The sequence below is a fragment of the Gymnoscopelus microlampas genome, assembly GCF_963454915.1.
Source record: "Gymnoscopelus microlampas genome assembly, chromosome: 5".
NCBI classification, from domain to species: Eukaryota; Metazoa; Chordata; class Actinopteri; order Myctophiformes; family Myctophidae; genus Gymnoscopelus; species Gymnoscopelus microlampas.
In genome coordinates, this window is record NC_139942.1 from 6,785,202 (window position 1) to 6,857,290 (window position 72,089).

Consider the following 72,089-nt stretch of genomic DNA (forward strand, 5'->3'; position numbering starts at 1 on the left):
CAAACACATCAAAGTTATCTCGCAAGCCTGCGACATAACCCCTCAATGATCTGACTAAATCAACTGCATTACACAGGTCCAGACGCACAGCCTGTAGAGCCTCACTTGTAGTCCGAAAACACTGGAGTATACAATTCCACAGATGAGCAACCTCGAGTTTGTTAATTTCTTTTTAAAGTGATATTGCTTCATTTCGAGTTGCAGGGTTTTGGTTGTTGTTATCAGCAATGCTCTTAAGTGAGTCTTGAATATTTGCATAATTTCTGCACAGTGCCTGTGTCGCTTGTGCGTGTGCAGCCCATCTGGTGTCAGAGAGAGATTTCAGTGTTTCAATGCGTTTGTTTTCATTGGCCTGCAATCCTGCAGTTACAACTGTCCATCTAGCTGTTGACTTTGAACAGAAGTTGAACAAAGTTTGCACAAAGTTGAAACAAATCTGCTGTCTCCAAGCAGCAGTTGATGCTGTTGACACCAACCAGATGCAGTGTGTGTGCTGCGCACAGGACCCATTCAATTAGCGGATTTATCTCTTTGATGCAAGCTTGTAAACCGTTACATTCCGGACAATACATACATTCCGGACATATTTGCAGCATCATCGTAGCATTGTCCCCTGCAATTGCCTATGTCAATATCCATCTCCTGTAAAACAGTGATCACGGACTCACACAGAGCCTCCCCTGTGTGGCTTTGTATAGGAAGACATTTTAAGAAGCGTTCATAAACGTGAGAATCAACGCTAACTGAGAAGTATTTGGCCATTTTAACTTCACTGACAATATCTGACAGCACAGCCATCACCCAGCTGACATCACCCATCAGCTGAATACATTATTCTCATATGGTCGAGGAAAGATAAGAGGGGGTACCTGATCCAGCATTACCATATTTTTCTATGTGTGACTTAAATAATGGGTCAAACTCACCTACTGTATTACCTCCAGGATGCCCAAGTCATTTCCATTGTCAGGCCTGCCAATTATTTCATTTGCACCCCGGAAAGCCATTCCCCGCTCTGACAAAAATCTGACTACTACCACTACTCTCCTCAGTACATCTGTCCAGTATGTATACTGCGACTCCAGCTGTTTTCTCAGTTCAGTGTCAATTACTCCAACTACATCTAGGCCATATCCGAGGTTGGTCCAGGCCTCTCCTCTCGGCTCCTCTCCTCTCCTCCCTCCCCGCTTTGCTTTGCGGCCCTAACCTCTAGTCCCAACCTCCCAACCTCCCAACCTCCCAACCTCGGTCATGTGATAAAGAGGTCAGACTTCGTGTATCTGGTTGTTATGGCAACCTGCCAGATCAGGCTGAGGGTCTGATAGGCGAATCAGAGAATCAATCAAACCGAGAGTCCGATCACTGATCGAGGTGGGGTAAGATGCCTAAAACATAGCCATAGCGCTGATCAACAGTCTGTGACGGGTCTTGGAGGCATGTGGAGTAATCCTGTGCTTGTGAATCGCTTTCGAACTGCAGAGCTTTTGTCAATTATATAGTAGTAAGATAGTAAGATAAGATAGTAAGATAAGATAAGATAAGATAGTAAGATATCTGATTCACGTCTAATGTATGTTAACATCGCCTTCTGGCTACAGTAGGCAGGCTTTAGACCGGATCAGGCTTTGACAGCCACCACAGGCACTGTCTGCAGTGTGTATAGCAGAGCAGAAGCTCTCAATGTTTTAACCATAAAACAACTAAATATGCATTAACTAAACACAAATCTCACTTTAATTGGATTGCAATACTTTACAATTTGATCATTAAAGAAATCATTTCAACAAAAATTTGGAGGACCCCCAGTTGGGGGTGTGTGTGTGTGTGTGTGTGTGTGTGTGTGTGTGTGTGTGTGTGTGTGTGTGTGTGTGTGTGTGTGTGTGTGTGTGTGTGTGTTTGTGTGTGTGTGTGCCGGTCCTCTCGCTGTTTCACAAATTACACAACTAGGACTTGGCCTAACAAAATATTAACAATATTTTGATGACGTTTTGACTCGCAGGTAAAGTTATATTTAAGTATACCGTTTTATTGTCTTTCTGCCGCGAAGAAAGAAATGTATTACTGTATATTTCCGTTCCAATAACAGGGTTTTGAAAACATATGCACCTGGATACAGCTGCTATTGACAATAAATATATACCACCAACTTAGCAATACAGTTTCTCACTACTCCGTTTAGAACCTTTTATTCTAATCTAAACCATTTTTTTAAATCTATAAAGAAAACATCACATGGATGCACCTGGGACGTATCATCAGTGTTGTAGCCTGGGGTCATAGGGTGTTTCGGGTCTCGCAACAACATACACCCTCGCCTAGCCGGGGTTGATCAAGCCCCAATTTACGTCCCAGTATAGCTACCCATGGTCAGTCCTATAGGGAAAGACAGGGCCACTCACTCCGCTTCTCGGGAACTACTCTGCCAGTATTCGGGGAGCCTCTGGCACGTATTTATATATTCATATCATATTCATATTCATATCATAGTTTTTAATATTGTTTTTCTCAATATGCCGAAAAACATCAAAGTAGCATGGGTACATCCATAGTAGGGGAGAGCCGCCACAATTGTAACGCTTCAGGATTGTAACATGCAGGTTTTCTCTTGATTGGTCAATGCCATCATAACGTCATCACATCATTATGTGACCAGTGCTGTAATGAACGTGCCCAGGAAGTAAATAGTATTTTCCTCCAGGCTAGAGAAAGTTATCGCAGAAAAACTGATTTATCGCAAAGTTAGTAAAAAAAATCAACTTGAGTATCTTTGATCTAAAAATCTTTCCTTTAATGTTGCTGAGCTAAAATGCACATGGTTGTCTGCATGTATCTGTTCTTCAACAGTTTACATCGTTTTATTACTCTATGCAAGTTAGTTCTGTTCTGTAAACAAAGCCAAAGCAGTGGAGCACAGAGTGGCCCCATTGTAACACGCATCTGTTTAGGTGTAATGACTGTAATCAATGGATTTTCCCATGGAATTCACTCAAACTGCCATCCGGTAAGATGTAATAAATTCCTTATGTTTGATACATTATCTTTTCACATCCCTGGTATGAAAACAATTTAAAACAGTTGCTTGAAATAAATATAATTGATTTAAGCTGAAAACGATTTGTTTAATGTAGTTTTTTAGCAGTGTTACTGTACATTAGTAACTCATGCTGGTACAATTAGTCTCATATGCGCTTAAAATGTAACAACGGAACAGCGTTCACTTTAGGTTTAATAACTCACAACCTGTTTTATCAATTGAAAAACTTTAAGTGGTATATGATAGCAGACATTGTAGGTCCTTTGCTTGAAAATATTACATATGTAGGTAAAAAGATCGCTGAGTAAAAGCAAAAACATGAAAAACGTTACAATTGTGCAGGCTCTCCCCTACATACACCTATACATAATACAGAGTTATACAAAAAAACAAGATATAAAAGAAGAACATCTTCCTTTTAAGATAAGTAACATTTCATTTGGGTGTTTTAGTCCAGTAATCACACAACATAAGTCCAGGTTTCATTGCCTCTAAACCTACAGATTTGTGGACACTAACATAATTACATTTGGTTAATTGACAGTGATTCACATGCTGTTACTGCAACATTGTCCAAGTGCCCGAAAAAGGCTTGTCGGGCCGTACAACTGTTCAATGAATTGACCTGGCATCGTACTGTAACATATACACACCATAATCTAGCTGGTACAGTATGTAGGCTACATGAGGTTAGACATAAGGTGCATGAACATAGCAGCAGGGGCCCTTGGGTGGTCATGGCCCCTCTTGTGACTATTGTCATGGCAGATTGGATTACCGACCCACCCTCTTGGCAATTATACTAAGGTTCTGATTGTGGCATGCATTTCCAACTTGCATCGTTCCCAAGTAAGTAATAATATTATTACTTACTTCTGCAGCTAGTTTCACAAACCACTATAATGATGCGTGTCAGATTTCTTGTGCATGCTGCCAGCAGGCCAAAGAACTCAAATCTGTCAACGGCGACTATGATGTTGTTGTTGTTTTGGCAAAAAATAAAGTCAGACACGCCTTCCATCCAGCATATTACATCATCGTCTGACCCCAGTCTTGCCCAAATATGTATTTCCACACTGATGTCATCAATATGATATTAGTTTTGCCCAAATTTGGAGTTGTGTTTGTGTGGCTGTACCAATATAAGTGTTGAACATCACTACATTGTTTTACAGAGACTTGAAGACTTACTTCACTTTCAACAATTTTGTTGTTGTTGTCCAAAATGTTGCACTGGACCTTGCATCTGAACAGAGGAACAAAGCGATACTACGATGCCGCTGTAGCAGTGGAACACAATCTGTACTCCTTTGGAGGGTACTGTGACTTGAATGACAGGGACCAGATTGCAGTGCATGTCTTCAATACAGTGTCTTTGAGATGGATTCAGTTGTCTCCTGTGACAACTGGAAGAGGAGAACATCTACCTGAGGTTCCCTCCAACTGTGTGCTCCACACAGCTGTGCTCATAGTAGATATCGTCTACATCTGGGGGGGTGTAGTGAATTTTCAGATAGAGAAGCGTGCCGACTTCATATATGTCCAGGGGCACGACTCCAATATGCTTTATGCATTTGATGTCGACACCCACAGATGGTTAAAGCCCAGTGTTTCTGGAACAGTTCCAAAGGGGAGGAGGAACCATTCAGCCTGTGTCTTGGGAAAGGTCATGTATATCTATGGAGGATACAACCAGCTGACTGTACTCACTAATGACATCTACAAGTTGGACACCACCACAATGGTCTGGTCTTTAATTAACACCAAAGGCACTCCACCACCTGTTTCATCACGTCACTCTGCCACCATCATTGGGACAAAGATGTTTGTATTTGGGGGCTATCCGGACCACGACAACAACATCAGAGTGTTTGACACAGAGACCAACTGCTGGCTGAGCATGCCTTCTGCACAGCTTCTTCCAGAAGGACGCTGGGCTCATTCAGCCTTTACCTACAATGGAGAGCTGTACATATTTGGTGGATACAACAGTCATTTGAAGCAACACTTCACTGATCTGTGGAAATATAATCCAGAGACCTTCTCCTGGAAGAAGGTTGAGCCCAAGGGGAAACGCCCATTTCTGATGAGTTGTATGTCCTGTTGCATGGTGGGAGATCGTATCATCCTCTTTAGAGGATACAGAGACATACCCAGTGTCCTGTACATGCTAGACCTGAATCCTGGTTTGAAGATGTTATGTAAGCTAGCAGTTATTCAGTATGGTCTGGAGCAGTCAGAACTCCCACACGACATCAGGTGGGAACTGGCATCCATGACAGCAACAGAGTAAATAATAAATCCACCAATGACAACTATGTTGTCTATTCTAAATTATAAACTCAGAATGTCACCTCGTCCATCCAGACTATAGGATCAGATCACATCCTATGGACCTAACCATCAGATTAGTTGTAACGGGTTCCATTTACTGTAACCATGTATTGTTATTTTACTTTTCTAGCACGTTGTCCAGTACACTGACATTGAATGTATGTGTTTATTGTTGATTTCTGCTACCAAAAACAAACAAACACATGGCACGTTTATTTATACATTACTAAATAAATTTAGTGTATTTTAAGCAAAGCCTACATTAAAATCTTTACAATAACATGCAGGTATATTTCTTTTTCATCTTTTCTTTTTTCTTTACAAAATACCATTTATTTTTAAACATGCAGAAACATCAAAGTAGAAGTAAAAGTATCAAAGTATGTTACATACATATACATATAGATACGATACATACACACAAGTAGACATACATAGAAAAAGAGGAAAATCTTCATTTTAAAATAAGTATTATTTCTTTTTTTGGAGTTTTAGTCCAGTAACCACAAAATATCTTGTTTGTCCACAACCCAACAATCCAATCCTTATACTCATTTATGGGCATGCCCATATATGGCACCGACTGACTCTAAACTCAGATCTGTATCGGCATTGACCCAACAGATCAGCGGATCTAAAATGAATATTGATAAACCCGCCCATATATGGAGTACACTGATGTCATCACTATGACGTCTTAGACGCGCCCGCCGTTTTCCCACCCGGTCTCAGTAACTTCGGGGAAAACGCCCTCCCCACACCATGATTTACGATTCTGTGCTTATCAGTACGTAACTCAGACAGGGCTGAGTAGGCTCAAGTGAACTTCGCAACGTTCGGCACAGCAACTTGCGCGCTTTAGTGCACTCGGTGGTGCCTCTTGCGGGTGAAGTTCGCTTGAGACGGCGTCCCTCCGCCGTGGTCCAAAACTGTACTTTATCGGCGAAAAAATTAATCCGCGGTTGTTGAAAAAAGTTGTGTTGAATCCCGATCCCGACGACGTTTGTTGCGTTGCACTCCCCATCACTCTCCCCTTTTCCTGTCAGTCTACTGTCCTATAGATAAGGGCATAACCCCCCCCCCCCCCCCCCCCCAAAAAAAAGAAGAAAGAACGCGACAGAAAGACAAACGGGTACAATGGTTACTCTGAGAACCTGAGTCAATTCAGTGTTTATAGAATAGTGGATTTCTCATTATTTGTGTTTAATTAGTGTAATTGGTTGCATCTTTGTGTGGCAATCAGCCGCAGCTGCCCACGTGTGGGCTCTGCTGTACAAGATAGAGGCAACAGTTCATGTCCGGGAGAGGAAGACGGTCACAGATGTGTCTGCGTTTTGGCCTGTCCCATCAAACATCAAAACGGTCAATGCAGCGGAGGGACGTGACAGAAAAAAGAAAGCACTGGACTGTGATACCAGTGCAGGGTCTGGTATACGGACACCTACTAACACACCCACTCTCTCTGTGAAGAACTCAAAACAGTCTGTGATTACAGCAAAAAAAAAATCCCAAATGTCTCCTCAAACTGATGTGGCTTAGTCTCACACAAAGCTTCTCTACTTGGCCAGTACTTAAAAGCTTTTAGTTGTGTATGCAAAATATTTAGGGTGGAAAGAAACACAGTGGACACACAGTTGTTCGGCTTACATGAAAGATGTGAGCCATGTGTTTGATTGGCATAATCAGTCTCATACACATCAGAGTTATGAAGAGCATCTGAAAAGGTGTCAATGCTGTGGCTCTCTTAGATAAGAAGGGCTGAACTCTGACAAGCAAACACATTACAAGTGCAAGGCTTGGAAGTCCGATGTGGTACTTTGCTTTGTCATCGTAGAGGAAATGTTCATCCCACTTCCTCTTGGCAAGCGCATCCTTCAGTTCCCTGTTCTCTTCATACAGCCAGGTCCGGATTTATAGGAGTTGAGGCCCCTGGTCTAGAGTCATTTTTGAGCCCCCCCTGTAGCGCATACACGCACACGCAGCGTTTTTCCCCCCCTTTTATTTCGGGTTTTTGTTGCTTTCATTTGGTTAATTCGGTCCACAAAAATGTACTCCATGAAGTGGAGTAGTATTGTCGTGCTGCTGGGTGTTGAGGAGTGGATAGGAACGGGCACGACAACGTTTATCCAGGTTAGTAGACTTTACTGGACGAATACAGTTCTTTACAATTATGCAGGTCAGGTCAGGATGATGATAAACGTATCACAAACTTAACAAACACTGCTCACTGTTAACAGGTGAGTATTTGATCACTTGGGTCCTCTAGTTCTGGCACAGAACGGGAGACGTTCCGTCCGTGCTGTTGAACCTTGAGAAACCCTATTAACACTGAACAAGGAAACGCTGACGTCTCTTATCAAACTAGCACAGCACACAGGTACAGCCAATAACAGCGTGACAATAAAATGCATGTCCAATCAGTATCAGTATCCCAAATGTATAGGTAACTGTTTCCCATGTTACACACCTTCACATATACTGGTGCCAGGGCTGTTCTGCTCATGTGCCCATCACAACAGTATGTATATGGATTGCATATTTATAGCAGAAAGAGCTTCACATTTAACTATAGACGTACTCATTCAATTCTGAACCGATTTTTTAAATAAAACATTCTCTATTAGCTGTGAAGAGTCTACTCTTCTTTCATGTGTATCTGTCATGATTGTTTCCCCATCAAACAATATCAAGCAAAAAGAAAACATCGATCGGTCTCTCTTCCCTCCATCAAGCACCTCTCTCCATTCATAAATGGAATAGAAGAAGAACCGTCGTCCTAAAACACCCTCGCCCCGGGTCTAATCCGGCGGCCGCGGTCCACGGAAAAAACGGGGCAGTGTGTTTTAGGACGAGCGTTCCGTTTTTCACCCGGAATGATGGAATGGCTCGTAGGAGGTTTTTCTTTTTCCTTTTTCTTAGTCCCAAAAGTGGGGGGGGTGTCAAAGGAACTGAATACGTCTAAAAAGGGTAATTGATAGGTTTTCCCACTTGAGTTCATTTAACCTAGCAGTTAAATGAACTCAAGTGGGAAAACCTCTGAGAGAGAGAGAGAGAGAGAGAGAGTCGCTGTCCATGGTGCTGAATGCAGCCACTTATGATAAAAATACCTTTTTATCACAATGTCCTCTGATAAAAAAAATCACTGTAACAGAGATGAGCAATAAAGAAAGAGTATGCACTATGCAATGTGAAAGCTTGATTTTATGCTTCTTAATAGCAAGAACACAACTAGAAAAAGTGCTCCTCGGAGCACAGGTCTCCGCCAGGTCAGGTAAGCTATTGTGGCCTCCTGGTGGCGCTATAATAGGCCAACGTGAAAAGGGTGCCATTTCTTCTTAGGCCTTGCATGACAATCGGACACTGACTGCCTTCATGATTTGAGGCATTTTGTTAAAAAACATGTGTTTCGCTAAATTAGACCTATTGGTGGCACTATAACAGGCCAATGTTGAAAGGGTGGCATTTGTTCCTCAACATAGTTGTGAATGTGCGTGCAAATTTTGAGCGCAATTGGACGGTGCGTTCATGATTTGCGGATTTTTGTTCAAAACAAGCCAATAATGCAAACTTGTCAATCTTAGCCAATCAGTATAGAATATGAAAAATCAAACACATCCGTCATGATCCCATGACTATAGAGATCATGTGTACCGATTTGCGTGAAATTTGGATACAATTGGAAGGAGAATAAATTATTAAATAAATAAAATAATGTGTTTTACATAAGTCGGCCTCCTGGTGGCGCTATAGAAGGCAGATGTGAAAAATGCAGGGCAAAGGTTTTTCCTTAACCTCTAGGGAGTGTGCATACAAAGTTGTACACAGATCGGTGCAGTTATAGGTAAAAACACAAATCGGCCTGTTATAGCGCCACCATGAGGCTGATTTGAACATTTTCAAATGGTAGTTCTTCCTCGGCCTAATGGGAATGAGTGTGCAAAATGTCATGGAAATTGCATGCTGTGTTCATGATTTGAGGCATTTTGTTCAAAACGGAGCACTCCTGCAAACTTTGGAAGACATTTTTAGCCAATCAGGATGGAATATGAGAAATCTGAAAGACCCGTTTCGTTTAATGACTATAGAGATACTGTGTACCGATTTGCCTGATTTTTTGACAAAATCTGTAGGAGTACTGTCAAAAAATATGTTTTGCACAAATCGGACTCCTGGTGGCGCTATAAAAGGCCCATGAGAAAAATGTGGGGCAAAGGTTCTGAATTGGCATCCAGGGAGTGTGTGTGCACAGTTTCGCTGCGATCAAAACAACGGTGCCGGAGATTAGCTGGTCACAGACGGACGGACACACACGGACACACGGACACACGGACGGACGGACGGGGTGGAAAACTACTCTCTCACCATCCCTTTCGGCCTGGCGGAGAGAATAACAGTTAGTGATCCAGACCAGTGTGAGCACAAGCAAGCTGTGTGTTCAACACTAACAATAAGTGATCCAATACATTCTCTTTTATTTCTGTTTGCATACAGGACACAAACCATCACTGACCAAGGATTGTTAACTGTAAGCTATAATATCCCATACAAAGGCAATACAGAAACAGTCTCCATGAACATGACACCTGTGAAATATGAACTGTACATGCTTACATTTTAGATGTTGTGTCTTCTGCATTTCTTGGCAGAAAAGTCCTTAATCAGGTCAATAAAATTCAACTTGCGGAGGACGTCACTCTCGAATGACATTAGAGTCAGACTATTTAGCCTGTACTGTCCCATTGTGGATCTCTGTCTATTCTTTATTAGTGCCTGTTACAATCCTTAGGTCTAGGGAGTAAAGGACCATGACATAAGGTTGGTGAGTGAAATGCAGCTTTATTGCTTTGACCCTTTTTTTGGTTATGGTACAGAAAGTGACACAGAATACAGATATACGGGTGAGTGACAGTGAATTTAAATGATATAAACTTTATAAAGTGACCCCCAGTGCAAAAAACAATACAAAATATAGCTGCAAGCAGCGATAATACGGGGCCAGTGAATAGAGAGAGAGAGACATGGAAACGGAATAGATTGAAGAGAGAGAGAGTGACATGGAAACAATAGATTGATGAGAGAGAGAGATGGAAACATAATGGTTTGATTGGACATCTCAACCTACTGCCATTAACAGGATTCGAACTCTCAACCTTCAGACTAATAGGCTGCAACACTACCTATAGTGCTATAGCTTTGTCCAGGCTGATATTGTCTGTTGAAGATCATAAACTCTTGCCTTCTTTCATGAACCAAGCCCCTGTTTCACTAACACTAAGATCAGTCGTTCACAAACCATTTACCAATGAAGAAATTGTACATCTCCTCAGAACCAAAACTAGTGAAAGTAGCCGATCTACAAGCTCACAAACCATGAAAAGTTGTGAGATTGTAGATCAACTATTTTCAGAATGAAGTATGTCATACGTTGAAAAAACGTACTCTCAAATAAGCATTTCAGGTTATCTTTACCATTTGCACATGTATTCATTGATACAGTCATGTTGTTTGCAATTCAACTTAAATTAAGTCTACATCAAGTGAGGCTTGAACTGGCGACCTTGAGATTGTGAGGCATTCATTTAAGGGAGACGCCATTGGCCCAACAGACAAGTAACTGTGAAAAAGGAGATCATTCAGATGATACAGTTTCACGCAAATAGCTGAAAAATCCTGGGTTTAAGTATTTTTCAAACTGCTCAAAATTGCGGACAATCTAAGGGCAGAGCTTACTGGTCAAAGCGATAGATGTGTTCCTCATGAGTCAAGGCACAAGTGTAAGCAAGTTTCACGACTTTCGGCCAAACGACGCATGACTTTTGCCTGTTTAAAGTTTGCATTTTCAAAAAATTGCTATAGCGTCCCCCTTTGGCCAATTGGAGTGAGATTGGTTTCAGTGATATTTGGAATGACTCTCTACATTACTGCAACGTTTCAAAGAAATGTGAGTCTTCCATATATGTGTTAGGGGCAGATGAATAATTTTCATAAAACTGCAATAGTTAAAATCTATTTCCTACTGGGATTTTTGAGTAATCTGCACAAAACATTTTACACATGAACTTAGGACCTTTGCCGACAAAACAAAAGCGGCGGATTTTCCATAAGTGAAAAAATGCAGAAGTTATGAGCCAATGGCTGTTTTTCATATAATTCAAAATGGTGGGCGATCTAAAGGTCAGAGGTCAAAAGTCAGACCACGAAAGTTGTCGGGCATGAAGAGACGCATGTGTGTATCGAAGTTTCATGGTTGTAGGTCAAACAGGGCATGAGTTGTACCTGTTCAAAGTGGGCACTTTCAATTGAGTGCTATAGCGCCACCCTTTGACGAATGGGTGTGAGAATTATTTCTTGGTAGTTTTTCATGAGCATCTACCATATGGCCGAGTTTCGTAAAAAGCGTATGCACGGTTAAGCCAGAACTGGCAAAAACAAGTATTTTTCAAACTGCTCAAAATTGCGGAAAATCTAAGGGCGAAGCTTAATGGTCAAATCGATACGTGTGTTCCTCATGAGTCAAGGCACATGTGTAAGCAAGTTTCACGACTTTCGGCCAAACGAGGCATGACTTATGCCTGTTTAAAGTCTGCCTTTTCAAAAAATTGCTATAGCGCCCCCTTTTGGCCAATTGGAGTAAGATTGGTTTCAGTGATATTTGGAATGACCCTGTACATTTCTGCAAAGTTTCAAAGAAATGTGAGTCTGCATGTATGTTTTAGGCGCAGATGAATAATTTTCATAAAACTGTAATAGTTAAAATCTATCTCCTCCTGGGATTTTTGAGCAATCTGCACGAAACGTTTAACACTTGAACTTTGGACCTCTGCCTACAAAAATTTCCAACGGATTTTCCATAAGTGAAAAAATGCAGAAGTTAGGAGCCAATGACTGTTTTTCATATAATTCAAAATGGTGGGAGATCTAAAGGTCAGAGGTCAAAAGTCAGAGTGTGAAAGTTGTTCAGCATGAGGAGACGCATATGTGTATCCAAGTTTCATGGCTGTAGGTCAAACAGGGCATGAGTTGTACCTGTTCAAAGTTGGCATTTTCAATTGAGTGCTATAGCGCCACCTTTGGACGAAAGATTGTGAGAATAATTTTTCGATCGTTTTTCATGACCATCTACCATATGGCCGAGTTTCGTAAAAAGCGACAGTACGGTTCAGCCAGAACTGCGAAAAGTGGCAGAAGAAGAAGAAGAAGAAGAAGAAGAAGAAGAAGAAGAAGAAGAAGAAGTGACAGAATACTGCCAATAACAAAACAGGTCCAGAGCTGAGCTCTGGCCCCGTAAATATAACACGCTGACCTATTCTTTTTAAACCCCCTATCTAGCCTAACCTCTACCAAATCAAGATGACATTAAATCCCTAATCTGATTTAATTTCCCTAATCTAATCTAAGCAAAAAGAGGACGGTGAACAAAAAGCTGGCACTGGCGGTCAACACAAATACACAACAGAGTTGTCCGACCCTCTGCTTCAGACTGTGGTAACTGGGTGTATGAGGGCCCTGGCTCGGAAGCCTCTTCCAGCAGGTTTTCGCCTTTATCTAGGTTCACCACCACCTAAATGGTAAATGGGGCATTTATATAGTATAGCGCTGTATCCAAAGCGCTTTAATGTGCATTATTAGGCTACATTTACCCATTCATTCACACACACATTCATTCACACCACGTCCACACCCGGCCAAAACAAACCACGCGGGGGCACGGAACGGCGCAGTCGGTAGCGCTGTCGCCTCAAAGCTAGAAGGTGCTGGGTTCGATTCCCGCCAGGGACCCTGTGGGTGCTGGGGGCGTGTTCTCTCCTCCGCGTCATCAGTGCCCATAACCTAGGTGGGGTTGGCGAAAGGGCCTTTCTGTGTGGAGTTTGCATGTTTTCCCTGTGTCTCCTAGGGTAGGTACGCTCACAAAAGCATGCAGTAATCCTGGTCTCTATACTGCCTCCCCCTGGTCAGCCGGGGCGCCTGATGGAGGGGAAAGGAACTGGTTGGAATAACGTGTTCCTTCCACGCGCTACGTCTAACCAGGGAACCTCCCCCTGTCAGGTGAAAGGAAGCGGCTTGCTAGCTCTCATGCATTGAAGGAGGCATGAGCTCGGCTCTAGGCTCTCCCTAGGCTGGCAGAGGGAGTGTAGCGCCCAGGATTACTTAGACAATTGGCACTGGGTGAAAAAACTGTGTTACAAAAATCTTAAAATAAGAATAAAAAAAACATGCAAGGCACCAACCTGCTCATCGGGAGCACTGGGACTTGTTTTTGTTCCCAGCAGTTCCACCTCCTCATCACTGGAGTTATTGGGGTCTGGGGTCTCATTTTGTGTCACTGCTTCAGATGGTACGGCTGCGCTAGCAGCAGACGCTGTAACTGTTTGCTGAACCATCAAATGGTCTGAAGAATCCTGTGAGTTTCTTCATTTTGCTCAATGTCTCCTTTTTACGCTCTTCTTTTTCAATTTTCTTTTTTCTTTTTGCTCCACTGTCAAACAACCTCCTCTTATCCGCCATGATGACGATGATCACAACAAGACAGATGTCCCGCCAGAATGACAGGTGAACTGCAACTGACCTCACCTCCGGGCCTGGCCTCGTGCGTAATCTGCGCATCTTCATTGGCTGGACTGGGATCTAGCCAATGGAGGAAGTTGCTGATGCCTGGGTGGGGCTAGAGCGGATACGGAAGTGGTGTGTGCATTAGGGTTTAACATTTTCCGGGAAATATCTAATTTTAATTCCCGGGAATTTTCAGACCTTTTCCCGGGCTTCCCGGGAATTCCCGTTAAAGGGTAAAAAATAAATAAAGTGCCCACTAAAATGCATTTATATGTAGATACCTAAATAGACAATTTTACATCGAGGTGCCCAAATGTCCCTATTGTGTCCACCTATGAACTTACTAATAATGACTTAAGTTGATTTTTTAAATCAAATAAATATAATATATAAATATAATATAGTGCCCTGGCGGAGATCTGCCCTGTTGCGCAGCAGCGGGTGAAGACAATTAACTTAAACGAGGAGCTGCGCTGTGCACCCAAAACGCAATGTCTCAAACAATGTCAAACTCTAGCTGCTGAAATAAACGTTCCATTTGTATCATTATTGACAAGAGAACAGAACATGGATGTTGTTTGCAAAATGATTATTTATTTATTGTCCATCAGAGCACCGGTGAGGTCACAGCTTATCTCTACTTTTGTAGGATATTGATTTGATAGCCTAAACTTGTAATTTGTTTGCAGTTATTAATTTATATTAGGCTAGGCTACTTGCTGGATATTAAGACTCAATTTTGGGATGTTGGCTGTATGTTGTCAAATGTATTAATCTATATTTTGTTGTTGATCAAATGTCGGGTTTTGTAGTGTGCACATGTGCAATCAATGAGACAGACAGCTGCTGTGCAGTTCACTTGTTGTACTGGGTAGTTCTGGTAAATGGTAGTTTGAACGTTGTAAAATGCAAGTGTACTGTAGGTAGGGTAGGCTACATTAATGATGATAAAAAAAAAAAAATTAATACTTTCTCTCTCTCTCTCGCACGCGTTCTCTCTTGCTCTCTCTCTCTCTCTCCAGCTCTCCGGTCTCTCCTCTCTCTCTATCAAAAGCATTGCTTGGCTTGCGCCAAGTTGCGCGCATTTTAAGCTGGAATATATTAGGCTCGAAATCAAACCTACCCACTGTTTATGCAGCGTTCACTTGATGTTGAATATCAACTAGTCAACTGGTGTCTACCGTATTGACACTAGAGGAAACGTTGAAATCACCGTGCGCAGGGCAGGCATGGGGCATCACAGCCACTTGCGTTTTATTTTGTTCATCATTACTGTTACATTCAGTGCGTCACATATTGGTTCACAACGGGACGATGGGACCTTGCCCTGGTCGGCAACGCGGCAAGTAACTTGGCTAATTATAATAGTATAATTCCTCCGCGCTGTAGATAGGCCTTTCTACTAATTAGTATTCATTTCTAACAAAAAAAAACAAACCTAGTGTGCATGTATGTGTGTGTGTGTGTGTGTGTGTGTGTGTGTGTGTGTGGGTGGGTGTGGGTGGGGGGGTGGGTGTGTGTGTGTGTGTGTGTGTGTGTGTGTGTGTGTGTGGGGGGGTGTGTGTGTGTGTGTGTGTGTGTGTGTGTGTGTGTGTGTGTGTGTGTGGAATATACTGGATACAGTAGGCGGGCTTTAGACCGGATCAGGCTTTGACAGTCACCACAGGCACTGTCTGCAGTGTGGATAGCAGAGCAGAAGCTCTATATACAATAACTAAACACAAATCTCACTTGAATTGGATTGCAATACTTTACAATTTGATCATTTGAAGAAAACATTTCACCCAAAATGTGGAGGCCCTTCGCACACACAAGTCACCTTCATCTCCATCTGTCTGTGACTGAACATCCTGCATCTGGGCTACAGGCTCACAAACCTCAGTTCCACCTGCAGCTTGTGCACCTGCTGCTTCTTCTCCATCTTCATCTAGTGGCATGGGTGCTGCCCCTGGCTGTGCAGTCTCTAAGGACGATGCCCAGTCTGGTTTGGATTCTTTCATTTGCTGGTGTACCTGGTAGTGATGCGCGGGTTGACCCGTAACCCGCGGGACCCGCGGGTCAACCCGCGGCGCGGGTGGGTCGAGTCAGAATTTCGGAGAAAATTGTGCGGGCTGTGGGTGAGGGGTCACACGGTCTCACGCGCAAAAAAAATAAAAATAATAACATGCTCTTGTTTTGTCTTTATTCCTAATAAGAAGAATAATAACAATAAAACAGTTTGAATATACTTGGGGATTATTTTCTAACCATGATTTTACAGAATAAAAAAAAAATCGCGGGTCGCGGGGCGGGTTGAGCCGTAGATGTATATATGGGTTCGCGAGGCGGGTTGGGTTCCGTCGCGGGGTGGGGCGGGGCGGGGCGGGGCGGGTCATGAAAAAACCCGACCCGCGCATCACTAGTACCTGGGAACACAAAACAGAAATAGTTCTGTCAGACATTATCAAGCTGGCTAATAAAGTAATCTACATCTCTCTCTCTCTCTCTCTCTCTTATCACGTGCACAACTTTACATCCCAGCCTTACTGATAGAGAGAGGGAGAGAGAGATTGGTGTGTGTGTGTGTGTGTGTGTGTGTGTGTGTGTGTGTGTGTGTGTGTGTGTGTGTGTGTGTTTTGTCTCGCTGTTTCACAAATCACACGATTAGGACTAATCGTGTGATGACTATTTATTTTTGCTTTAATTCAGGAAAACCGTGATATGCCATAACATTGTTAAATATTGTGATGACGTTATGACTCGCAGGTAAACTAAACCAGACAATGAAAAGCCTACTGTATGCACACACTGAAGAAAAGATGAAGAAAGAAATGTATTACTGTATATTTCCGTTCCAATAACATGGTTTTACTGAAAACATATGCACCTGGCTACAGCTGCTATTGACAATACATATATACCACCAACTTAGCAAAACAGTTTCTCACTACTCCGCTTAAAACCTTTTATTACATCCATAGTACATACACCTACATACAATACACAGTTATACAAAAAACAAGATATAATATACGTATAAAAAGAAGAAAATCTTCCTTAAAAGATAAGTAACATTTCATGTGGGTGTTTTAGTCCAGTAACCACAAATGATGCCCTGGTTCCATTGCCTCTAAACTTTCATATTTTTGGACACTAACATCATTACATTTGGTTAATTGACAGTGATTCACATGCTGCTACTGCAGCATTGTCCAAGTGCCCGAAAAATGTAAAAGTAGAAGCATTGAGCTTCGGGCCGTACCACTGTTCAATGAATTGACCTGGCATCGTACTGTAACATATACACAGCATAATCCAGCTGGTACAGTATGTACATGAGGTTAGACATACACTGTAAGGTGCATGAACATACTGTAGCAGCAGGGGCCCTTGGGGACCACACATGGCCCCTGGTGTGACTATTGTCATGGCAGATTGGAGGACCGACCCACCCTCTTGGCAATTGTACTAAGGTTCTGGGTGGGGCATGCCTTTCTCACTTGCATCGTTCCAGAGTAAGTAATAATATTATTACTTACTTGGGAACAATGTAAGTTGGAAATGCATGCCCCTCCCACATGCAATACCCGGTTGTTATGCCCAAATATGGGGTTCAGCCCAGTCTATGACATCATATTGATGACATCAGCGTACTCCATATATGGGGTTTAATCAATATGTTTTGGAGATCCGCTGATCCGACCGACTAACCACTTGGCGCATCACTCCCTTGGGTAACTGTCGATACTCACGGTGAGTTTGAAGTCAGTTGGTCCCATATATGGACATGTCCATATTGGGCATAGCGGTTGGATCTGCGTTTCTGGAAAACCAGATCTATATGCCTTTATATGAGTGTATTGGTCAGATAGGCTGTTCTGGACTCGACTCCGGGCACAGCACTCCCTTGCCGCAGAGTTGAACTTGGTCGACAGGATTCTCAAGATATGGAAATACAGACACACATGTAAACAGACGGACGGATAATTTGCACATTTATTGTAGGATCGATATTATTAATATATATATATATATATATATATATATATATATATATATATATATATATATATATATATATATATATATATATATATATATATATATATAAAAATATATATATATATATATATATATATATATATATATATATTTATTTATTTTAAATTGCCCATCTGTACAAAATGTGACAACATGAGACATCATGTTAAACTTAACACCCAACCAACAGTTTGTCCGTCTGTCCTTCTGCAGCTAGTTTAACAAACCACTATAATGATACATGTCAGATTTCTTGTGCATGCTGCCAGCAGGCCAACTAACTCAAACCTGTCAAAGGCAACTATGAGGTTGTTGTTTTGGCAAAAAAAATAAACTCAGACACGCTTCCATACAGCATATGGCATCAAGTAAGAGTATGTCTGATCCCAGTCTTGCCCAAATATGTATTTCCACACTGATGTCATCAATATGATATTAGTTTTTCCCAAATATGGAGTTACGTTGCACCAATATAAGTGTTGTTTGTGCGGAACATCACTGCATTGTTTTACAGAGACTTGAAGACTTCACTTTCATCCGCTTTGTTGTTGTTGTCCATAATGTTGCACTGGACCGTGGATCTGAACAGAGGAACAAAGAGATCCTTCGATGCTGCTGTAGCAGTGGAACACAATCTGTACTCCTTTGGAGGGTACTGTAACTTGAATGACAGGGACCAGATTGCAGTGCATGTCTTCAATACAGTGTCTTTGAGATGGATTCAGTTGCCTCCTGTGACAACTGGAAGAGGAGAACATCCACCTGAGGTTCCCTCCAACTGTGTGGCCCACACAGCTGTGCTCATAGAAGATATCGTCTACATCTGGGGGGGTGTAGTGAACTTTCAGATGAAGGAGGCTGCCAACGGCATATATTTCCAGGGGGACGACTCCAACATTCTTTATGCATTTGATGTCGACACCCACAGATGGTTAAGGCCCAGTGTTTCTGGAACAGTTCCAGAGGGGAGGAGGAACCACTCAGCCTGTTTATTGGGGAAGGTCATGTATATCTATGGAGGATACAACCAGCTGACTGGACACACTAATGACATCTACAAGTTGGACACCACCACAATGGTCTGGTCTTTAATTAACACCACAGGCACTCCATCACCTGTTTCATCACAACACTCTGCCACCATCATTGGGACAAAGATGCTTGTATTTGGGGGCTATCCGGACCACGACAACAACATCAGAGTGTTTGACACAGAGACCAACTGCTGGCTGAACACGCCTTCTACACAGCTTCTTCCAGAAGGACGCTGTGCTCATTCAGCCTTTACCTACAATGGAGAGCTGTACATATTTGGTGGCTACAATAGCCATTTGAAGCGAGCCTTCAATGATCTGTGGAAATTCAATTCAGAGACCTTCTCCTGGAAGAAGGTTGAGCCCAAGGGGAAACGCCCATTTCGGATGAGTTGTATGTCCTGTTGCATGGTGGGAGATCGTATCATCCTCTTTAGAGGATACAGAAACAAACCCAGTGTCCTGTACATGCTAGACTTGAATCCTGGTTTGAAGGTGTTATGTAAGCTAGCAGTTATTCAGTATGGTCTGGAGCAGTCAGAACTCCCACACGACATCAGGTGGGAACTGGCAGCCATGACAGCAACAGAGTAAATAATAAATCCACCAATGACAACTATGTTGTCTATTCTGAATTATGAACTCAGAATATTACCTCGTCCATCCAGACTATAGGATCAGATCAGATCCTATGGACCTAACCATCAGATGAGTTGTAACAGGTTTCATTTACTGTAACCATGTATTGTTATTTTACTTTTCTAGCACGTTGTCCTGTACACTGACATTGAATTAATGTGTTTATTGTTGATTTCTGCTACCAAAAAAAAAACACATGGCACTCAGTTTATTTATACATTACTAAATAAATGTAATGTATTTTAAGCCAGGCCTACATCAACATCTTTACAATAACATGCAGATATATATTTATTCATCTTTTCTTTTATCCTTACAAAATACCATTTATTTTTAAACATGCAGACACATCAAAGTAGAATGGGGTATATCCATGGTATATATACATACAATACATACACATATGGTATACAAATACAAAATATTGTATACTACATAAAAAGAGGAAAATCTTCATTATAAAATAAGTATCTATAGCATATATATATATATTTTTTTGAATTTCATTTCTAATCCTACTATAAATGTGCGAAATCTCTAGCTGTTCGTCTTGTGTGTATAACTGTAGTTCATGTATCTCGAGGCGAGTGTCGCAGACGACCGGAAGGAGTGCCGTAACCGGCGTCGATTCGGTCAGATAGGTGGTTGTCCACGACCACTAATCCGACCGATACGCCCATGTATGGCATATTTGGAACCTTCTGCCAATTCACCAATCTGATTCCTATACTCATTTATGGGCATGCCCATATGGCACCGACTGACTCTAAACTGAGCTCTGTATCGGCGTGGACCCGACAGATCAGCGGATCTAAATAAATATTGATAAACCCACCCATGTATGGAGCACAATGATGTTATCAAGATGACGTCTTAGACTGGCCGAGACTCCCTATCTGGGCTTGCCTGACTGTGAGTGGAATGTTGGCCAATGGCTCAAGGCTCCAAAAAGTCCAGTATGTAGGTTTGGGTATATTTATTTCTATCAAACAACAAACACCAAAAGTCCTGTGCAGTATTTACAGCACATACAGAGATGATCAATAAAGAAAGAGTTTGCACTATGCAATGTGAAAGCTTGATTTTATGCTTCTTTATAGCAAGAACACAATAACAGTTAGTGATCCAGACCAGTGTGAGCACAAGCAAGCTGTGTTACAAACACAAGTGATCCATTCTACAGTATAAGCTTAAGCAAGCTGTTCAACACTAACAAGAAGTGATCCAGTACATTCTCTCTTTTTTTCTGTTTGCATACAGGACACAAACCATCACTGACCAAGGATTGTTAACTGTAAGCTATAATATCCCATACAAAGGCAAATACAAAGAAACAGTCTACATGAACATGACACCTGTGAACTATGAACTGTATTCTGTATGATGCTTACATTTTAGATGTTGTGTCTTCTGGATTTCTTGGCAGAAAAGTCCTTAATCAGGTCCGTAAAATTCAACTTGCGGAGGACGTCACTCTCGAATGACATTAGAGTCAGATTATTTAGCCTGTACTGTCCCATTGTGGATCTCTGTCTATTCTTTATTAGTGCCTGTTACAATCCTTAGGTCTAGGGAGTAAAGGACCATGACATAAGGTTGATGAGTGAAATGCTGCTTTATTGCTTTGACCCTTTTGTGGTTATGGTACAGAAAGTGACACAGAATACAGATATACGGGTGAGTGACAGTGAACTGAAAGACAGGGTGCCATGACCCCCCCCCCCACCCTAAAACATAATCATCAGGTATTATGGCTATACTAGGAGGAAGATTTCTTTCAAAAAAGTGTACAGAAATTGTTAAAATTATGTTTTTATGTGGACACGCCTCCAGTTCATTAAGTATACCTGGTTCTCACCTTAGCACCTCCTCCACCACCTTAGCACCACCCACCTGTCCTAGTCCCTCCTCCTCCTCCTCATGCCCACACCTGTTGTGTTATGATAATGAGGGGGAGGGTATATTTTTACTATGTCACTAAAGGGCTTTTTTTCTATTGGCACGTTTGACCCTCAAGGTTTCAGCCTCCAGGTAGAAACTCAAAATAGTCGGAGAAGACATAAAACACCATAAAAAAACATCACCAGGGGGCTTAATGATGTTCTATCGACCTCATAGACACATGAAAAACAGAAAAAGAGCAAAACCATGGCACCACCTCTTTAAGTACAGTACTTGAGTACCTGTACTTAGTTACTTTCCACCCCTGGTAAAGAAGTAGGTGAAATTTGTTTTTGTGCAAGCTCCATCGTGTTTTGTTTTTTTTCAAAACGAGAAAAAGGAAAGAAGGATGGGGGACAAGGAGAGCCAGGAGAAAAGAAAAGAAAACTGCAGAGAAAAGATGCATGTCAAGGAGAGGCAAAAATCTAAGATAATCTGCATATACACACACAGCATAATCCGGCTGGTACAGTATGTACATGAGGTTAGACATAAGGTGCATGAAAATAGCAGCAGGGACCCTTGGGGACCACACGTGGCCCCTGGTGTGACTGTTGTCATGGCAGCAGGGTTGCCAGATCTGCATATTATAATTTCCCCGCAAGAATTTATTTGAAAATAGCCGATCTACAAGCTCACAACGCGTTGTGAGCTTGTAGATCTGCTATTTTCAAATAGCTGATGATTATGTTAAAGTACTCACGTGGACCATAGTTGCTTCTTTTGGGCTGGTTTTCCTAGACCTGGTTCCTTGTTTCTCTCACATAATCTGGCAACACTGCATGGCAGATTGGAGGAAGGCTGTGCGTCGCAAGTCCACGTTACGTTTGTGACGTCCGCGGTCCACGGTCGACCCACCCACCCTCTAGGCAATTATACCAAGGTTCTGGGTGGGGCATGCATTTCCAACTTGCATCGTTCCCAAGTAGCCTAAGTGATAATATTAGTATTACTTATTTGGGGGAAATAAATGCACTACAAATTTAAGTTGACGATTAATTGTCACTAAAATAATTGCGATTAACGATTTGATTGTGTGTTTGGCATCGAACATTGGAACATAATATGAATTTAAAAATATATTTCTGTTTGCCTTTTAGGCTTCGTAATAAAAAAAATGCAAAGACCAGATTTGACAAATAACTTAAATATACAAATAATTTTATATATTTAAAAATTGACCCGTTGTAAATTTGTAGATCAGCTATTTCTGTTTTTTTAATATTTGAAAATGTGTGAACATTTTTTGTAGGATTATTATTATTATCATAGCTTTTTAAAACCGTCCATCTGTACAAAATGTGACAACATGAAATATCATGTTAAACTTCCGTCCATCCGTCCTGCAACTAGTTTCACAAACCACTATAATGATGCGTGTCAGATAACTTGTGCATGCTGCCAGCAGGCCAAATAACTGTCAACTGCAACTATGTTGTTGTTGTTTTGATGAATGTATAACCTCAGACATGCCTTCCATCCAGCATATGAGATCAGATAAGAGTCTGACAGTCTGATCCCTGTCTTGTCCAAATAAAGAGTCCCACACTGATGTCATCAATATGTTGTTAGTTTTGCCCAAATATGGAGTTGTGTTTCTGTGGCTGTACCAATATAAGTGTTAGTGTGTGGAACATCACTGCATTGTTTTACAGAGACTTGAAGACTTCACTTTCAACCACTTTGTTGTTGTTGTCCATAATGTTGCACTGGACCTTGGACCTGAACAGAGGAACAAAGAGATCCTTCGATGCTGCTGTAGCAGTGGAACACAATCTGTACTCCTTTGGAGGGTACTGTAACTTGAATGACAGGGACCAGATTGCAGTGAATGTCTTCAATACAGTATCTTTGAGATGGATTCAGTTGCCTCCTGTGACAACTGGAAGAGGAGAACATCCACCTGAGGTTCCATCCAACTGTGTGGATCACACAGCTGTGCTCATAGAAGATATCGTCTACATCTGGGGGGGTGTAGTGAACTTTCAGATGGAGGAGGCTGCCGACGGCATACATATCCAGGGGGACGACTCCAACATTCTTTATGCATTTGATGTTGACACCCACAGATGGTTAAGGCCCAGTGTTTCCGGGACAGTTCCAGAGGGGAGGAGGGAACACTCAGCCTGTGTCTTGGGGAAGGTCATGTATATTTATGGAGGATACAACCAGCTGACTGGACTCACTAATGACATCTACAAGTTGGACACCACCACAATGGTCTGGTCTTTAATTAACACCACAGGCACTCCACCACCTGGTTCATCACTTCACTCTGCCACCATCATTGGGACAAAGATGTTTGTATTTGGGGGCTATCCGGGCCACGACAACAACATCAGAGTGTTTGACACAGAGACCAACTGCTGGCTGAGCACGCCTTCTACACAGGTTCCTCCAGAAGGACGCTGGGGTCATTCAGACTTTACCTACAATGCAGAGCTGTACATATTGGGTGGATACTCTTTTCATTTGAAGCAGAGCTTAAATGATCTGTGGAAATATAATCTAGAGACCTTCTCCTGGAAGAAGGTTGAGGCGAAGGGGAAACGCCCATTTCCGATTACTTATATGTCCTGTTGCATGGTGGGAGATCGTATCATCCTCTTTAGAGGATACAGAGACAAACCCAGTGTCCTGTACATGCTAGACCTGAATCCTGGTTTGAAGATGTTATGTAAGCTAGCAGTTATTCAGTATGGTCTGGAGCAGTCAGAACTCCCACACGATATCAGGTGGGAACTGGCATCCATGACGGCTACAGAGTAAATAATAAATCCACCAAGGGACACCTATGTTGTCTTTTCTAAATTATAAACTCAGAATGTCACCTCGTCCATCCAGACTATAGAATCAGATCAGATCCTATGGACCTAACCATCAGATTAGTTGTAACAGGTTCCATTTACTGTACCCATGTATTGTTATTTTACTTTTCTATTACGTTGTCCAGTACACTGACGTTGAATTCATGTGTTTATTGTTGATTTCTGCTACCAAAAACAAACAAACACATGGCACGTATATTTATAAATTACTAAATAAATGTACAATAACATGCAGGTATATTTCTTTTTCAGCTTTTGCTTTTTTCTTTACAAAATACCATTTATTTTTAAACATGCAGAAACATCAACGTAGAATGGGGTAAATCCATGTTACATACATATACATATACACATATAGATACGATACATACACACAAATAGACATACATAGAAAAAGAGGAACATCTTCATTTTAAAATAAGTATAATTTATTTTTTTGGAGTTTTAGTCCAGTAACCACAAAATATCTTGTTCGTCCACAACCCAACAATCCAATCCTTATACTCATTTATGGGCATGCCCATATATGGCACCGACTGACTCTAAACTCAGCTCTGTATCGGCATGGACCCAACAGATCAGCGGATCTAAAATGAATATTGATAAACCCGCCCATATATGGAGTACACTGATGTCATCACTATGACGTCTTAGACGCGCCCGCCGTTTTCCCACCCGGTCTCAGTAACTTCTCTGTTATGCAGGGGAGAGCCTGGCAAGTCGGGGAAAACGCCCTCCCCACACCATGATTTACGATTCTGTGCTTATCAGTACGTAACTCAGACAGGGCTGAGTAGGCTCAAGTGAACTTCGCAACGTTCGGCACAGCACTTTGCGCGCTTTAGTGCACTCGTGGTGCCTCTTGCGGGTGAAGTTCGCTTGAGACGGCGTCCCTCCGCCGTGGTCCAAAACTTTATCGGCGAAAAAAGTAATCCGCGGATGTTGGAAAAAGTTGTGTTGAATCCCGATCCTGACGACGTTTGTTGTGTATCACTCCCCATCACTCTCCCCTTTTCCTGTCAGTCTACTGTCCTATAAACAAGGGCACAACCCCCCCCCCCCCCAAAAAAAAAAGAAGAAAGAACACGACAGAAAGACAAACGGGTACAATGGTTACTCTGAGAACCTGAGTCAATCCAGTGTTTATAGAATAGTGGATTTCTCACTATTTGTGTTTAATTAGTGTAATTGGTTGCATCTTTGTGTGGCAATCAGCCGCAGCTGCCCACGTGCGGGCTCTGCTGTACAAGATAGAGGCAACAGTTCATGTCCGGGAGAGGAAGACGGTCACAGATGTGTCTGCGTTTTGGCCTGTCCCATCAAACATCAAAACGGTCAATGCAGCGGAGGGACGTGACATAATCTTTACCTCTCCTGCTGCCCGGAAGAAAGCACTGGACTGTGATACCAGTGCAGGGTCTGGTATACGGACACCTACTAACACACCCACTCTCTCTGAAGAACTCAAAACAGTCTGTGATTACAGCAAAAAAAAATCCCAAATGTCTCCTCAAACTGATGCTGCTTAGTCTCACACAAAGCTTCTCTGCTTGGCCAGTACACAAAAGGTTTTAGTTGTGTATGCAAAATATTTAGGGTGGAAAGAAACACAGTGGACACACAGCTTACATGAAATATGTGCAAACCCATTACAAGTGCAAGGCTTGGAAGTCCGCTGTAGTACTTTGCTTTGTCATCGTCAAGGAAATGTTCATCCTACTTCCTCTTGGCAAGTGCATCCTTCAGTTCCCTGTTCTCTTCATACAGCCGGGGCCGGATTTATAGGAGTTGAGGCCCCTGGTCTAGAGTCATTTTTGAGCCCCCCCTGTGACGCATAAACGCACGCGCAGCGTTTTTCCCCCCCTTTTATTTCGGGTTTTTGTTACTTTAATTTGGTTAATTCGGTCCAAAAAAATGTACTCCATGAAGTGGAGTAGTATGTAGTATGGATGTAATTATAGCAGAAAGAGCTTCACATTTAACTATAGCCGTACTCATTCAATTCTGAACCGATTTTTTAAATAAAAAATTCTCTATTAGCTGTGAAGGGTCTACTCTTCTTTCATGTGTATCAGTCATGATTGTTTCCCCATCAAACAATATCAAGCAAAAAGGAAACATCGATCGGTCTTTCTTCCCTCCATCGCGCACGTCTCTCCATTCAGAAATGGAATAGAAGAAGAACCGTCGTCCTAAAACACCCTCGCCCCGGGTCTAATCCCCCAAAAAACGGCGCAGTGTGTTTTAGGACGAGCGTTCCGTTTTCCACCCGGAATGGTGGAATGGCTCGTCGGAGGTTTTTATTTAAATTTTTTCTTAGTCCCAAAGTGGGGGGATATCACCCCCCCCCCCCCCCCCCCATGGAACTGAATACGTCTAAAAAGGGTAATTGATAGGTTTTCACACTTTAATTCATTTAACTGCTTGAGAGAGAGAGAGAGAGAGAGAGAGAGAGAGAGAGAGAGAGAGAGAGGCAGACAGACAGATAGAGTCGCTGTCCATGGTGCTGAATGCAGCCACTTAAAATACCTTTTTATCACAATGTGCTCTGATAAAAAAAAATCACTGTAACAGAGATGATCAATAAAGAAAGAGTATGCACTATGCAATGTGAAAGCTTGATTTTATGCTTCTTAATAGCAAGAACACAATAACAGTTAGTGATCCAGACCAGTGTGAGCACAAGCAAGCTGTGTTACAAACACAATAACAAGTGATCCATTCTACAGTATAAGCTTAAGCAAGCTTTGTGTTCAACACTAACAAGAAGTGATCCATTCTCTTTTGTTTCTGTTTGCATACAGGACACAAACCATCACTGACCAAGGATTGTGAACTGTACGCTATAATATCCCATACAAAGGGAATACAGAAACAGTCTACATGAACATGACACCTGTGAAATATGAACTGTATTCTGTATGATGCTTACATTTTAGATGTTGTGTCTTCTGCATTTCTTGGCAGAAAAGTCCTTAATCATGTCAGTAAAATCCAATTTGCGGAGGACGTCACTCTCGAATGACATTAGAGTCAGACTATTTAGCCTGTGCTGTCCCATTGTGGATCTCAGTCTATACAATCCTTACGTCTAGGGAGTAAAGGACCATGACATAAGGTTGGTGAGTGAAATGCCGCTTTATTGCTTTGACCCTTTTTTGGTTATGGTACAGAAAGTGATATACAGATATACGGGTGAGTGACCTGAGGCGATTCTTTGTAAAAATCTAAATCCTAACAGATTTTTGAAAAAAAATATGTATTTATTTTTTTCACAATTTAAAAAAAATAGCCAAAGAAATCTAAAATGACACAGATGCGTTCCCGGTCTTAATGGGTTAAATGATATAAAATGTATAAAGTGACCCCCAGTGCAAAAAACAATAAACAAATATAACACGCTAACCTATTATTTTTAAACCCCCTATCTAGCCTAACTTCTACCAAATCAAAATGACATTAAGTCCCTAATCTAATCTAATTTCCCTAATCTAAACTAAGCAAAAAGAGGACGGTGAACAAAAAGCTGGCACTGGCGGTCGACACAAATACACAACAGAGTTGTGAGTACGATACTTTTACTCCTTTGAAGATTATCACTTATCTTTGACCCAATGCTACTTTAACAAGCTCAATTCAAACAGGGTGCACTTAAACAGGGTAACACAAAATACCTGGGGTACCAAACCTTTAGCCCCCAGAGTATTGACTGTGACACATTTATGAGGACAGCATGTAACCGCACTGCTCGCATGCTATACACACTGCTACTGCGCACAGCTGATGACAGTTACTTTATAACGGGCAGGCGTCCTCCTGATTGGTCCAATCGTCTGACAGATGGTCTCCTCCTCAACCAGGTCTCCTCCCACGTAGGACCTGAGCTGGATGAGCAGGAGTCAGTGGGACCATAGATATATATATAAAGGCTAGATGGCTCAAGGGGGCGGCGCAAGCGTAGCTCAACCGCGGCCATCTTGCGACGGTCACTCATAACATTATGTCTATGGTGCATATACTTTGAAATAACCATAGCGTGCTCAATTTTCATCCGATTTTCAAACGGTTTGGTGTTTTGTAAACACCAAAGATGTAGTTATGATACTGCATACTTATAATTATAATCATGTTTTTTTTTTTTATACAATAACATCATAACTACATCATTGGTGTTTACAAAACACCAACCGTTTGAAAATCGGATGAAAATTGAGCACGCTATGGTTATTTCAAAGTATATGCACCATAGACATAATGTTATGAATGACCGTCCCAAGATGGCCGCCATGTGGCGACGTCGTACTCCATTGGCCAGCAGCGCGGGTGAGTCATCTAGCCTTTATATATATCTATGAGTGGGACTACAAAATAACTGTGCAATCCATAGTAATACATACAATAATTTAAAAAGAACCCTCACATGTAACAGTGCCATCTTAGAGAAACTGCGCTCACCACTTGCATTAGTCACAGGTAATGTCAGGTAAAGCCTAAAAGCAATGGCCACATTTGGGAAGTAGGACTGCTGATTTTTTTTCCTCAGGGACTGGAAAAGCTCTCTAGCAGAATAAGTATCATCACTGCTGATGTATTCTTTGTATTGGACAACCTCTTCCACAAAGTCTAAGTCTCCAAGTCAGTTGAATATCTCGAAGCGAAAGCCATCCTAAGTGTTGTTGAGGTCATTATATGACTCATACCTGCGATCCAGTTCTGCAATTAACCTATCCATAACAGTCAAATATACACCAGAGGAGAACTTTTCTCTGCCTGATAAGTTAACCTCATGTGCTGTGAACTCATCCACCTGAATTCTACGTCTTCTTTGTCTCTGTGTCTTCTTTGTAAAGTTGTGAGACTGTTGGAAACATAATTTTTGCTTGGGCCTCAAACACATCAAAGTTATCTCGCAAGCCTGCGACATAACCCCTCAACGATCTGACTAAATCAACTGCATTACACAGGTCCAGACGCACAGCCTGTAGAGCCTCACTTGTAGTCCGAAAACACTGGAGTATACAATTCCACAGATAAGCAACCTCGAGTTTGTTAATTTCTTTTTAAAGTGATATTGCTTCATTTCGAGTTGCAGGGTTTTGGTTGTTGTTATCAGCAATGCTCTTAAGTGAGTCTTGAATATTTGCATAATTTATGCACAGTGCCTGTGTCGCTTGTGCGTGTGCAGCCCATCTGGTGTCAGAGAGAGATTTCAGTGTTTCAATGCGTTTGTTTTCATTGGCCTGCAATCCTGCAGTTACAACTGTCCATCTAGCTGTTGACTTGGAACAAAAGTTGAACAAAGTTTGCACAAAGTTGAACAAAAATCAGCTGTCTCTAAGCAGCAATTGACGCTGTTGACACCAACCAGATTCAGTGTGTGCGCTGCACACAGGACCCATTCAATTAGCAGATTTATCTCTTTGATGCAAGCTTGTAAACCGTTACATTCCGGACAATACATACATTCCGGACATATTTGCAGCATCATCGTAGCATTGTCCCCTGCAATTGCCTATGTCAATATCCATCTCCTGTAAAACAGTGATCACGGACTCACACAGAGCCTCCCCTGTGTGGCTTTGTATAGGAAGACAGTTTAAGAAGCGTTCATAAACGTGAGAATCAACGCTAACTGAGAAGTATTTGGCCATTTTAACTTCACTGACAATATCTGACAGCACAGCCATCACCCAGCTGACATCACCCATCAGCTGAATACATTATTCTCATATGGTCGAGGAAAGATAAGAGGGGGTACCTGATCCAGCATTACCATATTTTTCTATGTGTGACTTAAAAAATGCCAGGAGAAAATGGGTCAAACTCACCTACTGTATTACCTCCAGGATGCCCAAGTCATTTCCATTGTCAGGCCTGCCAATTATTTCATTTGCACCCCGGAAAGCCATTCCCCGCTCTGACAAAAATCTGACTACTACCACTACTCTCCTCAGTACATCTGTCCAGTATGTATACTGCGACTCCAGCTGTTTTCTCAGTTCAGTGTCAATTACTCCAACTACATCTAGGCCATATCCGAGGTTGGTCCAGGCCTCTCCTCTCGGCTCCTCTCCTCTCCTCCCTCCCCGCTTTGCTTTGCGGCCCTAACCTCTAGTCCCAACCTCCCAACCTCCCAACCTCGGTCATGTGATAAAGAGGTCAGACTTCGTGTATCTGGTTGTTATGGCAACCTGCCAGATCAGGCTGAGGGTCTGATAGGCGAATCAGAGAATCAATCAAACCGAGAGTCCGATCACTGATCGAGGTGGGGTAAGATGCCTAAAACATAGCCATAGCTCTGATCAACAGTCTGTGACGGGTCTTGGAGGCATGTGGAGTGATCCTGTGCTTGTGAATCGCTTTCGAACTGCGGAGCTTTTGTCAATTATATAGTAGTAAGATAGTAAGATAAGATAGTAAGATAAGATAAGATAAGATAGTAAGATATCTGATTCGCGTCTAATGTATGTTAACATCGCCTTCTGGCTACAGTAGGCAGGCTTTAGACCGGATCAGGCTTTGACAGCCACCACAGGCACTGTCTGCAGTGTGTATAGCAGAGCAGAAGCTCTCAATGTTTTAACCATAAAACAACTAAATAATTGGATTGCAATACTTTACAATTTGATCATTAAAGAAATCATTAAAACAAAAATTTGGAGGACCCCCAGTTGGGTGTGTGTGTGTGTGTGTGTGTGTGTGTGTGTGTGTGTGTGTGTGTGTGTGTGTGTGTGTGTGTGTGTGTGTGTGTGTGTGCCGGTCCTCTCGCTGTTTCACAAATTACACAACTAGGACTTGGCCTAACAAAATATGAACAATATTTTGATGACGTTTTGACTCGCAGGTAAACTTATATTTAAGTATACCGTTTTATTGTCTTTCTGCCGCGAAGAAAGAAATGTATTACTGTATATTTCCGTTCCAATAACAGGGTTTTGAAAACATATGCACCTGGATACAGCTGCTATTGACAATAAATATATACCACCAACTTAGCAATACAGTTTCTCACTACTCCGTTTAGAACCTTTTATTCTAATCTAAACCATTTTTTTTAATCTGTAAAGAAAACATCACATGGATGCACCTGGGACGTATCATCAGTGTTGTAGCCTGGGGTCATAGGGTGTTTCGGGTCTCGCAACAACATACACCCTCGCCTAGCCGGGGTTGATCAAGCCCCAATTTACGTCCCAGTATAGCTACCCACGGTCAGTCCTATAGGGAAAGACAGGGCCACTCACTCCGCTTCTCGGGAACTACTCTGCCAGTACTCGGGGAGCCTCTGGCACGTATTTATATATTATCATAGTTTTTAATATTGTTTTTCTCAAGATGCCGAAAAACATCAAAGTAGCATGGGTACATCCATAGTAGGCTACATACACCTATATATAATACAGAGTTATACAAAAAACAAGATATAAAAGAAGAAAATCTTCCTTTTAAGATAAGTAACATTTCATTTGGGTGTTTTAGTCCAGTAACCACACAACATACGTCCAGGTTTCATTGCCTCTAAACCTACAGATTTGTGGACACTAACATAATTACATTTGGTTAATTGACAGTGATTCACATGCTGTTACTGCAACATTGTCCAAGTGCCCGAAAAAGGCTTGTCGGGCCGTACAACTGTTCAATGAATGGACCTGGCATCGTACTGTAACATATACACACCATAATCTAGCTGGTACAGTATGTAGGCTACATGAGGTTAGACATAAGGTGCATGAACATAGCAGCAGGGGCCCTTGGGTGGTCATGGCCCCTCTTGTGACTATTGTCATGGCAGATTGGATTACCGACCCACCCTCTTGGCAATTATACTAAGGTTCTGGTTGTGGCATGCATTTCCAACTTGCATCGTTCCCAAGTAAGTAATAATATTATTACTTACTTCTGCAGCTAGTTTCACAAACCACTATAATGATGCGTGTCAGATTTCTTGTGCATGCTGCCAGCAGGCCAAAGAACTCAAATCTGTCAACGGCGACTATGATGTTGTAGTTGTTTTGGCAAAAAATAAAGTCAGACACGCCTTCCATCCAGCATATTACATCATCGTCTGACCCCAGTCTTGCCCAAATATGTATTTCCACACTGATGTCATCAATATGATATTAGTTTTGCCCAAATTTGGAGTTGTGTTTGTGTGGCTGTACCAATATAAGTGTTGAACATCACTACATTGTTTTACAGAGACTTGAAGACTTACTTCACTTTCAACAATTTTGTTGTTGTTGTCCAAAATGTTGCACTGGACCTTGCATCTGAACAGAGGAACAAAGCGATACTACGATGCCGCTGTAGCAGTGGAACACAATCTGTACTCCTTTGGAGGGTACTGTGACTTGAATGACAGGGACCAGATTGCAGTGCATGTCTTCAATACAGTGTCTTTGAGATGGATTCAGTTGTCTCCTGTGACAACTGGAAGAGGAGAACATCTACCTGAGGTTCCCTCCAACTGTGTGCTCCACACAGCTGTGCTCATAGTAGATATCGTCTACATCTGGGGGGGTGTAGTGAATTTTCAGATAGAGAAGCGTGCCGACTTCATATATGTCCAGGGGCACGACTCCAATATGCTTTATGCATTTGATGTCGACACCCACAGATGGTTAAAGCCCAGTGTTTCTGGAACAGTTCCAAAGGGGAGGAGGAACCATTCAGCCTGTGTCTTGGGAAAGGTCATGTATATCTATGGAGGATACAACCAGCTGACTGGACGCACTAATGACATCTACAAGTTGGACACCACCACAATGGTCTGGTCTTTAATTAACACCAAAGGCACTCCACCACCTGTTTCATCACGTCACTCTGCCACCATCATTGGGACAAAGATGTTTGTATTTGGGGGCTATCCGGACCACGACAACAACATCAGAGTGTTTGACACAGAGACCAACTGCTGGCTGAGCATGCCTTCTGCACAGCTTCTTCCAAAAGGACGCTGGGCTCATTCAGCCTTTACCTACAATGGAGAGCTGTACATATTTGGTGGATACAACAGTCATTTGAAGCAACACTTCACTGATCTGTGGAAATATAATCCAGAGACCTTCTCCTGGAAGAAGGTTGAGCCCAAGGGGAAACGCCCATTTCTGATGAGTTGTATGTCCTGTTGCATGGTGGGAGATCGTATCATCCTCTTTAGAGGATACAGAGACATACCCAGTGTCCTGTACATGCTAGACTTGAATCCTGGTTTGAAGATGTTATGTAAGCTAGCAGTTATTCAGTATGGTCTGAAGCAGTCAGAACTCCCACACGACATCAGGTGGGAACTGGCAGCCATGACAGCAACAGAGTAAATAATAAATCCACAAAGACAACTATGTTGTCTATTGTAAATTATGAACTCAGAATGTCACCTCGTCCATCCAGACTATAGGATCAGATCAGATCCTATGGACCTAACCATCAGATGAGTTGTACAGTCGTAGCCAGCTGAGAACCTCACGATTTTCAAATCAGTACTCATAGGTACTGATTTGTCCCTTGGGTACCTCTGTCGGCCACTCCCCCAGATTCTCAGACACGCCCCCTAAATGTATTATATCTTATTTCAGTGTGTAGTGTGGCCATTCTGCCACAGGGTGGCGCATTCACAGTGAGCAACATAGCTATAGACTGTTTCTACTGCTTTTGCAAAGTAGAAATACTCTGTTACAAGTAAAAGTCAGGAAATAAAACTATACTTGAGTTAAAGTACAAAAGTATTGGTATTAAAATGTACTTAAAGTAGAAAATCTTTTGAAAATAGCATCCATTAAAGGATGGTTTCTTTCAAAATTGAACACTGGTTTGTTTCAAAATTGGCCTGAAAAAAACATCTAACAGGAGACGAAATAAAACTATACTTGAGTTAAAGTACAAAAGTATTGGTATTAAAATGTACTTAAAGTAGAAAATCTTTTGAAAATAGCAGATCTACAAGCTCTACAAGTAAATGAGTAAATGTACTTAGTTACTTTCCTACACAACAAAAAATAGCATTTTTTGGAAAAGTCCCATTTCACAAGTTCAAAATGTACAAAAAATCCTTTGAAAATAGTCTATCTACAAACTCACTGTATGCTTGTAGATCGGCTAGTTTCGATCAGCTGAAATATATATAGGACTGGAGTGGTTAGTGTGTTTTGTAATTGTAATCTAAATCTACAAAGTTATAGTACAACCTCAAAATTGTACTTAAGCACAGTATATATATATATATATATATATATGTATATATATATGTATGTATATATATGTATGTATATATTTATATGTACATATAAATATATATACTACAGCTATGTTGGGTAGGTTTAATTATCAGATATTTCACCTTCCCAAACCAAGGTTTCAATGGCCTGACGGTCCAGGCCGTGGACTTTCGAACTATAGGTCGGCGTTCGATCCCAGCATATGACAAAGATTATAATCTTGCTTTTTTTTTTAGCTTTTGCTTGCATCATGACACGAAGTGGCGTGTTGTGAGCTCGTATATCCCGAAAATGCTATGTTTTTAATGTGGTTTTCTTTTTTTTTCACAACTTTTCAAATGTATTTGAAGTTAATGAGCGATCGTCATGTCTGTCTGTCTGTCTGTCTGTCTGTCTGTCTGTCTGTCTGTGAAAAATCCCCCCTCTCTCTCTCTGCCGGTAATAACTAGTGCGTCCCAGGGACCCCGCGGCGTCAGCGACGCAGAACGCAGGCCTATGAGCATCTCTGGCTGTGTGCTGTTTTTTCTTTCCAATCTGACTCGCTCTCGCTCTCTCGCTCTCTCGCCCCCCCCCCCTCTCTCTCTCTCTCTCTCTCTCTCTCTCCTAATAGCGAATAATAAAGTGGTTACTGTGATCTAGGAACCCAACACCCAACCTCAACACACTTTATACATTAATGTCAGACAATCCTTGTCTATACAGTGTAGACCCTGGCAACTACCGCCCTATTTCTATTCTTAGCTCCATCTCGAAAGTCATGGAAAAAATAGTCTATGAACAGGTTGATAAGTACCTTGCCGAAAAAAATCTAATTTACGAATTCCAATCTGGTTTCAGAACAAACCACTCCACTGACACATGCCTTCTCTATTTGAACGACTCTATCAAACAAGATGTCGACAAGGGCAAATATTGCGGCATGGTCATGCTGGACCTCCAGAAGGCTTTTGACACCGTTAATCACCCAATTATGATCAATAAGCTCAAAGCAATAGGCTTTGATGACACGTCGGTGAACTGGATGAGATCCTACCTGGAAGGGAGGGAGCAAGTGGTGGAAGTAAACGGCACCCAGTCCCCTCCCCTCCCAGTGACTTGTGGTGTTCCTCAAGGAAGCATACTAGGACCACTACTGTTCCTGATATATGTGAATGATATGTCCTCAGCTTGCGACTGCAAACTGTTCCTGTTCGCAGATGACTCGGCTCTGCTGGTCTCGGACAGGGACAGGCTGCAGGTTGAGAAAACTCTCAGCACTGAACTCAACAAGATCTGCATCTGGCTCTCCGACAACAAACTCTCATTACACCTGGGTAAAACTGAATCCATCCTCTTTGGGTCCAACCCTAACCTTAGAAAGGCTGAGAGTTTCACGATCAAAGTGGGTGAAAATGTTATCACAAGAAAGGAGGAAATTACCTACCTGGGTTCCATCTTGGAGGCAAACCTCTCAGGTGACAAAAACGCTGAAAAGACGATCAAAAAGGTCCACAAAATAACACGGAGGATGTGGAGGCTTGTTCGTAAAGTCAGTAAGAATACTCTGAAGATTCTTGTAGGGGCCCTCATACAAGGTCATTATGATTATGCATGCACCTCGTGGTATCACAACACCTCCAAGGCCCTAAAAACAAGGCTCCAAACATCCCAAAACAAACTTGTAAGGCTACTTCTTGGCCTCAATTACAAAGCCCATCTAACCCATGCCCATTTTGCTAGGCTTGGATGGCTTAGGGTTGAGGACAGAGTACAGCAACTTGCTATGGGCCTGGTCTTTAAGATACACCACAACATTGGGATCCCCCTGTATTTGTCAAAATACTTCCAAAATGTTAATCAAGTCCATGATCATAACACCAGAGGCAGCTCCACAAACCATGTTCAACCCAGATTTGGCACAACAAAGGGAATGAACTCTTTCTCATGCTATTCATCTAAAATGTGGAATGCCCTACCAAAAGGAGTAAAGGAGTGTAAAACCCTACTTACTTTCAAAAATGCCCTAAAGATACACCTTCAGGAGGCTGCAATTCAAAAATGGCCCCTGTCCAAGTCCTAACCTACCCCATGTCCTAACCTAACCTACCCCCCCCCCCCCTCTCTTTCTTTTTTGTACATATTTTTCACCCTTCATACTTCATACCAGTAACCTGTAAACTGATTGTATGACATTCTGTATAGTAGTGTGTATATCTGTCTGTCTCTTATATGTCAACATGATTTGTGTGCATGGGGATCTCATCTTAAACAAGCTACGTGCTTAACTGAGCTATCCAGTTTAGTAGACCTTGTATTGCGAATTTGTACTTCCATGTACTGTTATGTACTGCCATGTACTGTTCTCATGTCTTACTAAATAAAGTACATCAATCAATCAAAGTGTGCATTTTTCAACCATACGGCAGAGATAAACATGGAACCTCATCTCTCTCTTCGTGTGTGTGTGTGTGTGTGTGTGTGTGTGTGTGTGTGTGTGTGCGTGTGTGTGTGTGTGTGTGTGTGTGTGTGTGTGTGTGTGCACACGCGTCTGTCTGTCTGTCTGTCTGTCTGTCTGTCTGTCTGTCTGTCTGTCTGTCTGTCTGTCTGTCTCTCTGCTAACAAGCAAATAATAAAGTGAAAATCCCCCCTCTCTCTCTCTGCCTTCTTGTCTTTCTCCTTGAAATTAACACACAAGTGTTAACGATCGCTCATTAACTTTGTTTGATTTGCTTAACAAAAGAGAGAGAGAGAGAGAGACACAGACAGACAGACAGACAGACAGACAGACAGACAGACACACACAGACACACACACACACAGACACACACACACACACACACACACACACACACACACACACACACACACACACACACACACACACACACACACACACACACACACATTCATTGCATCAACATTAATGCAGTGGCGTTCCCAGGAGTTACATTTAAGGCAGGCGAGATTTTGTTTTCGCCCCAGCCCCCCCCCCCCCCCCCCCCACTCGGGGAAACACTACACCCTTTTATGCCAGATGAGTAGGCTAAAGGTGATGATGGCCCAGACCCCCACCCCTGGCACTCCTGCCACCCCATGAAGACTAAAGGCATACATTTGCATTAAGGTGTAAAGTGTGTTGGGCGTGCATTTCACAAGTTGGCAGAATTGTGATGAATAGACCAGGTACAGTACAGATTGGCCACTAACACACACACACACACACACACACACACACACACACACACACACACACACACACACACACACACACACACACACACACACACACACACACACACACACACACACACACGAAGAGAGAGATGAGGTTCCATGTTTATCTCTGCCGTATGGTTGAAAAATGTCCGCACATTTTCCACTTTACATGTTTCTTACCTCTTTCTGCACATCGTATCCAAAAAGTAAAGGTTTTCTGAAATGCTCACAGATGTTTGAAATTTTAACTCACCATAAAATCTATCCAACGAGTTGAAAAAAGCACTTTATTCGCCTCTCTCCTCCGCCGGTTACATGTTTTTAAGACATTGCGCAAGAGTTGCGCCCATAGAGATAACATTACTGATTGCCCTACTGGTCAAATGTTGAATTGCATCTTCTAATGCATAATATTATTGAACCGGCTGAGGAGAGAAGCGATTTAAACACTTTTTTCAACTCGTTGGTGGATTTTATGGTGAGTTAAAATGTCAAACATCTGTGATCATTTCAGAATACCTTTACTTTTTGGATACGATGTGCAGAAAGGGGTAAGAAACATGTAAAGTGGAAAATGTGCGGACATTTTTCAACCATACGGCACAGCTCCACGTAGGACCTCATCTCGGAGCTACATAGCGGAGGGAGAGGTACTAAATGGGGCTAAGAGAGATGGTGCTACTATAATTAACATAACCTGTTTGGCTACGACACCCCCCTCACAGCCAAACAGAAGATGTTCCACTGCCAGCTACCAGTGAATTTAACCATTTCAATTTCAAGAGGACCCCCAGTTTACATGCATTAGGCCCATGGTTCTCAAAGTGGGGTCCGGGGACCCCCAGGGGTCCTTGAGTGGGTTCCAGGGGGTACCCAGATAAATGTTGGATAGTTAGTAACCAAATGGACCCTTATGTTGCTGTAACTTGAGAGTGTACAAATGGAAGTGTACAAATGGAACCAAATGGATAGTTAGTAACCAAATGGACCCTTATGTTGCTGTAACTTGAGAGTGTACAAATGGAACCAAATGGACCCTTACGGTCCATTTGGTTCCATTTGTACACTCTCAGAGTTATGGTGGTCCGTGGTTTAATGCAGGGGTTCCCAAAGTGGGGTCCGGGGACCCCCAGGGCCCTATATATACATCAGCTATTTTCCAAAAATCTTGATATTCTTTGAAAATGTTTGAATATTTTTTACATTTTTATCACCACATCTGGAACTCTTTTCTGATGGGGGTCCGCGACCAAATCCGCATTCATTTAGGGGTACTTGACCTGAAAAAGTTTGAGAACCACTGCATTAGGCGACACCCATTTAATGGCATTTCTATCCCTGGGACCCCGATTTATATTGTAAAATCAATGTTAATTTAACTCTGAGAGTGTACAAATGGAACCAAATGGACCCGTTAGGGTCCATTTGGTTCCATTTGTACACTTTGGTTCCATTTGTACACTCTCAGAGTCACAGACCCACAAGGGTCCATTTGGTTCCTAACTATCCTCCATTTAGCTGGGGACCCCTGGAACCCCCTCAGGTACCCCTGGGGGTCCCCAGACCCCACTTTGAGAACCAATGTTCTATTGTTCCATTAAATTGGATTCAGTTCTAAAAGGCTAGAAACTGTACACGTCTTTTCTTTTGCGGGGGGCGTGGGGAAAGTAATATATTACCCTTGATTCCAAGTAATAATAATAATTACTTTTCAAAGGAGTAATAAGTAATAAGTAACATATTACTCTCCTAAGTAATATAGCCCAACACTGATTACAGAACACACTAACCATTATTATTATTATTATTATTAAAAGAAAAGAAAAATATGGTGATACAAAATGCCTAAATAAAGCAATAGATATGAGTAATGAAATTGAAATGAAAAAGCTTGAGAATCACTGGGTTAAACTGTAGAATATAGTTAAAGGGATATTTGAATTCCCCACCAAGTAGACTAGTAGGTAAACCAACCAAACCAATAGTTGCTCCTGCCACCTACTGTCCAGCTACTGTATTGCACAGTGGGGAAAAAATAATGCTAAACTCCACCCTCCAAGGCAAAACCACACCCACAGAGGGGTGTGGTTTCATAACAGTACCCCCCGGGTACTGATTTCTTAGGTACCTAAGGTGAGGTTCTCAGCTGGCTACCACTGTAACAGGTTTCATTTACTTTACCCATGTATTGTTATTTTACTTTTCTAGCCCGTTGTCCAGTACACTGACATTGAATTAATGTGTTTATTGTTGATTTCTGCTACAAAAGAAAAAACATACACATGGCACTCAGTTTATTTATACATTACTAAATAGATTTAGTGTATTTTAAGCCAGACCTACATCAAAATCTTTACAATAACATGCAGACATACATTTTTTCAGCTTTTATTTTTTCTTTACAAAATACCATTTATTTTGAAGACAACATGAAGACAAATCAAAGTAGAATGGGGTATATCCATGGTATATACATATGTAACAGAGTGGTTCACTACCCCAGCCTGATGGCCTCAAAGTCTAATATCTCCCCCGAGCGATGGGGATATCCCTTTGGCTTAGCGGTAAAGATGTTGGCTTTCCACGTGGGAGACCCGGGTTTGAATCCCGGGCGTTACAATGGTGCCGTGACCCGGATCGGGTTTCCCCGTGGGAGGAGGTCAAAAGGGGGGTGGGTGTAACAGAGTGGTTCACTACCCCAGCCTGATGGCCTCAAAGTCTAATATCTCCCCCGAGCGATGGGGATATCCCTTTGGCTTAGCGGTAAAGATGTTGGCTTTCCACGTGGGAGACCCGGGTTCGAATCCCGGGCGTTACACATATACATATACATATACACTAATCCGACCGATACGCCCATATATAGGCATTTTTGGAGATTTGGTTGTCCACCACCCACCAATCTGATCCCTATACTCATGTATGGGCATGGCACCAACTGACTCTGTATCGGCGTGGACCCGACAGATTAGCTGTCAGCGGATCTAAAGTAAATATTGATAAACCCGCCCATACATGGAGTACACTGATGTTATCAACATGACTTAGACTGGCCGAGACTCCCTATTCGGGCTTACCTGACTGTGAAAGTTGGCCAATGGCTCAAGGCTCCAAAAAGTCCAGAATATAGGTTTGGGTATATTTATTTCTATCAAACAACAAACACCAAAAGTCCTGTGCAGTATTTACAGTGCAGGCCTAGGCAAAATTCATAGGTTAGCCGAATAGGAATCAAAAAAATAAAGACATCGGTCACAGATGTGTCTGCGTAATGGCCTGTCCCATCAAACATCAAAACGGTCAATGCAGTGGATGGACGTGACATGATCTTTACCTCTCCTGCTGCCCGGAAGAAAGCACTGGACTGTGATACCAGTGCAGGGTCTGGTATACGGACACCTACTAACACACCCACTCTCTCTGTGAAGAACTCAAAACAGTCTGTGATTACAGCAAAAAAAAAATCCCAAATGTCTCCTCAAACTGATGCGGCTTAGTCTCACACAAAGCTTCTCTGCTTGGCCAGTACACAAAAGGTTTTAGTTGTGTATGCAAAATATTTAGGGTGGAAAGAAACACAGTGGACACACAGTTGTTCGGCTTACATGAAAGATGTGCAAACCCATTACAAGTGCAAGGCTTGGAAGTCCGCTGTAGTACTTTGCTTTGTCATCGTCAAGGAAATGTTCATCCCACTTCCTCTTGGCAAGCGCATCCTTCAGTTCCCTGTTCTCTTCATACAGCCAGGGCCAGATTTATAGGAGTTGAGGCCCCTGGGCTAGAGTAATTTTTTAGGCCCCCCTGTAACGCATGCACGCACGCGCAGCGTTTTTGTTACTTTAATTTGGTTAATTCGGTCCACAAAAATGTACTCCATGAAGTGGAGTAGTATGTAGTATGCAGTGTTGGGCAGTAGCGAGCTACAAGTAGCGACGCTACATAGCTTAACTACATTTCCCAGTAGCGTGACGGTAGCGTCGCTCCTTTTGAACCAAGTAGCGTTTTCTGTAGTGTAGCTATTTTTAGACCCAAGTAGTGATGTAACGTCCATCATCGCTACACGCTACTCTCACTGGAGAAAAGTTGACTGCAAAATAGTTTTGTGAAGAAAAAAGAAATCCACGGAGGTGATTGGTTGGTTTAGATATGACGACTCACGATTGGGTAAGGAACATTACGGGTAGGCCAATCAGAGTCAGCATAGGGCGGGTCATGCATGCCAAACCAGGAAGGAAAGCAAAACATAGAGACCACATGAAGATCAGTCCGCGATGCGCAGTGGGATCCATAATAACGTGTCCGCAATACTTTTCAGCTGTGTGTGATACTTTTAGATGGATCATACAGTAACAGAAAGATCTATCCACCGTCCCAGCCATGGCTGTTGAAAGCAGCAACAGAGCATGGATCACAGACGATATATTATAACTCTATGATCACATCACAGACGGAGCCAGCTAGTTTTGTTAGCCATTAGAAGCAGTGTTGCCAAATTGTGCGAAAGAAACAAGCAACCAGGTCTATAAAAATAAGCCCCAAATAAGCTGATGAAAAGCTTTACATAACCATTGTCAACTGTTTCCAAACAGCACACAAGTCAATGCAATGCCCTTTTTTTGTCAACAGATAACTAATAGATAGCTGCTATGTTTCACTTTAGGCAGAAAATGAATAACATTATGGGGTGGGGAAAAGAAAAGGCAAACTAAAATAAATACATACAGTAGGCTACATAAGAGGGAAAAGATCATCTAGAGCAGTGGTTCTCAACCTGTGGGTCGGTATCCCCAGGGGGGTCCCCACATGATTTTTGGGGGGTCCCCAGATGACAGTGAAGTGACCATTTATGGACTTTTAAGGCCTTTTTAATAAAAAGTAGACCATTACAATCAACAAACTATACTATAAAAACTGTGTCAGATATTGGCCAAATAGTCAAATAATATAGGAAAGAGGCAAACATTTTGAAAATAGCTGATCTACAAGCTCACAACGCTTCGCATTGTGTGGCATTGTGAGCTTGTAGATCTGCTATTTTCACAATTTGTATCTGTGGAACCAAGTCAAACTAAATAATGCCTCAACTCCTACATTCCAAGTGCTTGTCAGGGTGGGGGGTCCCCAGTTCAAATATGATTATTTTGGGGGGTCCCCAGTTCAAATATGATTATTTTGAGGGGTCCCCAGTTCAAATTTGATTATTTTGGGGGGGGGGTCCCCAGTTCAAATATGATTATTTTGAGGGGTCCCCAGTTCAAATTTGATTATTTTGAGGGGTCCCCAGTTCAAATTTGATTATTTTGGGGAGTCACGGCCTGAAAACGTTGAGAATAACTGATCTAGAGCAGTGTTGATAATTCATATCTTTTATATACATTTATTTGGATTTAAATACAGTCTAAATTGATCAATTGATTTTACTTACAAAATGAGGAATATATCGATGGCCAAAACGCAAAACCTCCTAAGTGCAAATTTCATGATTTTCAGATTTCACTGTGGATGAGGACTATAGGCTATGCTGCACATGCTCAGTCTGTCTGCAAGATAGTCCCGCCCCTCATTTTGTCAGAAAAGTCATTTGACTAAAAACTCCTATCTTGTTCAGTGCCAATTAGTGCTAAAATGTTGAAGCGCAAAACCTCTTATCTGCACCAGAACTAGTTGAGCAGCAGACAGAGCTGAAACTTTAGAATTCTGTGTTATGTAGACCATCTAAATGTCTTTCAGTTTGTACTAATCAATTATTTTCAAAATAAAAAAGTGTCTTCCACCCTTACTATTTAAGTATTTGTTAGTAACTGTCAAGTTAATTGCATTGCCTTGTTGATTGCTAATGATTAGTGTCAGGTGGTGAAACTTTTATCACACCAAGAGTGTGAGTTGATCAAAAATGTGATTGGTAATACTTGTTACAGTACTGTAGAATGTCTTGATCTCAAAATGAGCATAAAAAAAACATTATTTATTAATTTGTAAGCCTAACTGTTTCTAGGTAAAAACCTCCTATGTGCATCTATGTAGATAGGAGGTCATTTTTAGGTATAGATAGGAGGTTTTGGCGTTGAACATTTTGAACTTGTGGTTAGAGGTTGTCATTGCTGCTTAGATGTGAACATCCATGTTGTGATTTTTTATTAAATACAGATCAAAATCACATGTGAACACCGTGGCAGCCAACAACCCTGTGAGAATATTGTGTTGTGTCGGTTGGGGGGTATGAGGGTATGGGGGTGGGATGGGGTTTGGAGTTATGTGGTGTGGGAGGTGTGGGGTGGCGGTTGGGGGGTTATGGGTGGGGGGTGCATGAGGGCTTGGGTGGGTGGAGTTTGGGGGTTGTGGTGTGTTGGTTGGGGGCATGGGGACCGGGGGCTCTGGGAGTCGGGGTGTAATGGATTGGATGGGATTTGGGGGTACGAGGGTATGGGGTGGGATGGGGTTTTGAGTTATGGGGGTTGAGAGGTGTGGGATGGCAGTTGGGGGGTATGGGGTTTGTGGGAGTGGGGGAGTATTGCAGGTGGTGGAGTTGGGGTAGAAGGTATGGGGGGGATTTTGTTGAGGGGGGCATAGGCAAGTTAGGCCAGATCATATAGGATAGGGTCTTTGCGATGTGAGTGTGGTCTAGCCAACACCAACTTGGGACTCCTGAAAAGCTGCCCTCCACACTCTCCTATCTAGCATCAGGGTTTTGAGCTCTACAGTGTTGTTGGCTAAGCTGTTACGCCGAAGTGCATCTACATAGGTGGTGCACTTCCTGTCTTTCCTGGCTTTGCCCTGGGTTGGCTCCCATAGTGTCAGTTTGCTTGCCATCAGTTACAGTATGGGTGCCTGACGCAGTGCCCTGCCTCATCCTTCTCTCTCTGACTTTGTCTGTGACACATGGTAGGTTCCCGTAGAGGACCACATTTCTGATTTGGTCCGTCCATGTGACTCCTAGTGCCATTCATAGCATTCTTGTGTAGACTCCATCCAAGGCCCTTTCCTGTTGTGCTGTGATGGTCCATGTCTCAGCCCCATACAGCAGTACTGACTCAACTGTAACTATATGAACAGCCGCCTCTTGAGGTATTCTCCCATGTCTGATTTCCACACTCTCCTCATCCCATGCAAGGCATTCCAGTCAAGTGCCCCCCGGACCTTCAGGTCCTGCTCCATTGAAGCAGTCCAGGCCCAGGTTATTTGAAGGACTTCCTCAAGTCCTGGACTGAGGCACTGCCTGGACTGCCTCAAGTAGCGTGTCTCCATCATCTGAACCATCTTCTCAGGAAATCCGTAGGCCTGGAGAATGTTCATCAGTTTCCCCCGGTGGATGGTGCCAAAAGCCTTTTGGAAGTCATGAAGGTGATCACCACTGAAAGATTCATCTCCTGCTCCTTCCAGTATCCTCCTCAGCACCAGTATCTGCCCGTCTGCTGTTCGCTCTGGGCGGAAGCCGTTCTGCGAGTTTCTCAGTACAGGGTCTAAGATGGGTCTAAGACGGTTGAGGATCATCCTGTTAGCCGCCTTGGCGACTTGTGAGCTCAGGTTAATGCCTTGGAGGTGTCCGTCTTGGTGAGGTCGCCTGACTTTGTTACTGGATCGATGATCATTTTGCTCCACAGCTTCGGCAGCTCACTAGACGTGTGTACTTGATGAAATCCAACACCACCTCGTCTATGGGCACATACATCAGAACCTCTGCTGTCACTCCATCCTCCTCTTGCCTCACTTGATAGTAGCCTTGGCCCTCTGGTACTCATCCATGGTAAATGATCCATGATCTGGTATGGGAAGGTCATGGAAGACAAGAGCATCGGATCATCCTCTTCTTCTGCTGGTACCATGTTTCAACTCGTTCCTCTGCGCTTTCTCCCCAGATCTTGGAAGTCTGAGAAGAGCTTCTGCCAGAAATTTCATTGATGAGCTTCCAGCTCTTGCCATGCTTTGTTTAACATGCACCTTTTTAATGTCCCTGATCTTTTGGGTCAGCTCCTGTTTTTCGAGTTGCATACACTTGGTATAGCTCCTCCTTCCTCCGCTTATATTCCTCCCTCAGACCCTCTCCTTTTTGGTCAGCGACAAAGCCCCTGTGTGCTGCTCTCATCTCCTCCCTGGCTTTGGTGATTCTAGGGTCAAGGCATCCGTCTTTCCTCCTTGCTTATAGGCTCTTTAAGACATTCAATGATCTTACATACTATTCCACTATCCACACTGGACACAAGGTTGGTGATCCAGTTGTATGAGTTAGGGGAGTTGGAGGGCATGAGGGTTTGGGGGGTGTAGTGTGCTGGTTAGGGGGAATGGGGGTTGTGGGAGTGGGGGGGTATTTCAGGTGGTGGAGTTGGGGGTAGAGGGTATAGGGGGGATTATGTCGAGGGGTGCCTGGGCCAGTTGTTTTCTAGTCCACCTAATTGTATTCCTGTTGTCCTTTTTGTACATTTTATTTGCAAGCACTTTCATTTTAGATTCTTGTTGTGAGCATCGCCCTGAAAACTTTGTTTTGTTTTTGAATAAAATAAAAAAGCATTCAATGCAACTCAGTGGTGTGTTCTACCGTGTTACGCTGTATACAGTGCAGTTTTTTTTTTGAAGAAGGCGTATACAGTCTAGCCTACTAACCATTCCATCCATTGAAAACGCACTAGCGTATACCCACAACCACGTGCATTTCGTGCAGGGAATGATTATCGTATACCTCAACAAAAAAAAACTAGACCACACCACTGATGCAACTGTTTTCAGCTGTAAATGTATGTATTTGCAGCTATAGTACTATTTGTCATTATGTAGTTAAAGGTAGGGTAAGTGATATTTTTTGGTTTAAACAAAAAGTATTTTGTTAAAAGGTTAAAATACTATATTCTGATAGTAATCATTGCTATAGAGTGTTTTTTTCAGTAACAGATGTCTCCCTGTCTCTCCAGCTCTTTAATAAACAGAGAATACATTTTTCGGTAGGTGTCAAAATCTCAGCCAATCAGGAGAAAGTACCCATTTTTAAGCTTAATTTGTATAGTGTTCCAGTTCCAATTTTGTCTGCTCATTTCTTAGTGTCATCACTTCCAATTTCACTTTCATTTCTGTATCCTGATTGAGTTCTCTGTCCTGGTTGGAAAAAATTGGAAATGAAACTGAAACTGAAACGAAAATGCATTTTCTGTTTAATAAAGAGCTGGAGAGACAAGGAGACTCCTAATACTGAACAAACACTCTATAGCAATGAGTACTATCACAATATAGAGCTATTTAACACGTATTTTAACCAAAGCAAATCACTTACCCTACCTTTAAGCAATCACTTTACATTGAATGCAAAAGCTCCTATCTGCAGAATTATCCAGGAAAAGTGGGGAAAAACCTCCTATCTGCATTTGCAATACGAAATAAGTGTAATTAACATATAATAATGTAATATAGTCCAGACATCCAGAAACGGTGTATTATGTGATGGGTTTCATAAAAAAATAGCATTGTGCAAAAACAATACAACATTTTGTAGTTTTCTTTTTCATTTTCCCAACAATGAACATTTTTCAGATAGGAGGTTTTGCGTTTTGGCCATCGATATAGGAATATTATTTGAAAATTTCAGTTTTGTTTGACATCACACATTATAATAAACAATCAAACTGAGCATTTTTTTGCCTTCCTATTTGTTTGGTGGAAAGTTGTTTTTGATCATGAAGTTGATAAAAAAAATGTTTTTAAAAAGTAGTGTCAATGTAGCTAGCTACTTTTGCCATGTAGCTTGTAGTGTAGCTTACTACATTTCTCTGACGATAGCTTCCGTTGTAGTTGAGCTACATTTAATCGAGAGTAACTAGTAGTGTAGCTTGCTACATTTTCCAAGTAGCTTGCCCATCACTGGTAGTATGGATGCATATTTATAGCAGAAAGAGCTTCACATTTAACTATAGCCATACTCATTCAATTCTGAACCGATTTTTTAAATAAAAAATGCTCTATTAGCTGTGAAGGGTCTACTCTTCTTTCATGTGTATCAGTCATGATTGTTTCCCCATCAAACAATATCAAGCAAAAAGGAATCATCGATCTGTCTTTCTTCCCTCCATCACGCACCTTTCTCCATTCAGAAATGGAATAGAAGAAGAACCGGCGTCCTAAAACACCCTCGCCCCGGGTCTAATCCGGCGGGCAAAAACGTGGCAGTGTGTTTTAGGACGAGGGTTCCGTTTTTCACCCGGAATGGTGGAATGGCTCGTAGGAGGTTTTTCTTTTTCTTAGTCCCAAAAGTGCGGGGGATATCAATGGAACTGAATACGTCTAAAAAGGGTAATTGATAGGTTTTCCCACTTGAGTTCATTTAACTGTTAGAGAGAGAGAGAGAGAGAGAGAGAGAGAGAGAGAGAGAGAGAGAGAGAGAGAGAGAGAGAATGAAGGTGGGACAGAGAGAGGCAGACAAACAGACAGATAGAGAGTCGCTGTCCATGGTGCTGAATGCAGCCACTTGGTGTTTTACAGCAAAATACCTTTTTTTCACAATGTGCTCTGATAAAAAAAAATCACTGTAACAGAGATGATCAATAAAGAAAGAGTATGCATTATGCAATGTGAAAGCTTGATTTTATGCTTCTTTATAGCAAGAACACAATAACAGTTAGTGATCCAGACCAGTGTGAGCACAAGCAAGCTGTGTTACAAACACAATAACAAGTGATCCATTCTACAGTATAAGCTTAAGCAAGCTGTGTGTTCAACACTAACAAGAAGTGATCCAATACATTCTCTTGACTGACCAAGGATTGTTAACTGTAAGCTATAATATCCCATACAAAGGCAATACAGAAACAGTCTACATGAACATGACACCTGTGAAATATGAACTGTATTCTATGATGCTTACATTTTAGATGTTGTGTCTTCTGCATTTCTTGGCAGAAAAGTCCTTAATCAGGTCTAGGGTTTAAAGGACCATGACATAAGGTTGGTGAGTGAAATGCAGCTTTATTGCTTGGACCCTTTTGTGGTTATGGTACAGAAAGTGACACAGAATACAGATATACGGGTGAGTGACAGTGAACTGAAAGACAGGGTGCCGTGACCCCCCCCAGCCCCCCACCCTAAAACATAATCATCAGGTATTAAGGCTATACTAGGAGGAAGATTTCTTTCAAAAAAGTGTACAGAAATTTTAAAATTATGTTTTTATGTGGACACGCCTCCAGTTCATTAAGTATACCTGGTTCTCACCTTAGCACCTCCTCCACCACCTTAGCAACACCCACCTGTCCTAGTCCCTCCTCCTCCTCCTCATGCCCACACCTGTTGTGTTATGATAATGAGGGGGAGGGTATATTTTTACTATGTCACTAAAGGGCTGTTTTTCTATTGGCACGTTTGACCCTCAAGGTTTCAGCCTCCAAGTAGAAACTCAAAATAGACAGAGAAGACATAAAACACCATAAAAACACCACCAGGGGGCTTAATGATGTTCTATCGACCTCATAGACACATGAAAAAACAGAAAAAGTGCAAAACCATGGCACCACCTCTTTAAGTACAGTACTTGAGTACATGTACTTAGTTACTTTCCACCCCTGGTAAAGAAGTAGGTGAAATTTGTTTTCGTGCAAGCTCCATCGTTTTTTGTCTTTTTTCAAAACGAGAAAAAGAAAAGAAGGATGGGGGACAGGCAGAGCCAGGAGAAAAGAAAAGAAGACTGCAGAGAAAGGAGAGGCAAAAATCAAAGATAATCTGCATATACACACACAGCATTGTGACAAATGCACATTATATTTATTATATTTATCTGCTTGATCTAGGGGTGTTATTATATCTGTTTGATATGTAACATCTGATGTACTTATGCACGTTATTATATCTGATTGATATGTGACATGCTTGACACTGTGAGATATATGTGGACATTTCCTATTCACGTGAGGGGTAATGGGTCTGATCAGTGGGTGATTGAATGATTTGTGCCACCCGACTTTACTAATAGAGGGTGTGACACGGGGGGAGGGGAGATCAAACAAACAAACCGTGTACCAGAGAGGACGGGTGGAAAGCGGAGATCTCCGAGGCGCCAGTATACACCGTTTAGTAAACAAAGTTTAAACGAGACCGTAAACTGCAGCCAACAACAAAGAACAGTCGAGCCCACTGGACCTAACGTTGCTGCCGTGCCGTGGGACTCGAGCGCTGCGGTTCTGGGTTCAAGACGCCGGTCGGGATTGGAGTGAGGAGCCGAGGCCGGTGAGACCAAACCGAGCGTCACATTTCTTTGTGGATTACAAATACAGGGGTACCCCGAACTTATTATTATTATTATTTCATTGGATTAAGGAACACGGAAGCGCGGCCAGAAGAGGACCGTCACGGGGGGCTATTTATTATTTAATTAAGTAGCGTTGGTACCGTAGCGGACTTCCTAATACTGCGTGTGCGTGTTTGTTTATTGTTTATATTTGAACTGTGATCCGCGGAGTTACAAAAGACAGTGGGTTTATTTGGGTTGGGGAAAGAGTACATGAAATAATTGTTGATTGTTGATTTGTCTGTTTATTTCTTTTGTTTGTTAGGGACAGAGGTAGGGACAGTAGTTAAAACCAAGAGGTGTATTGTTATTATTTGCCTTTGATTCGAGAATTATTATTTTTGTGGCTTAGAGTAAATAAAGTACTCAAAAACCTGCCGATCCTGTTGTAATTTCCTTTAGTTAATAATTTCCCCTTTGAGTAAAAGGGCGATTGTTACATGTGGTGGCCCGTACGGGGATCACAGGTTTAAAACTACTAAAGCCACTATTTAATAATTGTTGTAAAAAGGTAAATAAAAAAATAAAAAAGGGTACACTGTAAAAAAAACAACCGGGTAAAAACGGGGAAAAAGAAAGGGAAAAGCACAATGGAACAAAATGGGGTGAATCCGGGACAGGTAGAGGCGGCAGGCGACTTGGGGGGAAGTGAGGGCCCTAATGTCACGGTACAGCAACAACTGGCTGAACTTAAGGACAGGCTGCAAACCTGCGAGAGGGAAGTGCAGCAGGGGCGAGGTGAATTTGAGGAAGCAAGGGGGAGTACGATTAACAGGGAGGAGATCCTACGAGGGTACCTAGAGTGGAGGATGTTGGAGATGGAGACTCTCATAAAAGACTCTGTTGATCACCTCCGGAGAGAAGTGGTCGAACGTTGGGAGAGGAGAGAGGAGAAATGGGGCAAGGAGGTGGCGAAGGCAAAAAGAGCCAATGCGTCATCGCACCTAGGTTCCCAAACTCCACGTAAACCAGACATTAATTTCAATGGAACAGGTACTCCTCGAGGTCGTTCCACCAGTACTCCCTACAGTCAGCCCACCCGTACAGCTCAGGGGCCACCCACTATTTCCTCCCATGGCCTGCCCTCCAGCAACTGCTGGAAGAAGGCCAACCGACCAAGCGCCTCACAGCCACCGCCCAACCTGTCGTCGGCGCAGATGTGTGAGGCTGTGCCGGGGCTACCATCGAGGGGCGGTGAGGGTGTCACTCTGGGACCCCGATCCCGAGGTGTCCCACCGGAGGTGGAGTGCCTGGTTCGGAAGTGGCCGTCGGGGTTAACCCTTGCGGGCCTAGCCAGGGCTCAGCGTGCAGACCCCAGAGTCAGAGGTCTACTGAAAAATCTAGACCAGTCCGACCAGCGAACGGATTGCATAGGCCATGAGGAGATCCAGGGAATCCTGTATCGAAGGCAGCCGAATGGAGACACTGGACAGAAATATCAGGTGGTGGTACCCAAAAGCCTTGTCCAGTGTTTCATGGAATATTTCCATGACCGCCCCACGAGTGGTCATCCAGGTAGGCTGAAGTCACTCCTTCGAATCCTTGAGGTGGCCTGGTGGCCGACGATCCGCCGACATGTGTGGGAGTACGTGAAGAGGTGTCACGGTTGTCAGCAAGGCAAGCCAGAGAGTCGTAAGCCGTCCGGCCTGATACAGTCCACTGAGGTAGACCGAGCAGGAGAGTCCCTTGGGATCGACTCGACGGGGGCGTTCCCGAGAAGGGAGAAGAGGAACACCATGCTGCTGGTCACCATTGACTATAACACCAAGTGGGCCATGGTCAAAGAAGTTAAACGAAGGGCGGATGTCTCTCACACCAGGCAAGCCAAATACGATTGTTCCTGGAGGGACACGCGCAGTTCCAGCCAGGCGATTTGGTCTGGGCGAGAAGGCATTCACTTTCAAAAACATTAGAAGCAGACTCGTCAAAGCTAGTGCCCCCGGAATGGTCAGGTCCAGCTTAGAGGACGAGAGAGAGGGACCCTAAAAATTAACGAGTGAAATGGAAAGAGTGATAAGCAGACATGTTTTAATGTGGTCAACCTCAAACCCTCCGTTGGGAGGACTTGCAGAAATAGCTTCCAGCTGGGGGGGGGGGGACTGTGACAAATGCACATTATATTTATTATATTTATCTGCTTGATCTAGGGGTGTTATTATATCTGTTTGATATGTAACATCTGATGTACTTATGCACGTTATTATATCTGATTGATATGTGACATGCTTGACACTGTGAGATATATGTGGACATTTCCTATTCACGTGAGGGGTAATGGGTCTGATCAGTGGGTGATTGAATGATTTGTGCCACCCGACTTTACTAATAGAGGGTGTGACACGGGGGGAGGGGAGATCAAACAAACAAACCGTGTACCAGAGAGGACGGGTGGAAAGCGGAGATCTCCGAGGCGCCAGTATACACCGTTTAGTAAACAAAGTTTAAACGAGACCGTAAACTGCAGCCAACAACAAAGAACAGTCGAGCCCACTGGACCTAACGTTGCTGCCGTGCCGTGGGACTCGAGCGCTGCGGTTCTGGGTTCAAGACGCCGGTCGGGATTGGAGTGAGGAGCCGAGGCCGGTGAGACCAAACCGAGCGTCACATTTCTTTGTGGATTACAAATACAGGGGTACCCCGAACTTATTATTATTATTATTTCGACTGTCGTCGCGGACGACGTTTCATTTCATTTGGATTAAGGAACACGGAAGCGCGGCCAGAAGAGGACCGTCACGGGGGGCTATTTATTATTTAATTAAGTAGCGTTGGTACCGTAGCGGACTTCCTAATACTGCGTGTGCGTGTTTGTTTATTGTTTATATTTGAACTGTGATCCGCGGAGTTACAAAAGACAGTGGGTTTATTTGGGTTGGGGAAAGAGTACATGAAATAATTGTTGATTGTTGATTTGTCTGTTTATTTCTTTTGTTTGTTAGGGACAGAGGTAGGGACAGTAGTTAAAACCAAGAGGTGTATTGTTATTATTTGCCTTTGATTCGAGAATTATTATTTTTGTGGCTTAGAGTAAATAAAGTACTCAAAAACCTGCCGATCCTGTTGTAATTTCCTTTAGTTAATAATTTCCCCTTTGAGTAAAAGGGCGATTGTTACAGCATAATCCGGCTGGTACAGTATGTACATGAGGTTAGACATAAGGTGCATGAACATAGCAGCATGGGCCCTTGGGGGTCACACCTGGCCCCTGGTGTGTCTGTTGTCATGGCAGCAGGGTTGCCAGATCTGCTTATTATAATTTCGCCCCAAAGAATTTATTTGAAAATAGCCGATCTACAAGCTCACAACTCGTCGTATCGCGACGCGTTGTGAGCTTGTAGATCTACAACTTGCATCGTTCCCAAGTAGCCTAAATGATAATATTAATATTACTTATTTGGGGGGAAATAAATGCACTACAAATTTAAGTTGACGATTAATTGTCACTAAAATAATTGCGATTAACGATTTGATTGTGTGTTTGGCATCGAACATTGGAACATAATATGAATTAAAAAATATATTTCCGTTTGCCTTTTAGGCTTCGTAATAAAAAAAATGCAAAGACCAGATTAGACAAATAACTTAAATATACAAATAATTGTATATATTTAAAAATTGACACGTTGTAAATTTGTAGATCAGCTATTTCTGTTTTTTTAATATTTGAAAATGTGTGAACATTTTTTGTAGGATTATTATTATTATCATAGCTTTTTAAAACCGTCCATCTGTACAAAATGTGACAACATGAAATATCATGTTAAACTTCCGTCCATCCGTCCTGCAGCTAGTTTCACAAACCACTATAATGATGCCTGTCAGATAACTTGTGCATGCTGCTAGCAGGCCAAACAACTGTCTGTCAACTGCAACTATGTTGTTGTTGTTTTGATGAATGTATAACCTCAGACATGCCTTCCATCCAGCATATGAGATCAGATAAGAGTCTGACAGTCTGATCCCTGTCTTGTCCAAATAAAGAGTCCCACACTGATGTCATCAATATGTTGTTAGTTTTGCCCAAATATGGAGTTGTGTTTCTGTGGCTGTACCAATATAAGTGTTAGCATGTGGAACATCACTGCATTGTTTTACAGAGACTTGAAGACTTCACTTTCAACCACTTTGTTGTTGTTGTCCATAATGTTGCACTGGACCTTGGACCTGAACAGAGGAACAAAGAGATCCTTCGATGCTGCTGTAGCAGTGGAACACAATCTGTACTCCTTTGGAGGGTACTGTAACTTGAATGACAGGGACCAGATTGCAGTGAATGTCTTCAATACAGTATCTTTGAGATGGATTCAGTTGCCTCCTGTGACAACTGGAAGAGGAGAACATCCACCTGAGGTTCCATCCAACTGTGTGGATCACACAGCTGTGCTCATAGAAGATATCGTCTACATCTGGGGGGGTGTAGTGAACTTTCAGATGGAGGAGGCTGCCGACGGCATACATATCCAGGGGGACGACTCCAACATTCTTTATGCATTTGATGTTGACACCCACAGATGTTTAAGGCCCAGTGTTTCCGGGACAGTTCCAGAGGGGAGGAGGGAACACTCAGCCTGTGTCTTGGGGAAGGTCATGTATATTTATGGAGGATACAACCAGCTGACTGGACTCACTAATGACATCTACAAGTTGGACACCACCACAATGGTCTGGTCTTTAATTAACACCACAGGCACTCCACCACCTGGTTCATCACTTCACTCTGCCACCATCATTGGGACAAAGATGTTTGTATTTGGGGGCTATCCGGGCCACGACAACAACATCAGAGTGTTTGACACAGAGACCAACTGCTGGCTGAACACGCCTTCTACACAGGTTCCTCCAGAAGGACGCTGGGGTCATTCAGACTTTACCTACAATGCAGAGCTGTACATATTGGGTGGATACTCTTTTCATTTGAAGCAGAGCTTAAATGATCTGTGGAAATATAATCTAGAGACCTTCTCCTGGAAGAAGGTTGAGGCGAAGGGGAAACGCCCATTTCCGATTACTTATATGTCCTGTTGCATGGTGGGAGATCGTATCATCCTCTTTAGAGGATACAGAGACAAACCCAGTGTCCTGTACATGCTAGACCTGAATCCTGGTTTGAAGATGTTATGTAAGCTAGCAGTTATTCAGTATGGTCTGGAGCAGTCAGAACTCCCACACGATATCAGGTGGGAACTGGCATCCATGACGGCTACAGAGTAAATAATAAATCCACCAAGGGACACCTATGTTGTCTTTTCTAAATTATAAACTCAGAATGTCACCTCGTCCATCCAGACTATAGAATCAGATCAGATCCTATGGACCTAACCATCAGATTAGTTGTAACAGGTTCCATTTACTGTACCCATGTATTGTTATTTTACTTTTCTATTACGTTGTCCAGTACACTGACGTTGAATTCATGTGTTTATTGTTGATTTCTGCTACCAAAAACAAACAAACACATGGCACGTATATTTATACATTACTAAATAAATTTACAATAACATGCAGGTATATTTCTTTTTCAGCTTTTCTTTTTTCTTTACAAAATACCATTTATTTTTAAACATGCAGAAACATCAACGTAGAATGGGGTAAATCCATGTTACATACATATACATATACATATAGATACGATACATACACACAAATAGACATACATAGAAAAAGAGGAACATCTTCATTTTAAAATAAGTATAATTTATTTTTTTGGAGTTTTTGTCCAGTAACCACAAAATATCTTGTTTGTCCACAACCCAACAATACAATCCTTATACTCATTTATGGGCATGCCCATATATGGCACCGACTGACTCTAAACTCAGCTCTGTATCGGCATTGACCCAACAGATCAGCGGATCTAAAATGAATATTGATAAACCCGCCCATAAATGGAGTACACTGATGTCATCACTATGCCGTCTTAGACGCGCCTGCCGTTTTCCCACCCGGTCTCAGTAACTTTGGGGAAAACGCCCTCCCCACACCATGATTTACGTTTCTGTGCTTATCAGTACGTAACTCAGACAGGGCTGAGTAGGCTCAAGTGAACTTCGCAACGTTCGGCACAGCAACTTGCGCGCTTTAGTGCATTCGGTGGTGCCTCTCGCGGGTGAAGTTCGCTTGAGACGGCGTCCCTCCGCCGTGGTCCAAAACTGTACTTTATCGGCGAAAAAAGTAATCCGCGGTTGTTGGAAAAAGTTGTGTTGAATCCCGATCCCGACGACGTTTGTTGCGTGTCACTCCCCATCACTCTCCCCTTTTCCTGTCAGTCTACTGTCCTATAAATAAGGGCATACCCCCCCCCCCCCCCCCCCAAAAAAAAAAAGAAGAAAGAACACGACAGAAAGACAAACGGGTACAATGGTTACTCTGAGAACCTGAGTCAATCCAGTGTTTATAGAATAGTGGATTTCTCACTGTTTGTGTTTAATTAGTGTAATTGGTTGCATCTTTGTTTGGCAATCAGCCGCAGCTGCCCACGTGCGGGCTCTGCTGTACAAGATAGAGGCAACAGTTCATGTCCGGGAGAGGAAGACGGTCACAGATGTGTCCGTACTCATTCAATTCTGAACCGATTCTTAAAATTAAAAATATTGTATTAGCTGTGAAGGGTCTACTCTTCTTTCATGTATCAGTCATGATTGTTTCCCCATCAAACAATATCAAGCAAAAAGGAAACATCGGCCGGTCTTTCTTCCCTCCATCGCGCACCTCTCTCCATTCAGAAATGGAATAGAAGAAGAACCGTCGTCCTAAAACACCCTCGTCCCGGTTCTAATCCAGCGGCCGCGGGGAGCGTTCCATTTTTCACCCGGAATGGTGGAATGGCTCGTAGGAGGTTTTTCTTTTTCCTTTTTCTTAGTCCGAAAAGTGGGGGGGATATCAATGGAACTGAATACGTCTAAAAAGGGTAATTGATAGGTTTTCCCACTTGAGTTCATTTAACTGCTTGAGAGAGAGAGAGAGAGAGAGAGAGAGAGAGAGAGAGAGAGAGAGAGAGAGAGAGAGAGAGAGAGAGAGAGAGAGAGAGAGAGAGAATGAAGGTGGTACCCAGGGGGCAAAACCCACCTTTTTTTAGGGTGCTGCATTTGCCCTGCCATAAAAGGTTGGCCACCAGAAATAATATCTATGACCCTCTAGGATCACAATCTATATGGACAACCCGGTCAATTTTTTGCTGGAAATCCAATATGGCCGCCTCAATATTGGCCCCTATCAGAAAATAGCTTTGGCGATAACTTTTGAACCAGATGGGCTAGAAATGAAAACTTGGTGTCTATTTCATGGTTTCAGAGCATGAGAAACTCAATGGAATACTTATCTTTATGATTAGGTGTGTCTGGACCTTTACTTTGCATATTTCCAAGATGGACGCCACCCGGAAATGAGTTTTACTATGACTTTTACAGTGACAGCTAACTGTTATGGCAAAAAGTCTGCTTTTTAAGCAATATGAACACATTTGGTCAGTTTGAGGTTTCATTTCTATGTTGTCAATATGGCTGCAGTCATAAATAATGTATGGTATTACATTTTTGCTCAGATTCTACCTATAGTTGTGGGGATGTTTGCAGTGAAAAATCTGAGAAAAAGCGCACAGTGTATCTTATTTATCATTTTAATAAACTAACTACAATATAAACAGACACATGCACACTCCAAGACTTGCCAAAAACTTTAGGGCTATACAAATTAACATAGTGGTATGCATTCAAGTAACATAACAAACTATAGACTACTTAGTGACAAACAGTAAAAGCGGATTTGAGGTTGCCTACAAAAGTTCATTTTGACCTCTATGGTGCTGTCTTGCCTGCTTCTAAAGCCAATGATACTATGGTACAATGCTATTCACTGTCACTGTTGTCACGTGTTGCACTGATCCTGCTGCATCGTGTCTCCAGTCCCTGGCAACGGCATCCTAAGTAGCATGGAATTTCCTTCTTTGCACAGGAACAGTTTTTCTGGCAGGCTTTGGTACAGCTGCATGATATTGCCTTGTTCATTGACACAGGCCAGGCTGGCTCGGTAGATGCAAGGGGGACTGCATTGCTAGCACTGAGAGACCATCCATACTCTGCGAAAGAGGGAATATCCGGCATGGCGATGTGTGCACATTTATCTATTATGGTTGCTAGAGCAGCTCTTCTCAGGTGCAGGTCAAAGGCATTCTCTGTCGTGGGCAGCAGCTTTAAGAGGGTTGATCTATTATTGAGGAACTTGTACACTCTAAGCTTACTCAGGTCAAAATCCTCCGGGTGGTCCGCTTTGGATGTATATACAGCAATTGTGAGGTCTTGTGCCTGATTGATGACATCATCTGAGAGGGAATCAGAGGAGTTTTCACCAAACTTCTCAAGTGCAGGGAGATCCAGACACATGCTGGCCTTGAACCATGCCTTCTTCCCAGTGAAGAAGGGATAGCTGGTGGTATCTCTGCCACTTAAACTATGGATAAAGGGCAGGGCACGGCACCGTGCGAGCCCCAGTGCTGATACCATTTGATGGATAGGAAGGTATGAATTTTGCTCTGTTCTCACCCACAGCTCTGGAAGGCATCTGAGATGGGTTGCTTTATAGTAAAGGTGCATGATGATGATGTCTGTGTCATTGGCATGGATGACAACTCTGTCAACTTTGTCATTCTGGACACTGTACACGGTGTGGTGTATTATTCTTGTATCAGCCTCCTGTTGTGTGGATTCTAGTGCAGGGACATCTTCAATAGACCCCTCCTTGATCACCACACTCAATGTCTCTTCTTTAAACCCCCACCCAGGTAAAGATGTGTTGGACCAAGGGCCAACTCAAGTTTCTCATTTTCACACCATTCGTCACAAAGGAAACTCAATAGGTTTGCCTTGTTAGCTGACACAGCAAAAAACTCCCGAGGATCTGGAGCTGTGTAATGCATACTGACTTCATATTTGGATGGTTTTGGTCGAGCATATCTGTGTTCTTGCTCAGCTGTCTTAAGACTAGGTCCACTGTACCGGTCACAACAGAAGTGAATGATCTCTGTGCCAGCAGGCACATCATTCAACAGCAGACGTTGGTATCGTTCAGCGATTGTTCCAAATGATTCACCTTTCAGGAGCGACCAATGGCGTATGGCATACATGGCATCAATAACTACTGCTGTTTTTCTGTCTTCTGTAGGCAGGTCAGGGATGCATGCAACTTTGGTCTCCTCTTTCAGGACCTTCACAAGGCTTGCCTTGGTACCTGTTCTCATCCTGCCATCTTCCTGGAAGAGGGAAGGGGGGGAAGTCACTGCACTCGTGGTTGCCTATAAAGTCAACAAGGTTGAGTTCTCCACCACTGGCTATGATTTGGGTCATGCGCAGGAGGGCAGTAATTTCATTGCTCTTGCCAGGTGCTCAGGTTTTCCCCTTTGATTTTTTGGATTTTGTGTTTTGAGTGTGGAAAGTGTTAAGCTTCATTATGCTTGTCTTCTTCTGATCACTGGACAGTGATTCACACAGTGCCTTCAGACCCAGTTCTTTCACACTCATCAAGTCGTTCTTGACTGTGGAATCAGCACACTGTCCTGTAGATATGTTGATCATGGATGATGTGCTCACTGTAAATGGGTTAGTCTCCACTGCTGCCATGACCTTGACTACCATCTCTGCATCCCGGGTTACACGACTCTGACCAGACTCATGGTGTGAGTTGGAGGAGTGGAGGTGGAGCATAGACTTGAGCTCTGCAGAGACAGCTGCAGTGAGTGGTTTTGTGTAGACCCATTTTGTCCGGGCAGCAGGGCTGAGTGTAATGCCATCCAGACCGCTTGCTTCTTTGGCATCAGCATTATAGGTCTGCTCCAGTAGCATGTCAAGAGCAACACTGTTGTGGCTGCCATCTGCTCGTCTGCAAACAAATACACCTGCCATCAGTGCTTCATGTACCTCTGAAGCTGTTTCTGGTAGTTTCTTCATCTCAGCCAAATACAGAGGTAAAGATTGCTGCCCGTACTTTTAGTGGCCTGCTGCAGTGAGGTAGGGTAGCATTCTTGCTGATTCACAGAGATGTCCTGTCCAGTCATCTCCAGGACGGTTGCCCAGAGGACTGCAGTTGGTTGCCCGCATTCAATGATTCCTGAAAAAGCAGCAGCTGCTCTCCTAGGACTGCCATCTCTGGACGCCTCACCTGGATAGCAATGCAGTCCCCCTTGCATCTACCGAGCCAGCCTGGCCTGTGTCAATGAACAAGGCAATATAATGCAGCTGTATCAAAGGCTGCCAGAAAAACTGTTCCTGTGCAAAGAAGGAAATTCCATGCTACTTAGGATGCCGTTGCCAGGGACTGGAGACACGATGCAGCAGGATCAGTGCAACAAGTGACAACAGTGACAGTGTACCATAGTATCATTGGCTTTAGAAGCAGGCAAGACAGCACCATAGAGGTCAAAATGAACCTTTTGTAGGCAACCTCAAATCCGCTTTTACTCTGTTTGTCACTAAGTAGTCTATAGTTTGTTATGTTACTTGAATGCATACCACTATGTTAATTTGTATAGCCCTAAAGTTGAAGTTTTTGGCAAGTCTTGGAGTGTGCATGTGTCTGTTTATATTGTAGTTAGTTTATTAAAATGATACATAAGATACATTGTGGGCTTTTTCTCAGATTTTTCACTGCAATCATCCCCACAACTATAGATAGAATCTGAGCAAAAATGTAATACCATACATTATTTATGACTGCAGCCATATTGACAACATAGAAATGAAAGCTCAAACTGACCAAATGTGTTCATATTGCTTAAAAAGCAGACTTTTTGCCATAACAGTTAGCTGTCACTGTAAAAGTCATAGTAAAACTCATTTTCGGGTGGCGTCCATCTTGGAAATATGCAAAGTAAAGGTCCAGACACACCTAATCATAAAAATAAGTATTCCATTGAGTTTCTCATGCTCTGAAACCATGAAATAGACACCAAGTTTGCATTTCTAGCCCATCTGGTTCAAAAGTTATCGCCAAAGCTATTTTCTGATTGGGGCCAATATTGAGGCGGCCATATTGGATTTCCAGCAAAAAATTGACCGGGTTGTCCATATAGGTTGTGATCCTACTGGGTCATAGATATTATTTCTGGTGGCCAACCATTTATGGCAGGGCAAATGCAGGGGGGTACCCTTTGCCCCCTGGGTATGGGACAGAGAGAGGCAGACAGACAGACAGACAGATAGAGAGTCGCTGTCCATGGTGCTGAATGCAGCCACTTGGTGTTTTACAGCAAAATCCCTTTTTTAGGACAGCTCAAGCGAAGCGAGCTGTCCTCTATGGAGAGAGATGAAAGGCTTCTGAGGTATGTGGGATGTAACCTCTGCAGGCTTATAAAGAGAGGAGGTGGCTTAGGCGAAAAAGGGGCGTAACGGGGCGTGATTTGGTCAGGGACTCTCTGTTTGTGGGAAAAAGTGGGCCGGCTTGCTAAAAAAGGGTCTGGTTGCCACCGATTGGTTGCTGCAACTTGGATTCATGCAGGGAGACGCCCCCTCTTTGCTCCAAACACCGATTGGTTGCTGCAACTTGGATTCATGCAGGGAGACGCCCCCTCTTTGCTCCGAAAAATTTGGAACGGCTGCCTGTTGTCACAGGCACTCAGGCACTGCAGAGAAGTAGACACAGTGGTGGAAAAAGTACTCAAATTCTTTACTTAAGTAAAAGTACCAATACTGCAATATAAAAATACTCCGTTACAAGTAAAAGTCCAGAATTAAAAATGTACTTGAGTAAAAGTACAAAAGTATTGGCATCAAAATGTACTTAAAGTACCAAAAGTAAAAGTACTAAATATTTGAAAATAGCCGATCTACAAATATTTGAAAATAGCCGATCTACAAGCTCACAAGGCGTCGCGATGCGACGCGTTGTGAGCTTGTAGATCTGCTATTTTCAAATAGCCTATAGGTATGAAATAGGGCTAAAGTGGTTAATGTATATTTCATTATATCATAGTTTATATCTGAAAAGTAACTAGTAACTAAAGTTTTCAACTAAATGTAGAGTAAAAGTGCAATATTTGCCTCTGAGATGTAGTGGAGTAGAAGTAAAAGTATTGTAAATTGGAAATACTCAAGTAAAGTACAAATACCTCAAAACTGTACTCAAGTACAGTACTTTAGTAAATGTACTTAGTTACTTTCCACCACTGAGTAGACATGTAGACTATAGACTATGGAGGCATCAGAATTTTGTATTAAATTATAGAATGCACCAAAACATTAATAAGTGTTGACTTGAATCTATTTAAGCCACAATAAAGCCCCGCTTTTATTTTTGATTTTTATTTGGGGTTTATTTAGCATAGTTTTAGATGATTTTCTGTGCACATTTCTTCATTTAAGCATCGCGAGCTGCGAACGGCCTTTTTGCATGTAGTTGAAGCGCAAGGGGCGGCGGGGGGGAGAGAGTCGCAGATAGACAGCTGGAGAGTTGAATAACCTCCTCTTCAAATAACCAGATTTATTTACCAAAGTAGCCTATGTAGGCGACCTACATGTTTATGTTTTAGCTTAGACACGGGTAGCCTACAATAGTTGGTAGATGATTGGTAAATTATTAACCATGACAACGACTCAAAGACTTTTATTTTGTACTTTCTTGAACCACAAGCATATCGCTGCACCAGTAGGCTACATGAGAGAGAAAAAGGGGGGGGGGGACCACTTGATACACAAAAACAAAGCTGGCAATGTATTGCTAATATCCAGGGATGCTTTGTTAGGCTACAGAGTGCAAAGCACTACATTTAGCCAGTGAGAATTGCAGTGTACATAAAGTGCGCTCGGAAAGGTTTATTTTAGGAGCGCTTTGTGATGCACCGTGCAGTCAAATCCGCGGTGTCAATAAATTCCACTGCCCGCTCTTTGATGAGTCCTCCATCCTCCATGAATCGAATACAAACTGCAACTAGTTCCCGTTTGGAAAGCGGGAAATCTTTATACGCGAGTAGGCCTATTGCAAAATATTGTCCAATGTCCACTGAGTTCAGCCTTTATTTTACCAAGCAGGACTGATGCTGCAGCCTGAAGCAGCTTGCCCTGAAAGTGGTTTAGGCGACCGTTCGTTTAGGCGTCCTCGCGTCGCTGAGTTTGCTCTGGACAAACTTTTTTTTTTACGCTGGTGCCATTGCTGCCTCTCTGCTGTCTCAAGAATCAAACATGAAGAGAACGAGGCCACTCAGGCCAGGACATGTGTGTGGTGTTTATATTGTGCGCTTATGTCAATAAACCGGTTCTGTGAATGAGGGACACAGACAGACACATTTCACACTCGAGTGTGAAATGGGATTCTGAGAATACACATTGGCTCAAATGCTCAAAAGACCCAACATCCTCCAGACACGCAGGACGTAGAGAGAGAATGGATGTGTATTACGTTATTTGTCAGCCTTAAGTATAGGGGCGATATTCATAGTAAATACACAAAAAGCTGTCTGGCGGAGTTAAGGCACAGTGGCCCTCATTTATCAACGCGGTGTAGCCCGAATAATGAACGTACGGCGATATCACCGCACCTTTCGGCATTTATCAATATATCCTGACGTGGGCTTCATCCTACTTTACGCTGAGATCTCACGTCTGGTCGAGACCAATTGTTGACGTTGGCTGCGCCCGTTTATTCCATTCTAGACCTGCGGAGCAGACGGTCTGACAGGCATCTGGACACATATATCCACTCCAAAATGTATATCTACACTAATAAATAATCCCTGTGAAAATATAACATTTTATAAAGTAATTTAAACAAACTGCTTTAACAGTCATTCGGTTAGGCTTGCAGATCTGCATGGCTGCGTTGGCTATTTGAAAATAGCAGATCTACAAGCTCACAACAGGTCCCATCACTACGCGTTGTGAGCTTGTAGATCTGCTATTTTCAGCGCAGCAGCGATTCTGCGAGATAATTTTCGGGAGCCCCGAGTCCCCGACATTCTTTTCATGGACAGTGAGGTCCAGAGAGAGAGAGAGAGAGAGAGAGAGAGAGAGAGAGAGAGAGAGAGAGAGAGAGAGAGAGAGAGAGAGAGAGAGAGAGAGAGAGAGAGAGAGATAACCACGATAACGCAATGGTGATTATGAACCACGTACCCAAACCCGTTAAAGGCTGCTTTTCCCAAGCTGAACTATACTATTGTTCAATGAAAAGCATTGTAATCCGATTAGTGGCCATTTTTTCATAATGTATTCGAGTGCAATACACCTACCAACCGATAGGGTCACTCTGTTAAAAGCATATGGCCACCGATCAGATTAAAATGCTTTTTATTGAACAATACGGATGATACAGGTACTTTTGAGAGCCCATATACATGTAACCTCCGTCGCCATGGGATAAGCACTTTATCTTTGAAATATGAACGTTTATGTAGATGTACGGGTCATAAATGTAGAAAGTGCAAACACTAGGTTGAAGTTCATCCATGACGGTCGTGACAGTCGACCGTCGTGTATCCGTGGCTATTACTCCCTCTAACATTTCCCATGTTTTTAGCAGTGGTGGAAAAAGTACTCAAATTCTTTACTTAAGTAAAAGTACCAATACTGCAATATAGAAATACTCTTGTTACAAGTAAAAGTCCAGAATTCAAAATTTACTTGAGTAAAAGTACAAAAGTATTGGCATCAAAATGCACTTAAAGTACCAAAAGTAAAAGTACTAAATATTTGAAAATAGCAGATCTTCAAGCTCACAACGGGTCGCGATGCGACGCGTTGTGAGCTTGTAGACCGGCTAGGTATAAAATAGGGTTAAAGTGGTTAATGTATGTTTCATTATATCATAATTTATATCTGAAAAGTAACTAGTAACTAAAGTTTTCAAATACATGTAGTGGAGTAAAAGTACAATAGTTGCCTCTGAGATGTAGTGGAGTAGTAGTAAAAGTATTGGAAATTGGAAATACTCAAGTAAAGTACAGATACCTCAAAATTGTACTTATAAGTACAGTACTTGAGTAAATGTACTTAGTTACTTTCCACCACTGGTTTTTAGTGTATTGAAATAATGTCATGCATATTTGTCCAGTGCATAGCCTACTGCAGGCCTTGTTGACTAGATTTAGAATAGATTTTTAAGCTCTTGCTCCTGAAATGATCGATTATTTTTTAAGGGGAAACGCCATCATTTAACATGCAAGTCAATGGGTGAGAAGGGCACAAGTGTAGGTAATTAATGTATTTGTGCAAGATGACCCTGCTACTGTATATAAAATGTGTATATTACTCGTTCATCATGGTTCATGTTCAAATAGCTCAATCCAAAATATAATGCTGTAGGCCTAAGTGTTAGGCTGTATTTACGCACCTGCTTAATTGTAATTAATGCTTAAATATAGTTATGACCGGTATTTTTTATCAGATGTCTGATACATTTGATTCATTCCGGACATTGGGACCAGCAGGTTACAATCCTATATCGTAACCCCTGGTATTGACCACATTGCTTAGCAGAGTTCAGTGATGCAAATGCATGTCAAGTTGATCAACAGATTGTATTATTCTCCAATGCAATAACAGTACTGAAATGAAGGCTATAAGGGCAATAATGGGAGCCCTTTCTTTTTTAAAGTAACTTCAAAGTTACTTTTCACAGTAACGCATTACTTTTTGGTGTAAGTAACTAGTAAAGTAACTGAGTTACTTTTACATGACAAGTAACTAGTAATGGTAACTAGTCACTGGTTTTCAGTAACTAGCACACCACTAGCACAACACTACAACGGTGTCTAACCGAGAGTTATACTTCTCCAGTACAACGGTGTCTAACCGAGAGTTATACTTCTCCAGTACAACGGTGTCTAACCGAGAGTTATACTTCTCCAGTACAACGGTGTCTAACCGAGAGTTATACTTCTCCAGTACAACGGTGTCTAACTGAGAGTCCATGCAGATCACAGTTGACAAATATTATATATTATCGGAGCTATTATTAATGTTATCGGTTTTATCGTGATGACGTCATAATTCCTGATATCGAACCGATAATTATCGGGCCGATACTTATCGTGCACTAATAATTTTATCGCAAATTATTGTCTCCGCCAGGCCGAAGGCATGGCGAGAGAGTATGTTTTACCCCCTGTCCGTCCGTGTGTCTGTGTGTGTGTGTGTCCGTGTGTCTGTGAACAACTAATCTCTGGCACCGTTGGCTTGATCGCAGTGAAACTGTGCACACACACTCCCTGGATGCCAGAGCAGAACCTCTGCCCCAAATTTTTCACATGGGCCTTTTATAGCGCCACCAGGAGGCTGATTTGTGCAAAAGACATTTTTGGACAGTACTCCTACAGATTTTATCCAAACATCACGCAAATCGGTGCACAGTATCTCTATAGTCATGTGATCAACACAGATCTGCCTGATTTTCCATATTCCATCCTGATTGGCTAAGGTTGGCTTCCAAAGTTTGCAGGATTGGTCCATTTTGAACTAAATGCCTCAAATCATGAACGCAGCTTGTGATTTATGTGAAATTTAACACGCATGTTCCCACTAGGCCGAGGAAGAAATGCCATTTGAAAATGTTCAAATCAGCCTCATGGTGGCGCTATAAAAGGCAGATTTGTGTTTTTAACTATCTGCACCGATCTGCGTGAAACTTTGCACACATACTCCCTAGAGGCCAAGGAAAAATATCTGCCCTGCATTTTTCACATTAGCCTTTTATAGCGCCACCAGGAGGCCGACTTATGTAAAACTTTTTTTTTTTTAGATTAAGCCTTCACATTTTTTCCAAATTTCACGCAAATCGGTACACATGATCTCTATAGTCATGTGATCAAGATGCATCTGTTTGATATTTCATATTCCATCGTGATTGGCTAACATTGACATCTAAAGTTTGCAGGAGTGGCCCGCTTTGAACAAAATGCCGCAAATCATGAACACAGCGTCCAATTGTGGTGGAACTTTGCACGCACATTTGCACTACGTTGAAGAACAAACGCCACCCTTTTAACATTGCCCTATTATAGCGCCACCAGGAGGCAGATGTTTCTTTTTTATATTACTTTTAATTTTGTCCAAACATGCAAATCAGTACACATGATCTCTATAGTCAAGTGATCAAGATGGATCTGTCAAATTTTTTATATTCCATCCTGATTGGCGAATTCCGAAAATTGCTGGCCCACAATAACCTACCTGACCTGGCGGAGACCTGTGCTCCGAGGAGCACTTTTTCTGGTTTTTATATTTTTCTCTGTTGTTGGTGACAACTCTAGTGCGACGCCACGACGGCACGACGGTGTCATGAATGCGTCCTTTCACAATATTGTGCGTCAGCGACGCAGGACGCAGGCCTATGAGCATCTCTGCTCAGTGCGGCTGCAGAGTTCATGTGCAACATCGCATGGCTGTGGCTTTACAGTTTTCCTTCGCCGTGTCTGTAGGTCACCCCCAGGGACCCCCAAGGGTCTCCAGGGACCCCTAAGGGGGGGGGACGACCGCGGACCTCCTTTTTTTTTTTTTTTTTTTTTTTTCATCCCATGCTTTTGTACCCCCAAAACTATTTTCTTTTTTTTGGGGGGGGGGGGGTCCTGCGCTGTCCATCATGACATCTATGTCATTCTTTCTTGTTTCACAATGTGCCCTGATAAAAAAATCACACCCTGTGTGAAGGAAGCGGTACCTTTGGGGCGGGGCGTAACTCATTTCAGTTCGTCCCTATTGGTGGTCTGAGTCCACTTACCAAATTTGTACTTGGTAGCATGCTGCAAACTGGAATAATGGCTGTTTAAAGCCCAGCCAATGGGCAGACAGAGGGGGCGGGGCTTAATTAATTACAGTTCGTCCCTATTGGTGGTTTTAGTCCATGTACAAAATGTGTACTCCGTAGCATGCTGCGAACTTGAGTTATGGCTGTTTGAAGGCCAGCCAATGGGAAGACAGAGGGGGCGGGGCTTCAGCAATTAATGCTCGTCCCTATTGGTGGTCAAAGTCCACATACCAAATTTGGACTTGGTGGCATGCTGCAAACTGGAGTTATAGCTGTTTAAAATCCCGTGCTCATCCCGTGCTCATACGGACGGACGGACCCCCAACATACGCTGGGGGTCCCTGGACCCCTCTTTGATAACCAGTGGCACGTGTGGCCAATGAGAGGAGAGATGGCATAGGCAATCTCCAAGTCTGTGTGTGTGTGTGTGTGTCCGTGTGTTTGTATGTATTGCTTCTTTGCCGTGCTCATCCCGTGCTCATACGGACGGCAAGTGTGTGTGTGTGTGTGTGTGTGTGTGTGCGTGTGTTCGTGTGTGCGCATGTGTGCAGTATTGCCGTGTGTGTGTGTGTGTGTGTGTGTGCAGGGACGTGCTGGGCCCCTAATTCAGCCCGGGAATCTCAGATAGAGAGGCCCGTAAAGTGCGCGGCCAACGGCCCCGCACCGGAATTTTTTTAAACGGCTGGCCGGCCGGTACTTCATTTCGGCCGTTTTTTTTAAAAGGAAGAGGCCTTTTTTTCTGGAATGGAGAGGCCTTTCTGGAATTGTCCCAAATTTCCCAGTGGCCAGCACGTCCCTGTGTGTGTGTGTGTGTGTGTGTGTGTGTGTGTGTGTGTGTTGAAGTGGCGCATGTGTTGCTACCTTGCCGTGTTCAAACATATGGACGGACATAACATACGGACGGACGGACGGACGCTCATACGGACAGAGTCAAACGTAGAGCGGTTGGCACCGCTAAAAATCACTGTAACAGAGATGATCAATAAAGAAAGAGTATGCACTATGCAATGTGAAAGCTTGATTTTATGCTTCTTTATAGCAAGAACACAATAACAGTTAGTGATCCAGACCAGTGTGAGCATAAGCAAGCTGTGTTACAAACACAATAACAAGTGATCCATTCTACAGTATAAGCTTAAGCAAGCTGTGTGTTCAACAATAACAAGAAGTGATCCAGTACATTCTCTCTTTTTTTCTGTTTGCATACAGGACACAAACCATCACTGACCAAGGATTGTTAACTGTAAGCTATAATATCCCATACAAAGGCAATACAGAAACAGTCTCCATGAACATGACACCTGTGAAATATGAACTGTATTCTGTATGATGCTTACATTTTAGATGTTGTGTCTTCTGCATTTCTTGGCAGAAAAGTCCTTAATCAGGTCCGTAAAATCCTATTTGCGGAGGACGTCACTCTCGAATGACATTAGAGTCAGACTATTTAGCCTGTACTGTCCCATTGTGGATCTCTGTCTATTCTTTATTAGTGCCTGTTACAATCCTTAGGTCTAGGGAGTAAAGGACCATGGCATAAGGTTGGTGAGTGAAATGCCGCTTTATTGCTTGGACCCTTTTTTGGTTATGGTACAGAAAGTGATATACAGATATACGGGTGAGTGACCTGAGGCGATTCTTTAAAAAAAAACAGATTTTTGAAAAACAATATTTTTAAAAATGTTTCACAATTTTTCAAAAATAGCAGATCTACAAGCTCATAGCGCGGCACTCGTTGCCGCGCTATGAGCTTGTATATCTGCTATTTTTGAATAGCCAAAGACATCTAAAATGACACAGATGCGTTCCCGGTCTTAATGGGTTAAATGATATAAACTTTATAAAGTGACCCCAGTGCAAAAAACAATAAACAAATATAACACGCTAGCCTATTATTTTTAAACCCCCTATCTAGCCTAACTTCTACCAAATCAAAATTACATTAAATCCCTAATCTAATCTAATTTCCCTAATCTAAACTAAGCAAAAAGAGGACGGTGAACAAAAAGCTGGCACTGGCGGTCGACACAAATACACAACAGAGTTGTGAGTACGATACTTTTACTCCTTTGAAGATTATCACTTATCTTTGACCCAATGCTACTTTAACAAGCTCAATTCAAACAGGGTGCACTTAAACAGGGTAACACAAAATACCTGGGGTACCAAACCTTTAGCCCCCAGAGTATTGACTGTGACACATTTATGAGGACAGCGTGTAACCACACTGCTCGCATGCTATACACACTGCCACTGAGCACAGCTGATGACAGTTCTTTTATAATGGGCAGGCGTCCTCCTGATTGGTCCAATCGTCTGACAGATGGTCTCCTCCTCAACCAGGTCTCCTCCCACGTAGGACCTGAGCTGGATGAGCAGGAGTCAGTGGGACTACCAAATAACTGTGCAATCCATAGTAATACATACAATAATTTAAAAAGAACCCTCACATGTAACAGTGCCATCTTAGAGAAACTGCGCTCACCACTTGCATTAGTCACAGGTAATTGCAGGTACGGTAAAGCCTAAAAGCAATGGCCACATTTGGGAAGTAGGACTGCAGATTTTTTTTCCTCAGGGACTGGAAAAGCTCTCTAGCAGAAGAAGTATCATCACTGCTGATGTATTCTTTGTATTGGACAACCTCTTCCACAAAGTTTAACTCCAAGTCAGTTGAATATCTCGAAGCGAAAGCCATCCTAAGTGTTGTTGAGGTCATTATATGACTCATACCTGCGATCCAGTTCTGCAATTAACCTATCCATAACAGTCAAATATACACCAGAGGAGAACTTTTCTCTGCCTGATAAGTTAACCTCATGTGCTGTGAACTCATCCACCTGAATTCTACGTCTTCTTTGTCTCTCTGTGTCTTCTTTGTAAAGTTGTGAGACTGTTGGAAACATAATTTTTGCTTGGGCCTCAAACACATCAAAGTTATCTCGCAAGCCTGCGACATAACCCCTCAACGATCTGACTAAATCAACTGCATTACACAGGTCCAGACGCACAGCCTGTAGAGCCTCACTTGTAGTCCGAAAACACTAAAGAATACAATTCCACATCACACAGAAAAGCAACCTTGAGTTTGTTCATTTTTTTGTTAAGTGATATTGCTTCATTTCGAGTTGCAGGGTTTTGGTTGTTGTTATCAGCAATGCTCTTAAGTGAGTCTTGAATATTTGCATAATTTCTGCATAGTGCCTGTGTCGCTTGTGCGTGTGCAGCCCATCTGGTGTCAGAGAGAGATTTCAGTGTTTCAATGCGTTTGTTTTCATTGGCCTGCAATCCTGCAGTTAAAACTGTCCATCTAGCTGTTGACTTGGAACAAAAGTTGAACAAAGTTTGCATAAAGTTGAACAAAAATCAGCTGTCTCTAAGCAGCAATTGACGCTGTTGACACCAACCAGATTCAGTGTGTGCGCTGCACACAGGACCCATTCAATTAGCGGATTTATCTCTTTGATGCAAGCTTGTAAACCGTTACATTCCGGACAATACATACATTCCGGACATATTTGCAGCATCATCGTAGCATTGTCCCCTGCAATTGCCTATGTCAATATCCATCTCCTGTAAAACAGTGATCACGGACTCACACAGAGCCTCCCCTGTGTGGCTTTGTATAGGAAGACAGTTTAAGAAGCGTTCATAAACGTGAGAATCAACGCTAACTGAGAAGTATTTGGCCATTTTAACTTCACTGACAATATCTGACAGCACAGCCATCACCCAGCTGACATCACCCATCAGCTGAATACATTATTCTCATATGGTCGAGGAAAGATAAGAGGGGGTACCTGATCCAGCATTACCATATTTTTCTATGTGTGACTTAAAAAATGGGTCAAACTCACCTACTGTATTACCTCCAGGATGCCCAAGTCATTTCCATTGTCAGGCCTGCCAATTATTTCATTTGCACCCCGGAAAGCCATTCCCCGCTCTGACAAAAATCTGACTACTACCACTACTCTCCTCAGTACATCTGTCCAGTATGTATACTGCGACTCCAGCTGTTTTCTCAGTTCAGTGTCAATTACTCCAACTACATCTAGGCCATATCCGAGGTTGGTCCAGGCCTCTCCTCTCGGCTCCTGTCCTCTCCTCCCTCCCCGCTTTGCTTTGCGGCCCTAACCTCTAGTCCCAACCTCCCAACCTCCCAACCTCGGTCATGTGATAAAGAGGTCAGACTTCGTGTATCTGGTTGTTATGGCAACCTGCCAGATCAGGCTGAGGGTCTGATAGGCGAATCAGAGAATCAATCAAACCGAGAGTCTGATCACTGATCGAGGTGGGGTAAGATGCCTAAAACATAGC